This window comes from Sminthopsis crassicaudata, chromosome 5 (assembly GCF_048593235.1).
Source record: "Sminthopsis crassicaudata isolate SCR6 chromosome 5, ASM4859323v1, whole genome shotgun sequence".
Lineage (NCBI taxonomy): Eukaryota > Metazoa > Chordata > Mammalia > Dasyuromorphia > Dasyuridae > Sminthopsis > Sminthopsis crassicaudata.
In genome coordinates, this window is record NC_133621.1 from 204,545,726 (window position 1) to 204,617,814 (window position 72,089).

Below are 72,089 nucleotides of genomic sequence, written 5' to 3' on the forward strand. Positions count from 1 at the left end.
CAATCTGAAGCAGTCTAATACTCAGGCTACTCCTGAACCACACTGCATTATTGTCCTTGAATACTTCCCTCTCTACTCATCTTCTGTATGCACTTTTTATAACATTCTTTCACTTCTCTCATAACCGAAGTAATCTTTCCACATTATTTGTACTTACTATGTAACAATTACTTTGCTAATCCTGTTAGGCTAAATTCCAATCTGTTATCAAGTTATCTCATATAGGCTGAACTGAATTGGACCTATAAAGTACACAATGAAAACTTGTGATCCCAACTAGGAGGAAAGCTGAGATAGGCAATTCTCAATATGGAAATTCCACACTAAGAGAATCCTCATGAAGTTCAACATCAATACGGTGAGCTCTAAGGAGGTAGGCCTTAATTGCCTCTCTAGAGTGGCAAACTAGCCCTGGTCAGAAACAAAATAGCATAACGCTCTCAAGAAAATTACTATTAGGATCAGGCCTATGGATATCTTTTATATTTCCAGATTTGATAAAATGTAGAGACTCAGGTTTAAAGGTCACTGATTTGGCAGTTCAACAGCAAAAAGTGAAGATGTCCAGATATTCTAGAAAGAGAGTCAAGTCTAAATAAGGGATGTAAAATCCATTTCTTGCCATGTAAACATAATTTATTGTCTTATTTTTATGGAAGCAAAAAGATTTTATATTAAATGTCCCCCTGTTCAAAAAGCCAGTTTTAAAAATTAACTATTAGTGGCCATAGCTCCAATCATATCAGGGATAAGAAAAATCCCCTTTTGGGAAGCCCTTCTGTATTCTGATAACTCAGAGAACAGGAGAGGGGCCAGGAATCAATTAAACATGCAGACAACTTTTTGCTTAATAACAAAATGCTAACCAGTATGATTTGCTAACAACTGCTGGTCTATAGACCTTAAGTTGTAAAAACATCCTACTTACATTTTAGTACAAAAAAAATCTCCTTTTGAAAAGTGAGGCATAAACAACTGAAAGAATTTAAGTTTATTCGAGAAGGCTTAAACAAAGGAAAAAAATCCAATTATGAAAAAACAAGTATTAATGCCATTATGTACAAACTAGCCAATTATATACAAAGTATCAGAAATCATCCAGTAGAGGGGAAAACATAATATAGCTAAATTGCTTATCTTGTTTCTTTCCATGATTACAAAACCATTTCCAATGTTTAAATCAATTTTTTAAACCCAGTTTTAGTTATTGTGGAATTTAGGTTTTAAAGAAATGTTTTTGTAATAATCACTACCTATGGCAGAGGCTACCAGAGTGAAAACATATAGAAGAGATATAAGTTCACCTCACAATGACTTTTTAAGGTTTAAAAACTCCAAATTTCCTCAAGTAACAAAAGTTGAATTGCTCCTAAAAATAAGTACTATATTGAGTAACAATCACAGAAGTTAAAGGACCTTGAATCTGAAGATCCAGAGAGAGAGACCTGCTTTTAAATTACCTTTTTCATATTTTGGATTGTCCAAAGTTACACAAGTGATAAGAAGATTTTTTTCACCTTTGGCCTCTGACCACCAAATCCATTGTTTTCCCCTCACTGCCTCCTAACACTCTCCTAACAGTACTTTCATCATTTAAATATCACAATAAAACCTTAACAAGACCTATTAAGAATCCTTAATTATCAAATTTCTTTTCTTAAACAAACAAAAAAACCCACACTATTAGGGATTGATTTTTAAAAAAAGACTACTTTTACAGGAGTTTCTGTACAAATTCAATCCAACATCCTACTGACAGATATCTTATTGTCTTAAAAGATAGGCTCAAATATACTTACTAAAGAACCACATAATGAACATCTAATGTTTTCAAAATAAAGAGAGAAAAATTAAAGGTTACCTGGCTAATCTAGACCTTTTGCTACTGCTACTGTAGCATCTTGATGCTGTTTTTAAATATTTCTAAAAATACTGTTATAATGGTTTTATAATCCATTGAAACGCATACATTTAGCTCTCCTCTTCAAATTTTCTCCCATCTATGGATATGCACCTAAAGTTAACAAGTAACTTTACTAATTCCTTTCAAAAACTCATAATCACTGGATTTCTCACTTGAACAAAAAGCACAATGGTGCACCTGACTTACAGTTATATAGATTCTAGTTGTACTGATGAGTCTAATATAAAAACAGAAGTACTATATAAAAATATAATCCTAATTTAAATATTCTCTCAAAATAACTTTGAACAATTATTGCATTTCTAAGAGGAAATAATATTGGGAAGCAATAAATAACTGTACCAGGAGGATAAGAGCTAGCTGTCATGAATAAAAAGGCTGTCAAAGACAAGTTATCTGCCTCCAAGAGAATGAGTAAAGAAGAAAGAGTTTAAGCATCAACTCTGAAGAAATAGTTCATGAGAACCAAGGTCAAATTGTCCTTCTGGGATTAACCACTGAGTAAGCCTTACCTATAGTTATTCCTAACTTAAATGTGAGGAATTTTTTGAAGGGAACTGAAGATTTCAGACAACATGAGAAAAAAATCGTGACCTGTGATTCCAATGTTTTGGAGAAGTCAGAAGTTGTATTTGTTGGTGAAAGATTATAGCAGACAACTTCCCTTTCATTACTTTTGGAGGTCAAAGAAGTAACTTACTAATAGTCAATACATATGTTGGTGTTAATATGTTAATCTGTCCAGCAACAGCAGAATTGGGTTTTGAGATTGAGGAAATAAATAATTTATGAAAAATCCTCAGTATTCCTGAGATGGGAGCTTGAATTAATTTATTAAAAGACTTTTCACCTTTTAGTAATTTATAAGGCAATTGTCAAACAAACCATGTAACTAGCTCTATATATGAACAAAGAATAAAGGTAGTGAATTCTCGGAGTGAATGGGAGTAGCAAACTGCTGAGAAAACAAAGAATAGCAAACTACTATAAACTCTGTCAAAAAGCCTGGCATATGGCTACTTGTTCTGGAGATTTTTTTTTTCCCAACCTCTGATCAAACAACAGCCTTTACAAAAATTCATCTGGATTCATTAAGTATTTAGTTCTTATACAAAGGATCAAGTACAAATAAATCTGGTGCAGGGGAAGAGGATTTTATGAGTCTAATTCCAGTTTTTATTCCAAGTTGACTCAGAAAAAAAAAAAAGCTTACTGAAACAATACTTATAATTTGAATTTTTAAAAGATTTTCACAGACATCAAAAAATAACAGTGTGTTTGCTTATTAAAACAGAATAAACTGAGTTTACAATTTCTCCCCATATAATTACTTTGGTCAAAAAAATAATGGAACTATGAATGGTACAGAATATTATGATTTTCAAATTCATATTCAAATTCACTAGTATTAAGTCAAGGACTAGAAAAACTTAAGTATCCCGACTCCTAATCCCGATAAGCTACTACACCAAATGGCCTTCGGTATTAGCACAGGAGAAAATCACACCTTCCTAGTATGAAATAGTCATTTCTGATACAGTATATAATCTTACTTATTAGTTTTACTATGCAATGCCAATAGTGTATGGTTTATGACTTTATAAAATGTTACAAGAAAAACTAAAAAGGACAGACTGCAAAGTATTTATCAAAACTGTATTTTATTTTTTCAATACAAGATAAATACCATGCTTGTTACTACTGCAGTTTAAGGCCAACAAAGGCCATATAGCAAACTGCTGAACAGTCACCTAAATGCAAAAGAAAGAAAAGTAAAGATGGAAAGTGGACATTAACACAAAATTCCAACTACAAACACTTTTTTAAAAAATGGAATGAGATTTTGAAGAAGCTAATCTGAAAGTCTAGTTCACCTGGACAGGACATTAAAACGATGTCCATTTTATCAAATACCACCTTACCTTTGCACAGACATCTTATGAAGTCACCATATATTCAATAGCTAAAGATGTATGACTTTCTTTGGCCTGCTGGTATTATTATTTACAAACTCTTATTCAGGAATTCAAATAGACACTGGTTACATGGGGTACAATTTTTTGTCAAGGGACTTCTAACAGAAATCACACTAAAATTTGATATGGTTGTACAGTACCACTATCAGTTTTCTATACAACCTGGGCCAAGGTGACAATATAATGATAAACAAGTAACTTTTAAGGCTAGTCATCAATGGTAGATGTATTCCTTAAAATGATTATTTACTACAGAGAATCCTCTCTTCCTTTATTTACCACCTGAGTACTATAGTTTTTCCTTGAAACACATCATCAAGCAAAATGATTTACCATTATTATTTTCAAAATATTTTCAAATCATGTAACATGGAACGCCAGAGTGTTATGCAGCAACAATGTGACAATAAAAACCAGTGTTCAAAAACATCCTTTATACTAACTGCAGGCATCTATCTATTTATAAAACACTTAACAATAAGACATCAATTCAAAGTGGAACTATATGATATATCCATGTGGAAAACTTGGTCTTATTTAATACAATAAAAATGGACTTTTTGGGGAACTTTTGTGACTTCATTCAAATCGGTTCTACCAGAAGTCAGATTTCTAAAGATTTCCTTTCACATGCCCAGTGGAGTAGGAAATAATTCTAGTATTCTCAGTCTATACCAAGTATACATTTCCCACATAGAAAAAAGAAGCAGTTTCAAGTGTTGCACATTGAAATAGCAAACATCAACCACCCAAAGGTCTAAATAAGAAACAATGGTTAAGACAAACACTAAATCAATCCAAGTAGGATAAGTATAACACAATTACCTGAATATTTTCAATATTCATAAAAATCCACGTTGCTTCTTCCCAATGCTAGGAAAGACAAGTATAAGAATTTCCTCCTAGAAGCCCAGACAAAATTGTTTCTTCATTTTTTCTACCACTTTAAGATATTCTGAACTTTTCACAATGAATATTTCACTTGGTCTATGTCAGATGTTTTACATCAGAAACATAAATGTTATACTTAAGGCCACATCTCAATTTACTCAATTTGTTTTTATAATGTTCATTTTATAAGAAACTAGTCTAAGGCTTCCAAGAGTCAATTTGTATAAAAAAAATTTTAAAGGCATTATTTTGAAAAGGTGACAAAGAAATACATTATTGTAAGAATAGGAAATCAGAAATTCTTTCTGAAAAATCACTACATATACTTTTACCATAAATGGCAAATATATACAACATATATGTCTGTAGTTATCCACATACAACTGGGAAAAACATTTACAGAGGATGTAGGGATGCAACTAGTCATTAAAACCAATTTTTAAAATACAGTCTTCTTAAACCTGTGAGAACATCAACAATGTAGTGTCAAAAAATGAAATCACAACACAAATGTCCTCTTTAAATAACTTAAGCTGGAGCTTAAACAGAAAAAAAAAACAAAAAAAAAAACCAAAACCAAAAAACACCTCTTATCTTACAAAGTACAGAAAATGTAATGATCATTTGTATGACAGCCAAAATGTTGAAAGTACTCTCAACAGAAAGGCCTATCAGCAGCATCTTTTCTTGTAAAATGATGTGTTTTTAGATTATTGGCACATTAAATACAGTGGGGATAGAGAAGAGAAGCTTTCCCCTTTGAACATCCCACTTTCATGATATAAGATTGTGCAGCTTTCTATTAAAGCCTCCACATTTATTCAGAAATAACTGACCTTTAATGACAAGTAAAGAAACATTCTCCACAGGAGACTAATTAAAAATAATAATCTTAGTTATTTCACATATCTTTTTTTGAATGGTTCTCAGAATTTCAATTAATTAAGAACCACCTTCGTTAAAAGGACACAGAATGGAATACAAATATAAATGAATGTTACCCTTTGACACATATTTTACTTGACCAAATTCCACAAGCCAACAAGCATTTGCAATTTGATGACATTGGGGAAAAAAAAAAAAAAAACCTGAAAATTTCACCACATTTATGCAATAAGATACCATCCAGATGCTACAACAGTAATGAAAATGGCCAAAAGCATTCTATTTAAGATTAACAAGTACTATTATTTTCAAATTAAACTAAAGCTTGAAACCACATTCTTTACAATTATGAATCAAGAAACAATGAAAGGCTCTGGAATATTTTTCTTTTTGGTGTCTAAAAAAGGGCTGACCTCTTTGGATTTTTTAAAAAAATAATGCAAAAACAAGAAAACAGTTTTCAGTAACATCACGAGTTGATAAAATAATTTGACTAGGTCATAAATAGGTTTGAGAGGGAAATGGAGGGAACATTAAGGAGGGTAAATTCATCCTATACATTCATGAAAAATTAGGTAGTAAAGGAGTCAACTGACACAATTCAACTGTAAACTAAATTGGACTTCTTTCCAGCAACAATTACTTAATGAATCAGCAATTCTGAAACAAGTTTTGGTACACTCTGCCCACAGCACAGAGGTCATATTAAGTGAAAGTGGGGATGAAAACTGGTAGTATATTAGCAAAGCTTTCTTGCTGAACAGGTTATAATAAAGTCTAAAATATGGATAATTTTCCACATAAATGCTTGTAAAATGTCTTGATCTTTCTGATTTCATTTAACATTAAGACAAAATTCTATTCTTATGGACACTTTAACTTACCTGTGAGTTGTCCTCTTAATATTAACTACTTCCCTTGCAATAGGTATGTATATATTGAATATCAATTCCCATTGTGTATTTTGAATGATATTTTAACAAAGAAACATCAAAACTATTTGAAACTCCTATGCACAAACTAGGAAAATAAAAATCACAAAACCTTAATACAACTTCCAAGTTACATTTTTTAAAAAGGAAGCATCACTTTAAACAAAATTAAAGCAACATATAAAAATTACTTCTGATAGCAAAATTTTGACAAACATCAATGATCCCATGCATGAACATTCCAGTCACCAAAAAACTCTTTTTAAAAATATTTGGACAATTTCCCAAAATAAAAGGCGATTTGGGAGGAAATGATTCGATGTTAAAGAATCAAAGCCAGTGGTTTGCAGCTGCACATTACACAAGTTCTTGGTAAAAACTATCTAAAATCTGTGTCATTGGAGAGGGTCCCTCTTTTAAATTGAGCCCCTGAGGCTTTAAAATTTATGCTAAAAACAAAAGCCAATACTCAGGCATGTTGAGGAAAAGACATTTCTGGATGAATTGTTAGTGACTTATACTATATTCTAGGGAATGATTTTCGTAAACAAAAATCTAATTAAAGTGACATTCTGTTAATGCTGAATGAACAAAGGTCATTTTTTGGTCATTTTCCCAAAACTGATAGGTCATGCAAAGCCAGTTGCTTTAAAAACATACCTTAGTCATATAAACATTTTTTTTAAGTAGGCTTGCATTTAAAAATCTCAGATGATGAATTTTGTAGCATGAACCAACAGGCTGCATGAATGCAAAGATGTATTTTTTTTTTAAATAAAGGGAGGATATACATATTAACAGAAAAAGGTGAAAATAAAATCTAGTATCTTAAGAAAAGATGTTCGTGAAAAATCCATATTATTTGAAAAATCAAAACCAAGGCTCTCTTTACTCTCACTTATCTGCTGCACAGCTATACATACTCTCTATGGCTTCAAAATACACCAAAAGCACCTTTTCAGATATAATCTGCAAACAATGGCAGCACCTCAATTGCCAAGATATTTCTTCAATGCTAATGGTTTACAATTAAATGTTCCTTTATACATTCGTGTTATAATTAAGTTGCATACCATGGCAGATAATACAGATTTTACTAAGATGTTGAACCCAAAGATTTTTGACACCTAACATAGACTGGATTACTTGGATCACAATGTTAGTCAAACTGCAGTTTTACAATTTTACATACCATTTAGTAAATTCACAAGCCAACTAGGTAAAAATAGCTAGAAAAGCAGGATATAGAAATATTAAATACTCCATGTAATTACCTATTCTAATATCAAAATCAAGTGCAAGAGACACTTAATTAGTATGTTTAATCCACTGAACGCAAGATTAGGTTGATGCATATCCAAAAACTATTGCGATGCTTTTTTTTTTTTTTTTAAAGGACAGTATAAATGTTGTCATAATAACATTATCTTCAAATATTGCTGAACACAAGACTTTCCCTGAGGTGTAAACATCAAATAACTTGAACAGCTTTACACATCAGCCCCATTAAACAGTTTATTACAACACTACATCTATTGTAATCAAAGTGGTGCTGTTTACAGACATTATCATATGAACATTTTAACAAGAACAAACTACTATAAAAAACAAGCATTTACTTGACTTTTTTTTTTCCAATTGCTTGCACATTATAATGGCCAAATGTATATAACCAGTAATAAAGTTGCAAAAGCTATAACTTTTAAATCACACAGGTTTCCTTCAAATAAAACAGTTAAGCAACATAAAAAGTAAAAGTAGAGCTACTGGTTACCATTTATGCAGATTTGCTTTATTCAGATCTATTCCTGTTCATTTTATCCATGAATCCTTACAGGTTCAGTTCAATCACAAGAAGCAAACTGCTGGACAAGCGTCATTTTCCCCCATGAAGAATGTTTCTTGTCTTGCATGGTGTTCCTCTTCCTTCAGCTGTAAATGTATGTCAAAATTGTGATGATGTATTTTGCTATTCCCCATAATACACAGAAAAAATGTTGGCTTAACTATACAGACACAAGTCGTGCATCTACTTCACCATCATGTAATCTAACACAAAATAAGCAATATGGAAACAGTAGCTGTTTGTCTATTGGCAGAGAAGCTCAAATAAACAAATCATCTCACCTCTTACATTTTTGACCCATATTACATTCTTTCTCCTTCCCCATCTAAATGAAATTTTAGTGGCTTAAAAAAACATATGCACCAATTACAAAGCAGCTACTGTCTCTCTGTGATGATGGAAACATTTAGATCTTTTCCTAAAGAAGGCATACTACAAAAATAAATGAATGAGTGCTTGGATGATTTGACTGTATATTTCATCCACCCATATAACCAATTCTAAATTAATTCATTTAACAATTAAAAAGCTGAAACGAAAATAAAATGATTCTTTACATCTTAGTTATATTTATTTAATAACATACAGGAAGAATATCTGTAATCATAAATCATATGCTGCTCCATGTTACAAAAAGTGTAAGTAGGTAGAGATCAAAATGGGCAATATAACTAAATAGGGTGACATCTAAATACAAATTTTTAGACATAATACAAATGGAAAACATTTACTTGAATTTCCACCCCATTCCACCCAAATTTCTAAACCAGCATTACTGGCTAAAAATAAGACATGATTTAATTTTAAAAAAATCTACAATGTTTACTTCAAATTATTGACTCTAAAAGCTCACAAATAATGGCATAATGATAAAATTTAAAAGTTAATAATAATCCATTACATAATTTGCATATTTCAAGTAATCACAATTTAAACATCCAACAACTTCATAAGTACTAAAAGCAATTTTTTTCCAGTAACAATTATAATTTGTAATTTTAACACCAGATATTTAAAAGATAATTCCATAAAAGACCATTCAAAAGTTCTTGTAAGGACTCCTTCAATAGTGAAGAAAGTTTAAGTAATTGTAAGACATACTTGATGATAAAAAAGGTAGTCTTTGTTTTGAAATACTCTGCTGTGTGGAATTTCCTCAAGTCAAAACTTAAACTTACTATTAACATACAAAATGGATTAAGAATCCCTGATCTTTATTGAGAAGTTTCATAAATAGGTTGTTTTTTTAATCTTCCCAACTAATTTGGAAGATCTTACAGGTAAGGATTAGTATCTCATCTTTCGCCTCCCAGTGCAGTGCGTTCCATACAGCTAGCACTGAATAAACATTTGATGATGATGATGATGATGATGAGTCTGACTATAGAAATATAGACGTGTTTGTGTGTAGAGGGGTTGAAACTTGAAAACTACTCTATTACTTTCTTCTCTAAGCTAATTCCCAAATCCTCAGAATTATTTTTGAAGATTTTATATTCAAACTGAAAAAAACATACTAAAGAATTTCTGTTTTATTTTATTGTATTTCTAATTATTGAACTTTTGAGAGAGCTATTAATTCTGAATTAAATCCAAAATTGTAGTTTGATTTTCTCTGCCCCCCCCCCATTCTTCACATTGCATATTCTTGGATAGAGAAAACATTAAAGGAATGCAATGCAAAGTAAAAAGATAAAGCAAATGTTTAGATATAATAACATGTTAAATAACAAAAATAAATTTTGGGAGTTGCAGGAACTATAACATCGAAGAGAAAATATTTAGTACCCCTCCACACACAAAACACTATCACATACATTTATACTGTTCAGTTTTTAAACATATTATTTCTTAACTTTTCTGGGAAGGCCTTTAAAATGTATAGCACAAATTTCTATTTATAAAACAGGATTGTTTCATCATCTTGTTTAAAAAAAAAAAAAAAAGTTTTTTTAAAACCCAACTTGAACCCTTAAAAAAATCATACAGAACATAAAAATTATGGGAACATTCCAATATAATTTTTAATACTTGTTTCTAAACACTTCACATATTTATTAGTCACTTAGAAATACAAATTTCACAATATCTCAGAAGAAAGCCAACTTATAAATAAATTACAAATGTTTTCCATTAACTCATTCAACAGTTTTTCATAAGTAGACATCTACATGAACAAAGAATTATAAAAGAGCACAGATTCCAAATATTTTCTATGTCCGTGCTTTTAGGAATCTTATTGTCTTCTAGGTAATGACTATGCTATGCATGATAACTCTGTCACTAATGGTCTACAAAAGCTAGGATGACAGCAGTTATAATATTAAAAACCATTGGAAAAATTTGGAATTCATCAATCAATAAGAGAAGTTTGTAAATGGAAATGAACAAGTATTTTAAAGTCCATGCACAAAGAAACAAGATTCATTAACATTTTTGGTAATGAAAATCACAACAATTTAACAATGTCATTTTAAAAATCATGAATGTTTCGGTTTAAAAAAGTCTCAACAAATCCATCAGATTTAAACAAGTAAGGCAATTTCATAAGGCTAACAAGATTTTGGTAAGGCAAAAAAAAAAGAAAAGCATTTTAGTGGTGGACTTTCAATAGAATCAAAACTTTCTTTTATGACTAAACCTTTTCCCTAGGAGAAAAGGCACCAGAGATAAGGGCACCAAACAATGGGTACTTATATTGTTATTTACATCCTAAATAAAAAAGGAATGTAGGTCTAAATTCTTACATTAATACATTAACATATACTACACAAAAAATTCTCTGTTTATTGTAGATGTATACAAAAAAGTATAGATTCCACTATTAAAACAGAACAATTTAAAGATTTTTTCCCTTTTGGCCCTTGAATAATACTTACCTCCTTTATTTTTAAGTTACAGCTTGGTATTCTATATTGCCTCACAATGGCAGCAGACTAATTTTTTGGCATTCTAACCATATTCTAAGTCAATTTGAATACCCAAATAAGGCTCATTACATGTAATCTCTCCCTCTTCCCCAACTGACTAAGAACTACTGTGTAAATTTAAAATGTGCTACCCTTCAGGCAAGCTTTCAGGTTATGAAAACAAACTTTTATACTGAATATTAGGTTTTCTGAATAGTATCAACTAATTATTCATTCAATGTTGATTTGAAACATTCATTCAAACAAAACTACATAGTCTAGTTTACAAACTAAACAGTGAAAGTAAGTTTCACATTGAAATGAAGGTGAGATGCAGCAACCCAGTCACTGAGAAATAGTATAAAAACAGGAAACTCAATGAATTTTAAAATAAAATTATACTTATTCTCAAACCACCATAAGCAAAATATTTACAATACTTTCATGCAACCATTTTACAAATAATGTACAAAGATATCTATAAGTCCCTAAATTTAAGAATATTACAAAAAGATATACTTTTAATCATTATTGGTCAGAACTTTTACTTTAATGAACCAAAAGCATGTACCATAAAAAGTAAAACACTGAGAGGATAAAAACATAGGCTTAGATTATGCAGTTTGTAATGTTTGGCAGAGTGCTTTATATATTGTAATTGCTTTAAAAATATTGAATACAATTTAAAATTTAAAGTACCAAATATGAAATTTTAACAAAGCATACAAAAATATTTGCTTCAACCCCCCCCCCCCCATTAACCACCAGGGTGTTGGTGTTGTTGTTTTTTCCCTAAATTCTTTTCAAACTTATTCTATAGCTATTTTCTGGACTTTTAGTTTTCTACTATGATGTTATATTCTTAGCAATTTTGTACAAGTATGGGTCCATAAAGAATATTATAGCAGGAAAAACTTTTAAAATCATCTGGTCTAAATACTAAGAAACAAACAAACAATAACAACCAAAAAATCTAAGATCATAAATTTATAACTAGAAGGCACCTTAGAGATCCATATATGGAAACAGATTCCCCATGGGGTTAAAAGTGCCTTGCTCAAAGTCATAGCACTAGTAAATCTTCATGACTCAAAGTCTAAATGCTCTATCCCCTATAATGTACTTATAAATGTAGCATTTAATATGTGAACATTTACTGAAATGGAGATAAAACTTAGACTGATTCAGATCAATGGAAGGAAAAGGAAAGATCAGTCAGAATTTGACATCAATAATTACTACTCGAGCACATGAAGCTCAAATTAGCATTTAATGCCAGAATAATTCAGATTTGTCATCAGCATTTTTACTGTTAGAAAGCAAAAGCACGGATCATATAAAATAAACTACAATCCATAATCTTGTTTAAAACATGATTGTTTCTCACATCTAGTACAAATAAAATACAGAAAATTCATCCCAGCTTAGAGTGACCCCATATTCCCAATTAATAATGTGAATTAATTGAATTATTAGAGTATAATAGGGCTGAAAATTGCTCAAACCACACATTCAGGTTTTAATTCTTTTCTTTTTGAAACAAGACTTTCAGGTCAAATTTCGTTTTAATTATCTTTTAAGAGGAAAATATATCAATAGTTCAATTTTTTTCAACTTGATAAAGCTAATCACTTCTGAGGTTTCCAAGGAAATGAATAGGGACAAAAGAAAAAATTAAACCACCCACTATACTTTCTCTTATGAAGATAAAGGAAATTCACATCCAGAAAAGAAAGGGAAGCTTAGACTATTAATAACAACTCATTTTAAAATAAACTATATTAAGGAAACACTATACTACTTATATTTTGCTTAGAATGGTTTGAGAATATTGATGAAGAAATTACAAAAAAAATGAAGCACAATGCAGTTACATACCGAAATTTACAATATTAGAGGTTTTCCCCTCAAAATATTAAGCTTTATAAAAAATATTTACACAATTTTAAGAAATGAGTGAATGTACTTAACATGTTACCAACAGTTTGAACACACAAAAAATTAAGATGGGACACACAAATAACAACTTGTTGACATTCATCAAATTAACAATTAAGAACGTGCCTGTTTTTGTATCAATTGTGTCACTTTCATAAAAATTCCATTGTTTTTTTATTTGCATACATAATTTTTCACTGACATTCATTTGGCTTTCAGACTTCTATGGATCCATTAAACATACCTAAAGTCTTACAAGAAAGCTCAAGATGATTCATGAATTTAAAAGCTTCAAAAGCGGGTCAGCAGTACACCGCTTTTTAGTGGGTCAACATTCACTTCTATCATTAAGATTTGTTTTTTTTTTTTAATTTTGCTTTCTAAGATTCTTTAGTTGAAATATTTTATTCTGCTCCACAACCTTTTAATTGAATTTTACATCCGTAATCAATAATGTTGGTACAGCAAAAAAGCACAATATTTCAGAAATTCATAAGCAATTTTTTTCCTTAGATGAAGGCACATATTACAACTCAGTTTGGATTAATATACAAAAATAAAATGAAGGAATTTTGGTATGATACATCATAAGAAAAAGATCTCAATAACATCTTGCCAGTCCATAGTTAATTGCTGAATATAATTTAACTCATTATCAAATACCTAGGTGATGAACGTTGGAATGTAATATCAAAGTATTTGAAATTTACAATGGCTTTTACATGTCAGTAATTTTTGCCCAAACAAATGTATATTTTCAAAATGTCTTTAAACATATATTTAAGAACAAAGAGAAGTAACCAGGCACAAGGCCTCTAAAATGAGGATCAACAAATTTAAGAATTAAGTCCTAACAGTGTTCAAGTTTTATTATTGCTAAACTTTCATTAACTAGAAGCTTGTTGATGTTCACTGACAAAGTCTAAATAAGCAATTAAAACACAGAACCTCTAGCTGAGCATAAATGAAATATGTGGTTATTAATATGATTCTTGAAATGAGATCGACAAAACTCAAATCATTAAGGATAACAAGCCATATGATCATCACAATTTACTTCAATAATTTCTTGGCAAAGTAAATAGTGGGATTTTTCCTGGTCAATTTGGCAAGTTCTCAAACTTGGGGCAAAAATAGTCATATTTCTTAAGATACAGACTCTTTAAAAATGCTATAACATTCAATTCCTAACCATATCAAAAGTTTTATAATTTCTCTCTCTATATGAGATTTATATATATATATATTTTTTTAACTCTTGGTAAATTGTTTTTCTCCCCTTAAAGGGGTTGTTTTGACTATTAGATATACACATACATAATGAATTCATGAAAAACGGAATCTTCAGTAATTATTAAACTAAAAGGTAAAGGAAAAACCTTAAAATTAGGCAAAATTTATAACCATTAATGTGTTGATGAAAATATGTAACCACTACTCAATTTAAATTGGTTACTTTCTACAGAGCAGTATAATTCATGAATTATTTATTTTAAAATTCGAAAACTATCTGAGGTGCTTAAAAAAAAAAAATCTATTCTTGCTGTCTATACAGGATAAAATTTGAAACTTGAACATTTCAAATGATACCCCCATCAAGAAAATGGTGATTAAATTTTCTAGTTACACCAAGTTACTATTAAAGGGTAGCCCTAGATATGAAAGGGCTTAGTTTAATTAAATATGGATCAACCGTCAACATAAGGGCAAATATGCTATTGATAACAAAAAAGTAACCTTTATGTCACATGCATAAGCCATGTAATACCTTTCCCCACTTCTCATGTTATGAATGCTATTTACAAATATAAAATCAAATTGTACATGAAAATGAATTATACAGAGACATTTCTTCTATTAATATTAACACATACAGAAGAAATTGTTTTAAAGTACAGAAAAAAGATAAAGACAAGCAATGGTTATGGCTTATGAATGACACATTGAAGCAAATTGATTTCTGGCCAAGGCTTTATCTCAAACTATTAAATAAGGACCTTCAATTTTTAAAAGTTTTGTTATCTACTGACATCCTAAACAAATCAGTAGTCTTTTTTTAAATTTTGCATTATGAAATATCTTGTTATGATTCAAACAAGTTTTGCGATCGTAAAATTGTATACTTCATATCAAAAAGCATCTTAATCTTAATGTAACCATTTGCTGATCCTCAAACTAATAATAATACAAAAGTATATGTTTACCCATGATAGACAGTAACAATTATGGGGACAAAATCTTTTAAAAGAAAATCTAGTGTATACATATAATCATGTAGGAAATTTCAAACAATTTTTTATAATTTATTGCAAATGAAAACTATGAAAATGATTCGGGGACAACAAATTTCAGACTTTAGTAATGGAGAATGAGCCCTCTTGATTAGATTAAAGTAGTTAAGATATCTTCCTCTTTTCCCTAAAAAAGAATCAATCACATATCATACAAATTAACATGTTCATGCAGTACAGAATATTTAAAAGGAGGGAGGAGAGGAAATATGGATTTTTACCTGAATTGCTTACCTGGCATTATTGTCTTGTGTGTTTCCTGAAGAACAAATCCTGCACATGTAGCGGGACCATTTAATATGTAGGTATTTACTGTATAAACAATAGCCTTGGAGTTATATTTAATGTTAATACTACTACAGACACTGACATACAGAAGGAACCAGCAATACCCACCTTCTCTTAACGGTGGCGATATTCTCGCTCTCTATCACGTTCTCTATCACGGTCTCGGTCACGATCCCGATGTCTTTCTCGTTCTCTGCTTCTCTCTCTATAATAATCATCATGACGATCTCTACTACGGGATTTGTGACGTCTGCTCTTTTCTCTGGATCTACTGTGGTCCCTCTCTCTTGATCGTTCACGTCTTCTAAAAGAAATTACTGGATTAATACTCTTCTTAACCAAGTCTCTAAAAAAACTAAACATATATCTCAGAGTAAACAATCTTCCAGAAAGAAGATCTAAACTGTGTTTGAAAGGTTTTTTTGTCTATCTTGTCCTGTCCTTTTCCTTGTATCACCAAGAACAAAGTAAGATTATATTTTTAGTAATGTCATATCATGAAGTAAGCTATACAAACAGTAAGGCAACATGCTACACAATCTTTAACACAAATTACCAATAAATCAATTCAGCAAATATTAAGAATTATATTTGGCTCAAGTACAGTACCGATTCTATTAAAGAGACAAAGGATTTGGATTATCAAGAGTTTAATAGAAACCTGGAACATTCACTCTTCCAATAAATATTCCTTATAATTAAAGTCTAAGAGGGTTCTCCCTTTCATTCTAAAGCATCTCTGATCAAACTGTTCTGGCGCAAATAACAAACCAAAGATTCTAAAATCAACTATTAATATAAGACAAAATTTGTACATTAATGACATGGAGGAAAAAGATTTTATAAATTGCATATCTGTTGGTTCAAAAATGAATCAGAAATACATGAAAAGATATCAAAAGCACTTCATGAGAAAACATGCATGCACATGCACAAAGAAACAATGCTCTTTTAGCACTACCTACAAAGATAGTAATTTTTGAAACTAATCTAGGTAAGAGATTTTCAAATGGTCTAAGGAGTATGTAGATAACTTCATAATCTTTAGATGAGTGTTAAGTTCAAAAAAGTTGGATTTTGCTGTTGTTTCAATGTTTCTGACTCTTTGTAACCACTTTTGAAGTTTTCTTGGCAAAGATACTGGAGTGATTAGTCATTTCTTTGTCTAGCTGACATTACAGATAAGGATACTGAAGCAAATAGGGTTAATAGACTTGCCCAGTGTCATGAAGCAAGTTAAGTGTCTGATGTCAGATTTGAATTTGGGAAGATGAGTCTCTCTGATTTCAAGCCCAATGCTCTATTCCCTGTATCACCTAGTTGTTCTTTATAAGAGTTGGATAAAGAGGCACAAAATCTTAAAGCAGGAAGGAATGTGAGAGATTACCTACATCAGATAATAAATATTACTAAATCCTAATCATAATTTCCAGAGATGATTTTGGGCTGAGAGATTACTTAACTTCTTAAAGTTCTAGTTTCATCTCCTTATGAAGGGCTAAACTAGATGACCATTAAACATTTCTCTCTCAAGTTCCATGGTTCTAAGTCACATATATAGGATAAATTATGTTCCAAAAACAAAAGGAAAACATCTTTGGAAATATTTTGTTGTTTCTAATCTCATCCTCTTTCTTTTTTGTGATTATTTTTTTCCCATTTAGTCAATTTTCCATTTACTGCAGATACCTTATGCTACCAAAGATAAAATGGTGGACATGGAGTCAGAATGATTTTTTAAAAATCCAAGTTTAGTGCTGATGAGCACAAACAAAGCATCTAAGCTATACAAGCCTCAATTTCCTCTCTATAATATGGCTAATACTTGTTAGGTCCACTTCTCAAGGTTGTTGCTAGTCAATGAAACCCTAGAGTATTCTGAGAAACTTTAAAGATATGGGTCAGTTGCTATGATTTTGTAAAGGCTCAATATTGGGGGCTTATATGAAGTCTTTCTTCCTCTTCTCTGCCCATTACAGTGAATAATGTTAGTGTTTTATCCCACTTGATCAAAGGGTAGTAATAAATACAGAAATGGCAGAAAAATAAAAAGTAAAAGTTAATTTCAAATCAGCTATTTTAAGGTCTGATAAAACAAAAAGGATAATAGCTAACATTTATATAGCACTTACAAAATACCAGGCACTGTGTTAAGTACTTTATAATTATTATCTCATTTATTATTATAATTATTACATTATATATCTATCTATATCTATATATCAATAATATCATCAATCCTGAAGAGCAGGTGCTATTATTATGAGGCAGACAGGATTACACAGCTATTAAGTATTTAAGACTGAATTTAAACTCTGGTCTTTCTGATTCTAGGCCTAAAGCTTTTATCTATAGGCAACCAACTCTCAAAGTGCACAAAACATTATATTTGCAAAACATTTTACATTTATTACCTTATTTAAACCTTATTAATTTCCTTTGGTGTAGATCTCTTTACTAAATATAATAACCTTACATTAGAAATAAGAAATTTGAAGCTTTAGATGACAGAACAAAAATCAGACAATAAATTAACAATGGGGGGATTTAAACCCAGTTGTTTTAGACTCCAAATAATCTTGGGCCACTAGATCACATTGCTTCCGTGCACTTTACAACTGACTCCATTACTGACAATACTACTACAACTAACACAATGCTTATGCTACAGTAAAAACAGGAGTCAGTGGCTTCTGCTTTGCAGTTTACATGGTATCCAAAATGTGTTCTCTTTAAAACTTCTGAAAGATGGCAGTTTTACTATTCAGTACATTAATCAAGATTAATATTAAAATACTTTTTATCCTAGAGGTTAAAACTTCTAGAACTTTTCTACTATATTATCAAAAGTAAGGTAAATCATACTTTCTAAACATTTTATAATTGAGGACTACAATTTCCACTAAATTTTGACAACTAAACTTCTATAGAATCTGTAAATAAAAGAAATATTAAGATTATTTTTGGCAAAATTTACTTATTATAGAAATGTTACAATTGAAGACCAAGAACAGATTGACTTTCTGAGGGAATGAGAAAAACAAATTAGCAGTGCATATTCTCATGTTCCTTTTTAGTCTTTCTAATTCCCAACTAAAGGTCCATTGTGTGTGGTTAAGCTTTTGACTTACAATTAGGACTGCTATATGCCAGAGATATATATAACATTAGCATTTCTATAGTAGGATTGTTTCTTTTCCAGAAAGGGCAGCAATATATAGTTCTATTTTCCTTCCCTCAAAGAAATCAAATCAACAAGCAAACTTTTAACCATTAAGAATCCTATCAAGAAAGAAACTCTTTCTTGAACACGAAAAGCTAAAGAGAACACACTCATGTGAACTGGTAATAGTTCTTTCTTCATCTGTTGCCATAGGCACACATAAAAAACTTTAATGTGCTTTAATTCACAAAACTCACTTTCCTCCAAAATGAGAATTTCTACACTGGACATCAAATGTAACAGTTAAAAAAAAATTTGTTAAAACACTTACTACATACCAGGACCATTGCTAAGTCTTGGGGAAAGTAGGGATTGAGGGGAAGGGAGAGAAGAAAAAGGGAGGAGAAGAAAAGAGAGAGGTGGGGAAGGGGAGAAAGGGGAGGGAAAGGAAAAGGATAGGAAAGAGGAGAGAAAAGGAAAGGAAAGAGAAAAAGAAAAGAAGGAAAGAGGAGAGGAGAGGAAAAGGAGGGAAGGAAGGAAGAAAAGGAGGAAATCTCTGTCCCTGATTTCAAAGAGCTCCTTGTCTAATAAAGAAAACAACATGCATATAACCACATTTATAGGCATATCTCAGATCACCTGGCATTAAAAAGCAGGCTCTTAATTGGCATTAGTGGATTTTAAGATTCAAGACCCATAGAGGAAGAAGCCTTGACTGAAAGAAGGTAAATAACCATTTTGCTCAAACTCATACAGAGGGTAAAGAGCTAAATGAGAAAACCCAAGGACCCTGAAGCTAAAACTTAGATTCTTTCCACAGTAATATTAAAGGTTCAGCCAAATTCTCTCTTAGGACACACGATTCCAGAAAGAAATGCTGCACCTTTTATCTCAAGCAAAATCAAAATTTAAAATCTTAAAAATGACTGCAGTAACTTTTCTACATGTAAACTAGTGATTTTAAATGGAACTAAAAAAGGAAAGTTTTACCTTGATCCAGAACCATATGATTTGGACTCAATTCCATGAAGGCAATCCTGCAAGGAACTAATAAGCACTTTGCAACGATCATCAGCAGATACTTTGGATTGTTTAATTAAGGAAATAGCAGTTACCAATGTCTCAATAGCACTCCCATAATCACCTAAAAAAAAAGAAAGTATTAGAAAATAAAATTCTGGTAAAATTTATTTTTCCATTATTTGCTTAAAAATACCATATAACCCATATAGCAGAGCCCTATCTATAAATGACAATTTTCCAAAAGCAACTAATTTATAAAATGACCAAGAGTTTTTAATTATACGTTTTGGTTTTTTAAAACCACAAAGAGATCAAAAACCATCCTGGGTGAATAATTTGCTCACTACAGCTAATTTTTCTGGTGATTTTCAAGAACTGCTATGTGATAAGAATGAAGATAATTTCAACCAGGAAATACTAACCAGCACTGGCATCAGACACAGCTCTTGAAATGGCACTGCTTGAAATAGCCCTGTTTCTATTCATGATTTCTTCAAACTCTGCTTCACTTAATGGCGTTCTTGCAGCATCCATTTCTCTGCAATAATTAAAATAAGCCTTAAATTGCACCTTTCAATTGAGGAAATACTTTCCACTTTAAACATTCTAAACAAATAAACAACCACCCCACCTCCCAAAAAAAAACTTTAGCTACTATTTTTCAGCCTTAAAGATAGTAGTTTGTTTCTATTCCAGCAAGGGCAGCAATATAATGTTCTATTCCCCCCCCCTTAAATAAATCAAATTCAAATGAATTATACTAGAATTTACCTCAAGTTGAAAAACTATTTTGAATATAAAGAAAACCTTAGCTGTTTTAAATTTTTATTTGAGACATGATGAGCACAGCCATATTCAAATACTTAAATATCTTTATAACCAACAAAACTTACAAAAACAGAAACAAGCCAATACATAATGAAAAATCCAGAACTTTATAGAGTTTTGAAACTGGAAGGGATCTCCAAAGTCAGTTAGTTAGTCTAGCTCATCATTAAAAAAGAATAGGAAACCTTCAGAGAGGCTTAAAAAAAAAAAATCACCCTGGGAATTTGACAAAAAGGTGCCAGGTTATTTGGTACCCCCTCCTTTCATAGTACCCATCTATGGTATTCTGAAAGTAGCAAAAACTCAAACATGACTGAGAGAAGTAAGGAGAAAATAGGTAGAAAGAAGTATAAACAAGTCAGTGTAATTCTGCCACTAAATATGATGAAAAAAGTAAATGAAACAAGTGTTTGTTCCATACTGTGCTGCTAAACAAATGGAACTGATAACATTTTTCAATCATGCTAAAAAAACAAAAAACAAAAAAACCACTTTAACCAGGTGAATAAATGTGAGGAGGAAACTAGCAAGGACGCTAGCAGATCCCTAGTCTTTTGACTGAGAGTTTCAACAACTAGCTCAGACATACAAAGACTACATTAAATTCAAAGATGGACCTTTAACCGTAGTCCTTTTGCTTTCTGAGGCTCACTTAATGCTTTAAAAATACAAAATAATATGTATAAGCTTTCCAATAAATGATTGCACAATGCTTTTACATAACAATCTCTCCAGCAAAATAATTTATACATTTCTAAGTTGTCTAATGTTATAAAAATACAAGAGAATTGATAAGCAAATCGGCTGACATAAAAACAAAAGCAATTAAATGCATGAACAAGTAGAGAAGTAAAAGATTTAGACATGCCAAGCTAACAAACTCTTAAAATTGTGAATGGAATAAAGGGATGCTTTCAGATGGGATCACAGACTCAAGAACATAGAAAGGAGCCTCATTTAAGACCATCTAGTCTAACACCTTCAATGTAACATCCAAAGATATGAAGACCAGAGCTGGCTGACACTGCAGTAAGAATAAGATCAGCAAACCCTGCATCCCTGACTAAGGTGCTCTTTTCTTCCCATGCCTCACTACCTACTCATAGCCAGGGGTGGCAGAAATACCAAAACAAACAAATGAAAATAGCTGAGGTTGTAGTTAAAGATATATTTACAGAAGAGGCTTATGAAGCAGGTTTTATTTAAAATTAGATGAAAAGGCACAAATAGGCCACTAATATTTTCCCCCACAGACCAAAACATGCTGCTCTTTTATACACTTTCAACCCAACTTACCTTCCAGGGGGCCCATAATCACCTCTATCATATGGAGGAGGTCGGCCATATGGGTCTGTGGGTGGTGGACCCCGGCTGTCTGATGTTGGCATGCCGCTGTTGGTTGGTGGGGGAAAGAAAGCTGGGTTCACGTGTGGAGCTGGTGGGGGGGCACCTGGAGGTGGTCCAGGAAGGTGTGGAGGAGGAGCAAGTGTGAGGGGTGGCCCCAAAGGGCCAGGTGGGCGAGGTGGAAAAGGGCCTGGAGGCGGAGGTGGTCCCTGCTGTGGAGGTGGAGGACCAGGAGGGGGGCCATAGCCTGGCACTGGAGGTGGAGGACCAGGAGGAAGTGGACCCAATGGAGGTTGCCCAAAAGGCTGTCCTGGAAAAAGAACTGGTGGTGGAGGGCGATCACCTCGGTTAGGAGGCCCAGCTAATGGAGGAGGAAGAACCTGACCAGGAGGTGGAGGGCCTGGTGGGCCGGGAGGGCCTGGAGGACCTAAGGGTGGACGTGGTGGAGTTTGTCCAGCTACAGGATAAAGGAGAGAGAGAGAAAATTCAATAACAATATACTTCTCCCTATCATGCCAAGATTATCCCTCTTAATATATAACCCATAACTTAAATTCTATATTAACTATGAAGGCAAAGCATAATTGCATAAATTTAATTTTTTAAATCATATAATTTTTAAAGATGTTATTCAAATAAACGAAAACTTTAGTAAAAAGGATTACAATATTCAAAGAGTGCTTTTTTAAAATGTCTACCTTTCAGTGTATATACACTTCTTAACAGTGAAATCACCCACCTTATTCTATTCTGATGCCAAGCTAGAAAGTGAAACGAGGAAAAATGGTCTTGAAAGGATTTTTTTTAAAGAGGTAAGAAAATAAGACGGATGTAAATATTCTATATATAAAGTCAAGCAAGTTTGGAGAAAAATAAAGACCTTTTAGGCCAAAAATGGGTATTTCCTCTATGCTGTGCCCCATATGCCATGGAATCCTAGTTTCCAGGAACAAAGGCCGAGTTCCTTTAACAAGATGCTTGATCAAATTTCCTGGATTCCAAAAATAGCATAACAAGGAGAGTAAGTCACATTAATAATGCATAACTTGAAAAAGAGAGAAAAGGAAAAGAGGTATTGGGAAGTCAAGTTTATCCATGGTAATGTGAGAAAATTTTTACCTGGAAAAGGTGGGGGTGGCCCTCCTGGTCCAGCTGGTCCAGGAAATCTGTCCCCACCTGGAACAGCCCCTGGAAAACGGCCCCGTCCTCTACCACCTTGTGGAAATGCTGCACGTGAACTGCCTCCTGGAGGACCAGCTTTACCTTCCCCAGACATTTGTCCTGACTGTGTAGCTGCAAATATCCAAATACTCATAAATAGCATTTATTAAACCAGTCCACTGAAATGTAACCACTGTTGTCAGGAGTAAATTCTCCCCCTCCCCATCTTCATTCATAATATACTTAAACTTGTAGATGCCTTGGGCCTGTGCAAATTGCGTGGAAGTGTTGGTTTAGTAGGTGTTCATATCCATGTGATTTCTTAAAGTCTCAGAATCCAGGTTTTAAGGTACATCCAATGAGGAAATGCAAAACCTACTTTCAAAATACCAAGTATTCTGCAGCAGCCAAGAATTTCAGTTGTACAAACCACTCAATTTTATAAAAAGTTCTACAATATAAGAGCTTCTCAAAAAAAGTGATAAAACATTTAAATTTTTTTTATGTTGGCTACATATTTAGTTTTCATGTCTCCTCAATTAGATCAGGTTCACTGAGGGTAGAATATGCCAAATTCATTTTACCATGTATAACAATAATAGTGGCAGATCAATAAATAGTTACTAAAAAAGATTAACTTTAAACCATTTTAAATGTTAAACTGACTATACTTCAATTGTTTCTGCTTCAAAGTCAATTCTTTCTACATATAAAGTACACAAAAACACTCCTTTTCTATTACTTAAAAACCAACAAGCATGACAGGATTCTGTAACTGCATAATGTCTATTTAAGGTGCAGTAATGACACCCCCTGTGAGAAGGACTAACAACACTTCACATGGTAATTATCAGTACTAAGAATGATTTAAGGAATCACTGGCTAAAGCCATCCTGAAGAATATATAAACTCTGCTTTCAGATATCTCACTGACAACTCAAGTGTTAAGATTTCACATCACCTTAAGGGCCTACAAAATATGCTATATTATTTTAAGGATTTAAAGGGATGGAGTTGGTGAGGAGGTAAGAGTTGTGCTTACTTTTCCTAGATTGCATTTCAAATTGACTCAGGAACTGCTTATTACAAGGAGTCACAACAGGATTCTGACCATGTAGTTCTCTTTTAGGCAACAAATCCATTAACTTTTTTGAGGATGCTTCAGATCCAACACCAACAAGGGCAAACCTAAACAAAAGGAAAAAAAAAAAAAAAAAAAAAAAAAAAGAACAGGAGGGAGAGAGGGAAAAGAAGGGAATTAGAAAGCTTTGAGTGCAATAAGAAAAATTCTTCTAAATGTTTTTAATTACCTAATGATCATTTGAAAATATTTCTTACATTGTTAGACAAGTTCACAAAAGTTACCACTAAAAGGGATCTTAAAGATGATGTAGTCCAACAAGCTCCTTTTCCGAGGTGAGAAAACTGGGGCCCAAAAAAACGAAGCAGGTTACCCAAAGTCATACAGTCAGCAAGCAGCAGTTCAGGACTAGAACCAGGTCCTCTGACTCTGGACCTCCTTCTCAGCACACTCACTCTCAAGTCAGACAATCTGGGTTTCAAACCCACCTCTGATAATTACTACCTGCATTTTTACCTTACCTGTATTATTACTACCTTGGGCCAGTACCTTCCCTTCCCTTGATGTAAAATGAAGGAAATGGCCCAGATGGATCCCTTCTGGCTCTAGATCTATGATCCTTTCAGCAATGCCTCTCTTCACTTGCAAATTCAGGTATTAAATATCTAAAATATATTTCTAAAAATAGGCTTGTGGCTATTATAGTATACTTGAGATTCAAGTTACAAACAATGAATCAGAAAAACACAATAATATCAAGGTCAACAGCTATTAAATCATTGCTCTTTTTTTTGTAGGGCTCAATCTACTATACAGTAAAGAATCCTTGATCAACAAACTTTTCATTAACATTATTAAAAAGTTATATGAGTGAATAACTACTGTTCAAAGGGGTTGTAGGTATTCATAAGTCTTTTTGTGAAAAATAGAAATGCATGGACATTAATTTTTAATTGCCAATTTCTCTAAATATTATTTGAATAGCTTCTTAGCTACAGCTGTCTAGTACAAAAAGGAATTTTAAAATGGGTAAATTTAAGCATTTAATATTAGGTCATCTCCTTTACTCCAAAGATCTTTTATTATTCAGGTTTACATCCCACAATTAAAGCATTTGAATAGACTTTGTGGAAATAGCTCACACATTAGCAAAGTAATAGCCATTTTAAGTTTACAAAGCAACCTTTCTTATAACACCCCAGCCAAATAGTATTTTCATTTTAATAAAAAATTAACCAATCATAAGTGGCAGAGCCTGGAATTCAAATTCAAGTTTTTTTTATTTCCAAGTCAAATGTTCTTTCTCCTGGAACACTCTGGTTTCTCAAGTAGAATAGCCATATTTCACTGTAAATGACTTCAACATCTATTGTAAGAATATAAGACTTAAGACTGCTTTCTTAATACTACTGGTAAGAAAGAAAAGAAATTCTAGCACTTTGTGATATGGATCAGAAGACCTCACTGGGTGACCTCCTCTACTAACAGTATTATGAAGTTGCCTAGGACACACTGATAACACAACCAGTATATCAAAAGAAGGAACTAGGTCATTTCAATTTCAAAGTCAGGTCTCTCTCTACCATACCAAGCAATATTTTCACTTTGCAAAAAGCTGCTTATAAAGTAAAAGTTTATGCATTAATCTTTTTTTTTTTTTTTTTTTTTAGGATAAAACATGTCACATAGACATGAGACCTTAAAAGAGAAAATTTTTATTACATTTTAGAATATTTTGTACTTTAAATGAATTGTTTTCTCACATTTTAAAAAATATTACTTTTACGTGAAAATCAAAAAGCATAGTAATCTATCCCATGAAAAGTATAGCAAATAGACATTTAAGTTCCTGGAAGTAATCGCTCTCTTTTAGGAATTCCTTCTATAAAATCCCCAACAAGTGATTATCTTTTGCTTGGAGATTTCCAATCTTACTTTTGGCCAAATTCACTGTTAGTAAATTACTCCACATATCATGAAACAGCCTAACTCTGTCCCTAAGCAACTTCCATCCACTGCTCTTATTTCTATCAAGTCAAGTACAGCAAGCCCCAGATATGGGATGGGAAGCCAGCTCTAGAACTGGCTTTCAATGTGAATATTTTCATCTTTGAAATTGGCAAACATTTCAAGTCAGGACCAGATTTGTTGCTCTGATCACCTAGACTTAAATGATTGAAAAAGGGTAATATTGCAGATTAAACTTTTAAAGTATGCCAGAATACTCTTCCTTTCCTCTAAGAGCCAGTTGTTGAACATTTATCAGCACATCTGTGGATATGGATGCAGAAGTAGCCCATTTAGCTAGAGCATATGGTAGATAAAAAGTTAAGAGTATGTGGGGTAAAGCTGGGAACAGGTAGGGTTATTTCATGGAGTAATATTTTAAATTGATACTCCTACACTCAAAATGAGGAAAGTAGAATATTATCAATCTAAGTCCTCAATTATTTTGAGTCTCCTATATAGAATGATAAATTACTGAAGTTACTCATGAGACAGAATGAAAAGACAGTATTTTTCAGTAAGAAAAAGAAATGTAAGATTGTTTCAACTTTTAAAAATTCTTCTTTATAATTAAATAAATCCCATTTTAAAAATTGGGAAATTTCACGTTGACTTAATCTCTACTCAAAGATAGTAAACATTTGTTAAATAAAATTCCTATAATACCTCCAAAAAACTTGGCTCTGAAGTCAAAAGCTATCTGTTAGAATGCCACAAATAAAAGAAAAAAATATTCAAGAGCATCTTGTTTGGGAAAGATTTGACTACATAGTTTTTAGGGGAACAAGTAACAGAATATTAACTTCTTGAGAGAAGAGAGTTACATTTTTTGGCTTTACATCTCAACTCCCTAGAGAATAATACGTGGTACAAACTCTTTATAAATGCTTTCCAAATGACTAATTAACCCTATTATGTTCTAAAGGGCATTTCTGCACCAAAAATGCAACCAACACATAAAATTAAATACATAAATAAAATGGTACCTGAAAAGGAAGACAATATCAACTATCACTGAATGATACATATAGGCTCTAATTAAAGGACATATGACAGATGTAACATTTATAATTCTTTTCACACATGACTAATATTCTGAGTACACCAATATAAAAGTGAAAAATGCAATTTTGTTTACACAAAAATGTTTTTACCAGTTCTATGACAATTTCATAGAAAGATCAATCATGTAACTTAAATGTCACATGACAGACCAAAAGGGCTCAGAAAACATATTAACCAGCAAATAACTGACCTAAAATTAATCTGCAAAGCCCTGGAGAAAAAAAAAAAGATGGGCAATTACAGGCAATTATCATCTCATAGAGCAGACAGGGAGGAAAGCAAACTTGCCAAGATATTCAAATAAGTAAAGTTATTACAAGAACCTTTAAGGATTAAAATGAAACTAAAATTAAAAAGAAAAGACTTGCGAAAAAATTTCAACAAATTTTCTCCTTAAAGGACAATACTACACACTCCACTTGTTAATATTACAGTCACTGACATTGCTTAAAGTAAGTAGGAATGAAAATCCCAAAAGTCTCCTATACAATTATAGGAGAGCTTTGATAGATTGTGAAGGTGTTGAAAGGCCAAAATACAAAGTACTTGAAAAGAAATACACCAAAGGCAGGGAAAAAATCTTGGACCTTACTAATACAGGAGAAATGTCAAGAGAATATTAACTACAAACCTATATGTCTACTTTTCTACTATGATGAGTGCATCAGGAGAGAACAAAAAAGGTTTTTTTGTGGTATTTTAAGATTCTTTACCATTTTTCAATTAACAAAGATATAGAAATAAAAAAGATAGGCTCCTTGAAATCAGGTCCTGTTTCATTTTTTAAATTGCATTTCTAATACGTAGTTGGTGTTTAAGTGCTTTTTGATTATTCACAATACTTCACTTCTCTATCAATCTGAATCAGTATTAACATCACTAGCTCAATGAAATATCAATAATAATATAGTAGGGAAAAGTTAGGCAAAAAAAAAAAAAAAATTCTTACCCTTTGGACTGGCCATTAGCACGGTTTTCAAAAAACTTAATCTCCAAAATATCATTTACTCCCAAAGAATGGACTGCTTCAGTTAAATCTTCATCAGTTGTCCACTGCAAGGCATTAAATTTAAAATTCAGCAACAAAAATATACTCAAAGCTTCGTTGCTTGTTGTAAAAGGTATTCTAAACTTTATGTAAAAATAAAATTTAAACATTTACAGATATATATATATTTTAACCACATGAAATCATTTCTCTTCATATATCCCACAAAAACATGATAATTAGTGACTAGAGGACAAGAATTAGAAATAACAATTTTGTGGAACATAAGCTCTAAATTACATGTTAAACAGACCAAGGAAAAAAAATGATACTGCTTCAAGAATGCTATTTTATATGTGTGTGTGTGTGTGTGTGTGTGTGTGTGTGTGTGTGTGTGTGTGTGTATTACATATATATGTTGTGTGGTACAAATTATAAAGGATATGATTTTAGGAGCAGTATAATAATTAAATATCCCTTTCCCTCAGTGTTTAAAATAAAGGTCATACAAGTTTCCCCTTGCCCCGAAAGCATAGCAATTTTATGTGGAGTCCTGAGACACACCAACTGTTTTCTAAAGACCATTACAGTTATGCAGAGATTCTGCACCAATAAGCAATTAAATAATAGATTCTTTGTCCATAGCAATCTATGAAACAAAAAAGATAAAATGTCCCTCATTCCTGTGCAGTGACAGTAGCAGAGAGAGCAGCAAATGCTAAGATTCAATTTTAAGATAGCCTACAACATTAACTAAAAGACTCAATATGAAATCCAAATATTAAAAATTTCTACAAAACTGGAAGAACTGAAGAACAACATTCTTGACATTCTTGCGAAAATACAGTTAAAAGACAGAATGAAAAGACTTCACAGGTTCTTTTTAGAAAGGCAAAGGATGTGGCTGTATTATGTGGTCAAAGCTAAGAAGTATCATTTCATGAGGCACTAGATCATATGTTGCAATGCTAAGCAAAAAGGTCATTCTGAAGTTAAATGTAGCTTATGAACCATCAGAAGAGGAGTAAAGAAATTCTATGAAAAAAGATGAAAAAGGTACATATGGAAAAGATTTAGATATAAAGGTGTTACCATAAGCAAATTAGGGGAGCATGGCAAATCTATGGATAAAGAAAAAATTTAGGACAAATAATAACATGTTTAGGACCAAACAATGAAGCCAAAATTAGAAGAAAAGTAGATACCTTGGGGGAAGAGGATAAAATTATAAGTATTTGATAAAGGCCTTCTTTCTCAAATATATAAGTTTATAATACAAGTCATTCTTCAAATGATACGTGGTCAAAGAATATTGAACAAGCAGTTTTCAGACAAAGAAATCAAAGATATCTATAGTCATGCAAAAAATTATCTAAGTCACTATTGAGAAATATAAATTAAAACTACTCAGATACCATCTCATACCTATCAGATTGGCTAATATGATGGAAAAGGAAACTGGTGAGAGAGAATATAATAAATTAGAACAATAATGATGTGCTGGTGAAGTGGTGAACTTATTCAACTATTCTGGAGAACAATATGAAGCTATGCCCAAAGGTCTATAAAACTCTATATCCTTTGACTCAGCTATACCACTACTAGATCTCTATCTCAAAGAGGGGGGGAAAATCCACAAAAAGGGAAAAGGTTCTCTATGTACAAAAATGTTTATAGCAGCTTTTTTTTTTTTTTTTTTTTTAAGTGGCTAAGACTTGGAAACTGAGAGGATGACAACCAACTGGGAAATGCCTAAACAAGTTGTAATAGTTGTAATATATTATTGTGATGGAATATTATTACGCTATAAAACATTGTGAGCTAGATGCTCTTATAAAAACCTGGAAAGACTTACATGAACTGATGCAGAGTAAATTGAGCAGAACCAGGAGAACATTGTGTGACAGCAATGCTGTAGGATGAACAACTATGAATGATTTAGCTATTTTTAGCAACACAATAATCAAAGACAAAAAACTGCTATCCATCTTCAGAAAGAACTGATGGTGTCTGAATACAGACCAAAGCACACTTTTCTCTTTATGTTCTAGTTTTATTCCACAAAATGACTAATATGGAAATGTTTTATATGATTGCATATCAACAACCTATATCAGACTGCTTACCATCTAAGGGGATTGGCAGGGGGCAGCAGGAACCTTCCAGGATAGAATTTGGAACCCAAAACTTAATAGAAAATGTTAAAAATTGTTTTTACCTCTAAGTGGGGGAAAATATTACTTTTAAAAAGTATACTTTAGTACAAATATGAATACTGGGAAAGAAGGTAAAAAATGATTAAATTAGGACTGAGGAACAAGAAATTAAAGCACTATTAGGTAATGCCAAAAGCTTATGTCTTATAGGCACAGGTGGCCTTTTCAAGAGTCAGGAAGTAATAGTCATGGTGAGCACAAAAAACATGCGATTATAACTCAATGGACGGGTAACAAATGATTAACAATCTGGGAGTCATTCCAAATTGGCTGGCTGTATTTTGCTGTTGCCATTTAATTTTTGGTTGTATCCTAGTCTTTGTGACCCCATTTGGAGTTTTCTTGGCAAATACACTGGAGGGGTTTATCATTTCCTTCTCCAACACATTTTACAGATGAGGAAACTAAGGTTAAACAGGTTAAGTGACTTGGCCAAGGTCACATAGCTAGTGTCCAAGGCCAGATCTGAACTCAGGAAGATGAGTTTTCCTGATTTCCAGGTGTGGGACTGTGTCCATTATGCCACCAAGCTGATCTAGCTATCTGTATAACTAAAGATTAAAATTTAGAAAAAAATGAGAAGACATCCAAATGAATATTTTTAAATAAACTTCTGAAGCTGAAAAATGGAAATTGGAAAAAGGAACAGACAATGATTCAAACTTTCGCTATTTCTTATAGGAGATTAATCAATGTGTAAACAAACCCCAACAATAGAGCAAAAGCCTAGAAAATAATTCAACCTGCTAACAGCTGTTCTCTTTATTTCCTCCCTCTTTTTGGAAAAGCAAGAATTGGGTGTAAAACACTAAACCTATTGTCACATGCAGAAGTATCCACTGTTTTTTACTGAACCAGTTTCCCCAACCCCCAGTCATTAATTTTTGTTACAAAGAAAAGATTGAAAGGCTGGGAGTATATTCAAAAATGCATGCAATATAAAACCAATAAAAATTGCATGTTTTCTGCTCCTGTGCTGTTCGTGCACTTTTTTTCCCCTACCCCATCTCTGTCTATCTGTCTGTCTCTCTCATACACACACTCACTCCCCCCCTCAACTTCCTTGACACAGGGAATGACCGCCAGTTTAGAATCTCATTTGTAACACTTGTAATATTACAACACTTCATAAAACACTAAGTGTTAAAAGGAAAAAAAGATTTTACAAAACATTTGAGATCCAAAAAAGGCAAATCAACCATTTCAAAAGCAATTAATAAAACTAAAAAAACCAAACTGATAAAAATGGAAAAAAATCTGTCACAATTCCTATAAGACATTTCTTACTCCATCAATAACAATGGAAATAACATACTGAGATTCCATTATAATCCTTAGAAAAATAGAGATGGAACTCAAGAAAACAAAACAAAACAACAACAAAAAGGGAAAAGAATGCACAGAGGAGGTACAAAACAAAGTGGCACAATCAAGAGTAAACAGCTGGGAGAGAAAAACAAAATAAAACATTGCTATTACTACTACAAAAAAGGTAATCCTTTGATTACTTTCTTATGTCTTAAATGTTTTTTGATAATCCAAACATAACAAAGCATGAGAAAGTAGACGAGAACAGGCAGACTTTTGCAACCCCAAATGAGAAATAAACTATTTCTAAAAAATAATTTTAAATTTCTAACAATCACTCAAATAAGTAAAAAGGAGTGGAAAGTTTAAGATTCCTCTGCTGAAATTTTTAAAAAGCATTTGATTTATAAGATTTTTTTTGAAAGATCCAAGAGTTATGATTATCTCATAAATATGAATCACAGGATCAAACAGATACTTGCTAGTCTCATGGAGTCTATCCATTACAAAATCCATTTGGAAGAGGATTCCTTTTATTTTGTTTTATTTTATTTTTTAGGAAAAATCAGTGTTTTTATTGAAAAAATATACTGCCAATGGTAGACTTATTAAAATAATCTTTAGACATCATCTTCTTCAACATCAGTGTGTCATGAACTCAATCCCTGAGAATCACTGCAAATTTCTCAGTCTGGATATCCTGTACTTCCCTTTCTTCCCCAGTTATATGGAGAGAACATTAAATGCACTGGAATCATGTGGATACCATACAGGACACCAGGACAATCATGTTCAAAGTCAGAACTATTTTTGAGGGTTGCTGTATTCTGAGTCCGTCTATGATTTCCCCCCAGAAGTTGAAATTTAGAAATGCATTGAGCACAATTGTTGCAGAAGCATTATTAACACACTTTTCTTGAGAAGACAATATAGAGGATTCCATTTAGATAGTGAGATTCCTCTAGGTGATGTTAGAGGATGTTGTATAGACTCAATATATCAAACCCCAGGTCATTTCACAGACTCCTAAATGAGATCCACACCCCCAACTATCCACATAAGTATAAAAGCAGATAAATTATCTTTTATCCAGATAAACTTAAATTTGGTCCATGAACATCTACTCTAGGTAGGCAACATAGAAGAACAATTAACTGGGCCCAGAATTAAACAGAAAAAAGAGCACAGGCTATATTTAATTACAAAACTGAATAATATTTTGAATTACCCTAAATTGCTTCTTAAAATATTAATCTCATAACTTTAAAAAACAATATTTTTATAGCAATGTTGAAAATAATGGAATAAATGCTTCAATCTTAAAATTGCAAGTCACCCAGAGAACACCTGAGAGATTCATAGTGGGTGTAGATAGGCAAGAGCAAATTACCAATGACAAAATAAGATGCATGGTTATTAAAGCTTTACAACTAGAAAAAGAATTGGATTAATCATATAATAAAAGATAAAAATAGACTGAGTGGGGCAACGGTACATAATATAAAGCATTTAGGGGAAAGTCTCCAGAGCACTGGATGGAATCCTACAGGACATGGACAGGAGCCATCCAAAATTAGAAATAAACTATTTCTAATAAATGAAGTCTAACAGACTATCTTTAAGTTCATTCTATACCCAGTTGCAGTGAAGAAAAAAAAAATGCAGTGTATTATTTAAACACATCACCCTTAAGTTTCTTTATCAGAATCCCAGAGAACAAACAAACTTGGCATCAAAACCTCTGTCACTAGCATACAATGACAACATTCCTAATTAATGTGAAACTAGAAATGGCAGCCCCTCCACCTGACTTCAAAAAATGTTTTCAATGTGGAAATATGTTGAGAAGAATTGCATGCGTTTAATCTATAATAGACTATTTGGTGTCTAGGGAAAAGGAGAGAGGGAGAGAGAAGGGAGAAAAATCTGTAATACAAGTTTTTTGCAAGGATGAATGTTGAAAACCCATCTTAGCGTGTATTTTGAAAAATAAAAAGCTATTATTTTAAAACGTAAATGTGTGTGTGTCCCTTTAAAGTTCAAAATATTAGTTTAAGAAATGAAGTGGATTTTTCAGAATAGGAATGAAGTATCTGAGGTAAATTAAGTAGATATGAAGGGAGTAAAAGGGTAATCACTTAATATTTTAACTTTAAAAAAAAGTAACACATACTCAAAAGTCCTGCACTTTGTTGAAGTCTCCGCTAGCTCAGGTTTAATTATCACAAATTAGTAGAGTGAATTTATAAAGTTTTATCATATATAGTAATAATACTTCTCCACTCCTTCCCCCCACCAATCTATTCAGGCATAAAAGTAGTGGGAAGTTTATCTCACAACTGCATTTTTAAACAACTAAGAAATTGCAAGAAAATTTCAATGACATGAATTCAGAATCAATAAATAGCCAGTGGAACAGGCACTTACCCATGTAAGATTTCCAATGTACAATGCGATTCTCTTTCCAGTATATGTATAGACAACATTGGGTGCTGATCCTTTACCTACATCATCGCCAACAGATGGTGGGAGAGCATCCATGTAATCTCGATCCTCTGGGGCATCTCCATTATTTGCAGATGGAGAGATGACATCATCATACAAATCTATCTGATCATGCCCACCATATTCAGCTTCCTGAGATACAGAAACAATGCTCTAGATTACAAAATACTCAAAATACTACTAAAGACTGAAATACAAGGATATTGAACTTTTTTTTTTTTTTTTTTAAATCTCACAGAAGATAGTCAAGGATCCAAACTTCTCAATACAATTGTTACCTCAACTTTATGGGATAGATGCATTCATGAAAGATGCCTGTAAAGCAAAGTTCTGTATATTGAATCTTATTTTCCCAATGACTTCTATTATAAAATTGGAGATAAGTTCCTCTGGAAAAATTTAACATGAAGACAATAAAATACAAAAATAAAATTTTGATACAATCATGGTATAGAGTCGCAACACATGAATACAAAACAGATAAGCTATTTTAACATTTGAAACAATACACACTGAAAGGGAAAACCCAACAATTACAACCTCATATATCAATAAGACCCAGAAATCACCAAGTTTTTTCAAACCCTCCCTAATGTTCCAAGTAATTTCCTTTAGCTGCTCAAATTCAGTATCTTAACTCTTTATGAAAAGTTGCTGGGTTTTTGTTTTTTTAAACAAATGAACATATCAATCTGGGCCAAAGGAAAGAGATGTGGGAAAAATAGGAAAGGAAATTATTTAAAATGTAGTAGTAAATGAAAAAGTTGGGGAAAATAAACAACAGATGAAATATAAGTAAAAATCTGTTACAACTGCCACAGATTAAACAATATTGAAGAAAATTTTATAAAGGTACTGCTATAAATATCATTCCCAATCAACAGGAAATTGATTTCTCTTTCTCTCTTAAGTGGCAAAAGAATTGTGAACATAGACTATAGTAGTGGTTTAAGACATAGATAGAGTAACCTATTTAGTGAATACTTATAGTTTACCTATCATACATAGAAAAAAGGGAAAAGATCCAGAGCTTGAAGAAACCATAGTCTAGTTTTGTTCCTACATATTTTTCAAGTGAAGGTAGGAAAAAATATTTTTCGTAATAAAAATCATGGAGGAAGAAAGAACATTTCACGAAGGGGAAAAATAAATTTTAAAAATTCACCAATAATTCTATTTGAGAGGGATTTGCTCTGAAGTACTAACCATTAATTTTTACTATAAGTAATCTAACCTCACTAAAATGGAAATAAAGTATCACAAACACCCATTTTTCCTAAGTTGCTAGAGTCTATGTGTTTTTATTGCAGTCAGATGCATCTGAGAAGGCAAGAAATTAGAGTAGATTTAAGACAAATGCTAAACAAGAGAGCTATGAAAATCTGAAGACAAAGCTAGCTTTCTTACTATTTTTCTATGATGAAAATTACTGAGAAAAGCAAATAAGAGATATAGTTACTGGTTCTATTATATGCAGCTACATGAAAAACTCCCAGAGACTCTTTTGGTATAATAGTAGCCAGATCAACAAAACACCGCTAATGTGGATCCCCAAAACAAGGCAATGTCATTCGGAAATATCACTGTGATATCATTATAAGAGGATTTCATCTGTAATAGAAAATATATATATATATATATGCACAACAAAATTTGAAGTTAACATTTATGTAAATGTACTCCATCAGTTAATCCAATATATAAATGGGATTTTGTATTATAGCTTCTATCTTTATGGGGCATACTTATAAATCTAATAAGGGTCCTAGATTCACAATTTAACTTTGTACAGTAGCATAACAAAAAAAAAAAAAAAAAATGACCACCCCCTTAAAATATAGATTTCTGCTATGCTGACACTTGCAAATAAACAGAATAACATGCTCATATTTTATCTTGAATAATAACAAAATTTGTGGGAATTTTGTTTTGAAGTTTCAGCATGAGCTGAAGCTTCCCGTTTTGTAGTTGCAGCACAAGGGTTCCACACATGGAACAGGAAAGGGGGTCACAAGTTCGAACCTTCATTTTCAGATCATAAGGGGTTGAGGGCACAGTAAACTCTCTTGCAATCCGGCTCTTAACAGCAAGTAGAATTATTATTATTCAAAAGAAGTTGTGTCCCCATCCTCCTCTGCAGAAAGTATAACCACAACATAGGGTCTAAGGGAGAGTAAAAAAGAATGCAATGGTTAATAGCAGGTGTAAAAATAAAGATATGTTAACACTTTCACTTACAAAAAATTATTAACATGCCAAGCCACTTCTTTTTTATAAGTAATCATTGTCTATGAATACAGTAACAATGAGTAAACAGCAATTTGTAAACAAAACCACATTCTACACTAACCTGGTATTTTACAAGCCACTTACTATTTTTGTCCATTCTTGAATTTCTATGTTGACACCAACCCATCCTTCCACATTGATATGGTTCTACCAATACTAGGATCAGCCATTTGTCTGGTAGTTGTACTGTTTCCAATTGGTTGAAGCATGATGCTAATGAGACCATGGTCCTGGGTTTGATCTCCATGTAGCTAGAGCTTCATTTTGTTCCAAAGTCATAGATTGCACTCCTAGCCAAGGCCAGCCGTTTCACAAATGTATGCCATTTGGATTCGGTAAGAAAATGTGGATGAATTTGAACAAATTTGTCACCATTACTGGAAAAGAACTCAAAGTATATGCCCCTCTATAGTGTCAATTGTGTCCATCTTAAGGCCAGCCCATACCACCTACCCAAACGTCTATAGTGCCAACTTTCTATTACCATCTTAATGAATGTTGTTTCAGAAAAGCTTACATTCACACTCAAAAAATCCATAAACTTTTTCATGGGCACAGTGAATCCTAAAACTTAAATTAAAAAATAACACAAAAATCTTTCAAATAAAAAGTGACAAGCACTACTGCTCAAAAGGTCTCATTTTCTACTAAAATTATCATTCTTGAAGAATATTTTGTGGCATTAAAAAATGAGCAATATATCATGATTTCTGTTCTCTAATAAAGGTTTCAAACAATAAAATGTTGGCCCATCTTAAATGCCTTTTTGTATAAATGGAAACTGACCCAGAAGAAAACTATAAATTTAAGCTATTATTTTGTTGCTAATAAGAATCGAGTTCATTTTTCTAACGTTTCCCTAATTTGTAAAGTATAAAATATATTAAAGCAGTGCAAATCACTGACAAGAAACTTGTACAAGATCTAAAAAGATTTTGATCTAACAATAAGTTAGGGAAAGCACTTTAGAAAATAAAATGTAAAATACCATGGACAGGTTTCTCTGAGCTATTGTTTTATGGACAGTTCATTCATAACAGTCAGCAAAAAGTAATATAATTTAAAATAGACATATACTCATCGAGAGTCAACATAGGGTTCTCAAGTCACTCCTGGCAGTCTTTAAGTACTCTTACTATTTTTTGTGGTCCTGTCACTCTGGTTAATGCTCACTCCTCTATGTTTTTCTGATCTTTCAAAGACAAAATAAGAACAACTGTCCCAAGGACATACAAACTGATACAACTGGCCTTCAGCTTAAAAAAAAAAAAAAAAAAAAAAAATTAAGTTAATAAAGAAAAATCAGAATTCTTAAGTAAAAGAATTTAATATAGTCACTTGATTAGAATTTTTAAATAACAATTTATAATGACATTTTACAGTTAAGAGCAAGTTCTAATTCTCATTTGATTATCACAACAATCTTCTGAATTTGCCAGGATGAGAAAATCACCTTCTGAGAGATTCAGTAACGTGCCCTAGATCACAATACTTCTAAATAAACAATGAAGCCAGATTTTGAACCAGGGCCATCTTTATGGTAGTGTTCTTCCACTATACTATAGTATGCTGTCTTTTATCCCATAAAGCATAACTGATGATAGCATGAATAACTTAAAATTAGCCACCAAAAAAAATTCTTCAAATTAGTGATAATAGAGATGTACATTGAAAGAAAATATGTAGATGAACAAGAAAGAATTTGGAACCATTTTTATACTCAATCTCTCCTAGGTAGTTTTCAATACACAGACCTTAGCCTAACTAATACTGCTATTCTTATAAACTGGGCAGAAATCCTCATTTTGTCTTCTAGGAACAATAAGTTCAGCAAAAACAAACCTATCTCATTCAATAAAAATATTAATAAGCAATTTAGTTGGAGAACAATAAAAATTTAACCATATAATGGAAAACTCTAACTTTCATCACCTAAATAGATAATGATGTTGGGAAAATGAAAGATACAAAGTAGTACCAGATTAAGAAATAAAAGTGAGAAAATTTTTTCTAATCCCTAGCTAAATAATTTTCTTTTTGAAGCTGTAAGATGGGTCCCTAAAAATCACAGAACTCATAGTCCCATGTAAACGAAAAAGAAGCTAGTTTCACATTAGAATCTATTGAAGTCAGTAAGATCCTACCTTTAGAATATTTAGTATGTGTAAACTCTTCTATGCTTTAATTTCCCCATCTGTAAAATAAGGGGGTTGGGACTCTCCTCTCCAACTCCAAGTCTTTTTTCCTGTGACTACATACTTCACAATAATATCAAGATGTCTACTTTTTGACACATCAACCAGGGTTGATTTTCACGTAATTGAGGCAAGAGAAAAAAGAGAGCTCAATTATACAATTTTAAATCAATAACTATAAATCTTAGCATGAACTGAAACTGCTTTAGCAGCTATTCTAGTGCTGTTCTCTTCCCAAATCCAAACATGTGCATGTAGAGCGGTATGAGGAAGAGGATGAAGTAGCATTGAAAAAAGAAAAGCCCAAATGATGCCTTCAAAAAAGTAACGGTTCCCAATTTGATGGTATCTATGGACCTCCAATTAAAGTCATCAAGAATTACTCCACACAAAACAGCAGAGGCCGTTGTGCTTTTTTCTCTCCCTCACCTTTTCTCATCACTTTAAATTCATCTGATAGATGAGGGAATTCTCTTCATCCCACCCCAAAAACACATCATAATAAGAAGAAAATGTAGAATTGGACTTAATTTTTCTTTTTTAAAACAAATATAAAAGTTCACAAAATTATCTCTTTGTACATTCAAACACTATATACTTTAAAAGTACAGGTTCATGAAACAAATTACTGCAGAAAGCAGGAGTAAAAAAGCAGAGGTCAGTGATATCCAGAATATAAAATCAAAGCTATCATTTTACCTAACTACAAACAAAACTGTATCATTTGATTTCATCAATTTCAAAGTCTAAAGAGGACATTAATAAAGTCATTTGAACATAGGCTACCTGGTTGATTTTAAAGAAAAATTCTTAATTTTTTTTTTTAAATTTGACTGTCAAAGTAGTTGATGAAATCCACAATATTTCTCTCACCCAGGCTGCAGGAAGACAATGAACATAATTACAGTACCAACTGGCATTACAAACAAAGGAAACATCCCTCCAAGATCAAGTCTGCAATAGCCTTGAAGTATTTCTGAGAAGTGAAGAAAATTGAAAAAAGACTTGACCACTAAGTGATGCCCAAAGTATACCTCCTCTGTAGGGAGGGATCGAAAAGCCAAGGACAGAAACTCCTGTAAGGAAAAGTGAATAAATATTATATTCATCCTGGCATTCAGTCCTAAAGTACACTGAGGACTGAGGAAATATATAGCATTGCCCTCTTGGAAGAAAATCCTCACTAGCAGTTTCCCTTCCTGTAAAATGCTTTAAAAAAGAATTTAAAAAAAGGTTTTGTCAACTGGACCAAATATATTGTTTTTGTATGGTTCTTAAAAGATGTTGTATTCTTCCTAGTAATTAATTGATACTTTAAGCACAATGAGTTTGTAATATGAACATTGCAAATATTAAAAATATATTACATGAATATCCATGTAAAAAGGCCCAGAAGATCCTTAAAAAACTTTGATGTTCTATTTGTATGTGAGACTCCAAAGTTTTGTGCTTATTTGTACTTTTAAGGAGACTTAAATGATATAACCTTCATAAGTACAAATAAGCTTTCAATACAAAGTACAAACACTAATGGGGCCTATAACTAAAAAAAAAAGTTTAAAAACGCCTAATCTAGACATAAAAAAAAATTGGCAACCTATTTTATGGTACTAAAATATATTCTTATTAATAGCAACATTTAATAGATTGAATTGGAATAAACTTTGAGGACAATTGCCATATTAGCATTCCATGTATTTAAAAAATTATTGCACATATGTGTGCATATAAAAGAAGTAGAAGGTGCAAAAAAGCGCTGGCATCCTATTTATTTTTTATGATACTAGAAAGTTTTAGTCTTAATAATTTAAGACATTTAACGACATATAAATTTTGAGATGATAGGCTTGAAATACAAACCGTAAGTATCTAAAACATTTTTCACTTTAAGATGCTTTAATCGTTCACAGCTTAATATTTAAAACATTTTTGGCACTTAACAAAGGAATAGGAAAATGTGGCAATTTTGTCTACTACCACATATACAAAAAAAAGTAAATCTTTAAGGAGAAACAGATCTGGATTCTGTCAATTAACACATTTAAATAAAAACCAACAAACACAGATTGTGAAAATTTTATAAAGTTCCTTTCTCCCAGGGACTAGAAAAAATAAACCTATTATGTATGAAACACCCACTACCACCAACAAATACCACCTCCCTCCTCAACATGTGTTATCAAGCAAAATATTATCCATCTTCTGGCTTCTTCCAAATTTGAAACTAAATCCCCACCTTCTAAAAGAAATCCTTTAAAGGGAAGGGGAAAAAAAACAACAAAAAACCCAAATTGCAACCTTCTACCCCCTTCCTCAATATGTGCTATTTGAACAAAAATACACTTCATCTATCTCTGGCTTCCAAAATTCAACCGAAATCCCATCTTCCAAAAGGAGCTTCTCTAAATTCCATAAAACAAAACAAACAAACAAACAAACAAACCCCACCACACATCCCCCAAATATGGACTATTAGCAAATACATTGATCTACCTTCTGGTTTCTTCCAAGTTCCAATTAAAATCCCACCTTCCACAACCAAAATCTTTCTTTAAAAACAAAACCCGAGCCCCAAACAAGCGTCCTCCCCCATGTGCGTCATCAAACAAAACACCACGTCCACCCCCAGGCTCCTCGCAAGTTTCCACTGAACCCCCCCTCCGGTGAGCTTTCCCCAGCACCCTCCGAGCTAGCTACATTCTCTCCAGTGGCCTCAGTCTAGCTCTCGTTTGCAGATCTCTTGTTTGGACGCTGAGCTCCCGGGGCAGGGGCTAGTGGTTTTTTGCTCCTTTGGAGGCATTTCCTTTGATGAGCATTAGTGAAGCCAGGCACTAGAGGCAAAAGGCCGCCCCTTCCCACCTCACCCCCGAAGCCGCCAGCCCAAGCAAAGACAAACCCCGTGCCAAGCCCTGGGCAGCCTTCCCCAGCCGGCGCTTCCTTCCCGAGGGCATCTCCCGGCTCCCGTTCCAACAGCAAGGGCAGACGTTTTGCAAAAGAATCCCCACCCCTCAGAATCAGAATCTCGGTTCTTCCGAAAGGGGCTGAGGAGATTGGGACCCTCCCCGAGGGCAGGAACCTTCCCCTGCCCCTCTCGGCCTTTCTTTGTATTCCCGCTAGGACTAAGCCCACAAAGCCAGTGGTCTGAGCAGGCGCTTAATAAGTGCGTTAAAATTTTTTTTAAACTAAATGCTTCCCGTTCCGGAGCTCCCAGCAGCCCTCTCCCCCCCCTCCACCCCGGGGGGCCGCCCACCCACCGCTCAAGCCCTGCTAAAACCGGGGTACGAAGCGGGGGTGGGGGAGTGGGGGGGATTGGCGACCACAAAGCCTCCCAGGGCCGAGCGGCGTCAAGGGACGCGGTGCATTTAGACAGAAAGAGATGAGGGAGATCATTTTAATTTCGAATTACAATGTGTGAATGAATATAGATACTGGTTTTGTACGTTTGGAAGAGAGATGCAGAGGCCCTTTTTTTCACTCGGTGTCCGATTGGCGCGCCCGGTCCTTCAGGTGTGAGGAAGACCTTCCCGCCCGGAGGCCGCCGCCTCCCCCTCCCCGACCAGGCCCCAGCACGACGGCAGCGACTGCCAGGCCAGGCCTCGGGGCCTGGGGAGGCGGCGCTGGCGAAGGGACCCGTGGCCCAAGCAGCAGGCGGGGTCCGGGGAGAGCGAGGCGCGAGGAGGGCACAAAGGGCCGCGAAACGGAGGCTTCCATGAGGCGAGGGGAGGGGTCGCCGGAGCGGGAGCGGAGCGGGTCCCTTCACAAGGCCGAGCCGAACCGAGCCGGGCAAGAGGGCGGGCCTCGGCCGTCCTGCCCCTGCCCCCGCCCCCGCCCCCCGGCGCACACGAGGCCCGGCCCTGCCACCGCCGCCGCTGCTCGGGGCCTAAGACTAGGCGGGAAGCCCCGGGACCCGGGCGTCGCCCATAATGGGGAGGCGGGGAAAGAGGAGTCGGAGCCGAGCAAGCCTAGAAGGCGGCGCGGGGAGAAGGGAAGGGGGGGGGGCGGGAAGAACGGGAGAGGAAGGCCGGGAACGGGGCGGCCCGAGAAGCTGGCCAAGGTGCAGCCCCCGCAGCGGGCGGGCCCAGCCCCGGCCTCGGCCGCAGCCCCGCCGGCCTGCACGCAGCCTGCTTCGGCCGCGTGGGCCTCCGGGGGGAGGGGATGGGCCGCACGTACCTGGTTGAACTCCTCTCCCACATCCGCGTAAATGTCTATGTGATCCACACCGTCCGCCATTTTCCCTCGGCTGCCGCTGCCGCCGCCGCCGCGGCCACCTAAAGCAGCTCGGTCCGCAGCAGCAGCAGCAGCAGCGGATCTAGCGGAGGGGGGAGGGGGGATCCATTGCGTCACTTCCGAGTCAGGAGGCGGGAGGGGTGGGCGCTGTGGGCGGGAGCTGCAGCTGTGGAGGCGAGCTGTGCGCGGGCCTGGAGCTGCGGCTGTTCTGACCCAGAGGTGTGGAAAAGCAAAAGAAACCTTTTTCTTTTTTTTCATTTCCCCCCTACCCCAATAAAGCGCGGGCTTCTGGCTCTGATGCAGCCGGCACAGCTTGGGTTCGGTGTCTCCGTGAAAAGGATGACGGTCCCGACACGTGGCACAGCCTTCGCTTCCTAATTGTTTGCAATTAGAAGCTGAATGTTTACATGTATAATTTGGGAATCGCGCAGCATCCGAAGCTCCTTTTACTGAACACCCACGGCTCTCCTTTTCCCTCCAAGTCCCACACCTGCTACGGTGAATGGAGCTCCAGAAAGAGAAAGTGGCTCGAGCATTTGCATGCATGCCGCATTTGGTTGTGCGTGCTGCATTTGCCTTTGCATCCTGCACGGCTTGCCGTTTCCACGGTTTGCTTTGATCTCTCCCCAACTCTTTTCTACTATCCCTCATCTTTCCTCTTACAACTCAACTAATAGTGGTTATAAATTTCCTCCCGAGGAAAAAATAGCAAAACAAACAAAAAGCCATGTACACGTTAACGTAAAAGCGTTTTTAAAAATGTCTGCCAATCCTTGAGTACTGCCCGCGCCTAATTCTATAAACCCCGGTCTCCAGGGACTTTGTTTCTGCTGTCTATAATTACGCTCCTCACAGGACCGCTTTCCCCGCGCTATTCCTCCAGGAAGGCAATAATGGCAGAGCTCGCAGTAAACACTGGAACAGAAGAAAGCCACTTAGAAATTCATCCGGAGTGAAAAAATATCTGTGAAGGACCTAGTATTTGCTACGGTGGTAGTCCGGGGTTGAGATAAGCAAGGGAAAGAAAGGGTAAAAGATGGGTGAGATTTCAGGAAAAAAATCGATAGGGCTCGGAAAGGTGGAAAAAAAGAAAGGAATAAAACAAGATTGATATCTACAGTAATGCCATTCTATGCAGCTGCTCCTTTAATAGGGAAGAAATCAATCTAGTCTTCTACAAATTTTGTTATTGGGGAAAAAACAACTGTACATGATGTAAAGATGACTAGTGAGATCCTACCAGAATTCTAGATGATCAGAGCTTATCCTAGTCTAGATCATCACGGTCATGACTTTTATTTTAGTATGAGATTTTAATTTTCCAAACTAAAGCGTGTGGCTCTTTTGATACTGTTGCATTAGGGCTTTACTTGCCCTTCATTCTGGCAAATTGCGGCCCATGCACATTCTCTCCCTTTGGTAGAGTTTGTCCAGTGTTTTCCTGTAGCTGCCCTAGCGAGGGCCCATTCAAGGCTTGGCCGGTTTGTTTAATTTTCTGCACGTGTTACGTAGTGTTTGGGCAATTAGACCTTGAACTTCATCGAGGACCAACCAGCTCCATCACCGGATGCGGTCTCTTTTATCAGACCCCTCTTTCCGAGGCAGCATGATCCCAAGCATTGTCGTCCAGTCTTGTCTCTGACACATACTATCTAGGGGATCCTGTTTTACAAGTCATTTAACCTCTTATTGTGCCCGGCAACTTTATCTGTGACTCCAACAACGTTTTAAGGCTTTATAAAATTGTAGGAAGGAAGAGAAGGGGACATGGAGACATGTCCTGAAAGAAGAAAAGACAAAACTTAGCAGCAAATGTACAGTAAACATGAAGGAGGATTGGAGGATGACACGGAGGATGAGACTGTGGGTGACTGGACCAAGGATGGGGAGCTCTTGAAAGTTGGGAAGAGGATAGTTTTTAGGGGAAATACCATGAGTTCAGTTTTGGATACATTGAATCGGAGCTATCTTTAGGACATCAAAGTTGGAGTGTCAGAAGCAATTGATAATATGACTAAAGGTTAGAGCTAAATATGTAGATCTGCAAATCGTCTGTATAAAGGTAATGGTTGAGCCCATGGGAGCTGATGAGATCACCCTGATAAATAGTACAGAGGTCCCCAGAGAGAGGCCTGCTGAAGGGACACTGGTGAGTACTAGGTGTGCCTGGAATGAAGAACCAGCCAATGAGCCTGAGAATTAACAGCCCCCATCTCCCACCAGCCAGGCTACTTTGGATTTGGTTATATTATCATTCCCCAGGACACTCATCTTTGGGAACTCTCATTATCTCACGAGAGATTCAATCTTGACAGTCCCATCTCTTCAGTACCCTTTGCCCCGCTGACTGGACCCATAAGGAGGGTATAGCAGACCCCTTTAAGGAGGGAGCCCCATCTTCTCTCCATTTCCCATCAGCTAACCTGCTGCATCATTCCCTTGAGCCAGGTACCTTTTCTCACCTACCTGCTTTTCAAATTCATTTTGTATGTTGCCTTATTCCATGAGATTTTAAACTTCTTTCGGGCTGGAACTCTCTTTTAATTTGTATTTGTATTTTCCTCACTTAACACAGTTTTTGGCACACAGTAGGCACTTTATAATATTTATTGACTGATAGGGAGGAGAACCAAAAGACTTCTGAAAGAGAAGGGTGATTAATAATGTCATAAGCTGCAGAAAGGTCACTGAGAAAAGGCCATTCTATTTGGCAATTAAGAAGTCATTGAGACCAGCAGGATGATTTCAGAAAGGCCTAGAGAGACTTACATGAACTGATGCTAAGTGAAATGAGCAGGACCAGGAGATCATTATATGAACAACAACAATTACTACATGATGATCAATTCTGATGGACGAGACTCTCTTCAACAATGAGATAAAACAATCAACTCCAATAGAGCAGTAATAAACTGAACCAGCTGCACCCAGTGAAAGAACTCTGGGAGATGACTATGAACCACTACATAGAATGCCCAATCTCTGTATTTTTTCCACATTTTGGATTTCCTTCACAGGCTAAATGTACATTATTTCAAAGTCCGATTCTTTTTGTACAGCAAAATAACTGCATGGACATGTATACATATATTGTATTTAATTTATACTTTAATATATTTGGCATGATTTGGTCGACCTGCCATCTGGGGGAAGGGGGGAAGGAGGGGAAAAATTGGAACAAGGGATTTGGCAATTGTCTATGTTGTAAAATTGCCCATGCATTTACCTGGTAAATAAAAACTATTAGAAGAAGAAGAAGAAGAAGAAGGAGGAGGAGGAGGAGGAGGAGGAGGAAGAGGAGGAGGAGGAGGAGGAGGAGGAAGAGGAGGAGGAGGAGGAGGAGGAGGAGGAGGAGGAGGAGGAGGAGGAGGAGGAGGAGGAGAAGGAGAAGAAGAAGAAGAAGAAGAAGAAGAAGAAGAAGAAGAAGAAGAAGAAGAAGAAGAAGAAGAAGAAGAAGAAGAAGAAGAAGAAGAAGAAGAAGAAGAAGAAGAAGAAGAAGAAGAAGAAGAAGAAGAAGAAAGAAGAAGAAGAAGTCATTGATCACATGGGAAAGAGAAGTTTCATTTGAATGATGAAGTTGGAAGCTTCCCCAGTGATTATTGTTTATCCTTCATTCTCAAAGAGAACTATGACATCAGGGAAATGATGTCATGACATGCAAGTGAATTGGAGGGAGGGCTGGGCAAGGTCTTTCCCCTCCAGAGCCATCTGGGATCAGGAGTCAGATATAGATCTGGACGACTGGAGATAACCCTGGATGAAATGGGTTAAAGCTAAAATCTTCAACTGCTCTCAGTTTGACTGAGGCTGCACCCATTCAATGATTAAGGCCAGGTAGCAATTGAGACAAAGAATCTCCTCTTTCATCTACTCCAAAAAAAAAAAAAAAAAAAAAACCTAAATAAATAATCTGACACCATAGAGGTTTTAGAAGAGAAAAAAAAAAAAAAAAAAAAAAGAAATAGAGGTATCAGTTGAGCTTTCTTAATCTCATTAGCCAAAAGAGAGAGATGAGAACTAGCAGAAGCAGCAGTAGGATAAAGCAAGATAAACTTTGAGTTTTAGATTCTTCCCTTCCTCCTCTCCTCCTTCTTGAAAAGGCAAACTATTTTGTTGTTCATTGTTTGTTGGGCTTGGACTTTGTTTTTAAATGGGCAGATTTGTAGGCAGCAAGGAAACATTTAATAGATAGGGAGAGGGGATGGGATCAGGGATGCACATAGAGGGATTTGTGTTGGCTAGGAGTGGACTATTTCTTCATGGAAAACAGCTGTAAGGAGGATATGATGGAGGCATATCTGAGAGATGTGAGATGAGGTGGAGGAAAGAAGAGGGAACTTTCATCAAAAGAAAAATAAGTTGAGGTCCTTAGATGAGAAGGTTAGAGAAAGAGGAGCCAGGGCTATTGGAGATTTAAGGAGGAATGAGGGTTAGGGCCTATAAAAAGATTGCCTTGCTGCAGTGAGGGTCCAGTCAAGATTTTATTACTTACATTTGTGGTAGACTGAGTCGCCATAATTTTCTATCTCCAGCCCCATTCAGCACCACATGAATAAGGTTTGGTAAAGCTTTATAGATGATAGGACAAGGGGCCAAGGATTTAAATGCATAAAAAAAAAAAAAAAATCCTTTTCCCTTTGAAAGACCTCAGTTTTGATTCTACCCATTTCTCTAAAGGGAAAAAAAAATTAGGTTGGAGAAAATATTATTTCCTGATATTTTTAGCTGAACTAAAATATTTTAAATATACTTCCATATCTATTTAACATAGGAAAAAATATGATACATTTGATTTTATTTTATCCTAACATGAATGGTTAACAGACTTGTCTTATGATAATGAGTTTTCTAGATTATCAAATAAAACAATACAATGTTTTTATTACTTACATGTCTTATTTTGTGAAATGTTTTTTCTGCTAGAAAATATATCAATATATCAATCTCAATTACTGACTGAAAAAGAATTACAAGGAGCAATAACATGGTGAGAGGAACTTTGGAGAATCTTGGCACTGAAAAAATATCAAATCATTTTTATATTATAAAACATGAAATTATAAATAATTTAATAATAGGAGTGTTTAAAGTTTTTTTTGAGTTATAAGGCTGTAGTAAATTCATATTTTTAATAAATTATGCACTAAAATTATTGCTTGGATCATTTTATTTAAAGTGTCAGGAGGTGGAGGGAAAGGTATAAAAAAGGAGAAAATTACTAGTGTTTAAATATGGAAGCCATTACCTTGAGGCACAATTAACTCTAAATACAGGAGAAAATCCTCTGCCTTGAGATTTGTAGAGCCTGGCACAGATTCTAATAAACATATTAGGAACCTAAATACTTCTTCCTAAAATGAAAACTTCACTCTTTTAGAATAATAGAACACTTCAGACCTACTTCCCAATCTCTACTGCAGCTAGATATTTGGACTCAAGATTTTTGCATAGCCTTGAGAAACCTATAATTTTCATGAGTTACACCCTTCGGTTAAAAATGAACTTAGTTTTGAAAGCCATGTTATAATTGCCCTAGGCCTATTTCCTTTAGTTTTATAGTACTTGTTCCTGTGTTTTGCCATTTTTATTCTCATTCTCTTCAAACTCTAATGAGTTTGCATTTGAAATTTGGGAAAAAAAATCTTCTACTAGTCATTTGTCTTAATTAGTATTTTTATGATCTATCTCTGTGATATATCTAAGTTTTTGCTTTAAAAAATTTTTGTAATGTTTTATAATCCCAAATTTTCTCTCTCTCTCTCTCTCTCTAGCCCTTCACTCATTTATAAGGCAAGCAATATGATATCAATCATACTATGTGAAATCATGCAAAAAATATCAGTATTAGTCCTGATGTGTGTGTGTATGTGGGGTGGGAAATAAGAAAAATGAAGAAAATGAAAATAATTATTTTTTAATTTACGTTCAGAATGACACAATTTCTCTCTGGAAGTAGATGGCATTATCCTTTATGACTCCTTTGGAATTGTCTTGGATCATTGGATTGATCAGCATAGCTAAGTCTCACAGTTGATCAATCTTACAATATTGATATTAGTTTATAAAATATTCTGGTACTGTTCACTTCACTTGTATCAGTTTCTGTAAGTCTTCCCAGCTTATTCTGAAACCATACTGCTCATCCTTTCTTATAACACAATAGTATTCCATCAAAATCATATACCATAACTTTTTTAGCCATTCTCCAATTGATGGGAATGCCCTCAACTTTCAATTCTTAGTCACCACAAAAAAAGCTGCTCCAAGTACATATAAATTCTTTTCCTTTCCCTTTGATTTCTTTGGGATAAAGACCCTCGGAATGATATTGCTGGGTTAAGGGCTATGCTCAATTTTATTTGGACATAGTTTCAAATTGTTCTGCAAAATAGTTGAGCCAGTTCACAATTTCACCAAAAGTGAATTAGTGTCTTAAATTTTCCATACTCCTGGCATTTTTCATTTTTCTCTTTTGTCATATTACCAATCTGATAAGTATGAGTGATACTTCAGAGTTGTTTTAATTTGCATTTCTCTAATCAAGATTGATTTGAGAGCATTTTTTTTTTAGTGACTATAGATAGCTTCTGAAAACTGCTTGTTTATAACTGTTGACCATTTGTTAATTGGGAAATGACTTATTTTTTTTTTTTTTATAAATTTAGTTCTGTTATTTATGTAAAATGTTTCCCCCAGGTTTCTGGCTTTCTTTTTCATTTAGGGTGCGTTGGTTTTGTTTGAGCAAAAAATTTTTTAATTTCACATAATCAAAGTTATCTATTTTACTTCCCATAATCACTTCCATCCCTTGTTTGGTCGTACATTTTTCCTTTATCCATAGATCTAACAGGAAAAAATTTCCATGGTCCCCTAATTAACTTATGATACCACCCTTTCTGTTTAAATAATTTATCCATTTTGAACTTAATTTGGTACACAGTGTGAGATGTTAGTCTATGCCTAGTTTCTGCCAAAATACTTTCCATTTTTTTCCCAGGAGTTTTTGTCAAATAATCAGTTATCACCTTCAAAGCCTGGATCATTGAATTTATCAAACACTAGATTATTAGGTCATTTACTACTATGTATCTAATCTATTACATTGTTCCATTGCTCTGTTTCTTAACCAGAACCAGATTGTTTTGATGATTACCATTTTGTAACATAGTGTGAGACTTGAGTAAGACTGACTGCCTTCTTTTATATTTTTTCATTGATCCCCTTGATATTCTTTACCTTTTGTTCCTCCAGTTAATTAAAATTTTTTTTCTAGTTTTATAAAATAGTTCTTTGTTTGTTTGATTGGCTTGGCACTGAATAAATAAATTAAGTTAGCTAGAATTGTCATTTTTATTATATCGGCTTGGTCAGCCCATGAGCTATTAATAGTTCTCCAGTTGTTTAGATATGTCTTTATTTGTGTAAAGAGCATTTCATAATTCTGTTCATGTAGTTCCTATGTGTGGCTTGACAGGTATTTTACATTATTTGTAATTATTTTAAATGCAATTGATCTTTTTATCTCTTGCTGCTGGGTTTTATTGATAATATATAAACATGCTAATGGTTATGTAATTTTATTTTATATTTTGCAATTTTCCTGAAGTTGCTAATTATTTCAAGTACTTTTTAATTGATTCTCTAAGTCCTCAATGTATGCCATCTCATCATTTGCAAAGAGAAATAGTTTTGTTTTCTCACTGCCTATTGTTATTTCTTTGATTTCTTTCTTGCTTTTTTTTTTTTGGTCTACCATAGAACATTATTGAATAATATTGATGATAATGGACATTCTTGTTTGATCCATGATCTGTTGGGAAGGCTTCTAATTTATCCCCATTAAAAATAATGCTTACTCTTGGTTTTAGAAATTTACTACTTATCTTTTTTATTTTTAAGTTCCATTTATCCCTATACTTTCTAGTGTTTTTTTTTTTTTTTAATAGGAATGAGTGTTGCATTTTTTCAAAAAATTTTTTTGCATCTATTAATATAATCATTATATTTGCTGCTTTTGTTATCGATATGGTCAATTGTATTTATAATTTGTCCAATATTAATCAGCCCTTGTAAAGGGCTGAAACTCTGAGTAGATGCACTGGAATCAGACCACAGAGTATTTAAGGCTAATTACCGATTGGACAATACTCTATTAGCCTATGCTTGGAAAGTGGCCCTTTTCACTATTGTGTTGGCTCTATCTTTTGGTGTAAAATTATAGATACAATAATTAATTGTAGGAGGAATTAAGGGGTGGAGTAAAACAAGCCAGGGTCACTTTGGCTGTGGACAAGGAAGAGAGAGGAGGTTGTGGAGAGCTTGTGAAGTTTTCATCCATCTGCTTTACTTCTCCCTCTAAAGACCAGGGACTTTTGCTGATCCTGACTCTGGATGATCCTGAGGTCAATAGGGAGCTAACTTGGACTTCACAAGCCCTATATCCCTAATATGAATCCCATGTGGTTATAGCATATAACATGGTTTTGTCACAAAAGTGCCATATTGATATAATCATCTTGCTAGTATTTTAATATTTTTATATCAATATTCATTAGGGAAATTGGCCTACAATTTTCGCGCTCTGTTTTTGCTGTCCATAGTATAGGTACCAAAACCATATTTTTATCATAGAAAGAATTTAGTAGGACTTCTTTACCAATTTTTCACAAATAGTTCATATGATATTGTTATACTCTAAATGTTTGGTAGAATTTGTTTGTAAATCCATCTGGGATTTTTTTTTTCCTTAGGGAACTCATTTATGGCTTGTTCAACTTTTTTTTAGGATAGAGTTATTTAAGTGATCTATTTCTTCTTTTGTCTAGGCAGTTTTTACTTTTGTAGATATATATGCATTTCATTTAGATTGTCAGTTTTATTGACATGCAACTGGGCAAAATAAATCCTAATAATTGCTTTACTTTCATCTTCATTCGAAGTACATTCACCCTTTTCATTTTGATACTATTTTTTTTTGGTTTCTTCTTTAAAAAATCAAATTAACCAATGATTTATCTGTTTTATTGCTTCTCCTCCCCCTATAAAACAAATTCTTAGTTTTATTTATTAATTCAATGTTTCTTTTTTACTTTCAATTTATTTAATCTTTTCTTTGATTTTTAAGAATTTTCATTTTGCTGTTTATTTGGTTTTTTAAAAAATTGTTCTTTTTTAGTTTGTTTTTTAGTTGTACTCCCAATTCACCGATCTGTTCTTTCCTCCTTTTTTATTTTATTTTTAGAAATATAAATTTTCCCCTACTTAATATTTTTGCTGCATTGCTCATATTTTGGCATATTCTCTCACTGCTGTCATTTTCTTTAATGAAATTATTGATTGTTTCTATGGTGTGTTCTTTGATACACTCATCCTTAGGTCAGATTATTTAGTTTCTGATGTTAAGTGAAGTAGAACCAAGAGAACACTGCACACAGCAACAATAAAATTATGTGATGATCAACTGTGATGAACTCTTTTCAACAATGAGGTGATTCAGGGCAATTCCAATAGACATGAATGGGGAGAGCCATCTGCATCCAGAGAGAGCACTATAGGGACAACATGTAGATGACAACATAGCATTTTCACATTTGTTGTTATTGTTGCTGTTATTGTTTTCTTGCTTGGCTTTTTTCTTTCTCACTCCCCCCCCCCTTTTTGTCTGATTTTGTGTATGTGTGCAGCATGATAAATGTGGAAATATGTTTAGAAGAATTACATATATTTAACCTACATTGGATTACTTGCTACCCAGGGGAGGGAAGAGGGGGAAGACAGGGAGAAAATTTTGAAACACAAGGTTTTGCAAGGTTGAATGTTAAAAGGTATATTTATATATATTTTGAAAAATAAAAAGCTGTTATTATTATTTGAAAAATAGATCATTTAGTTCCAAGTTAATTTTTAATCTGTGCTACCAAGGCTTTGATTGAATGTAATTTATATTGCTTTATAGTGCAAAAGGGTGCATTTAATTAGTATATCTGCTCTTCTGCATTAGGTTGTGAAGTTTTTATGCCTGATCCATGGTCAGTTTTTGTGAAGGTGTCAAGAACAGGTGAGAAAAAGATATACTATTTTCTTTTTCCATTTAGTTTTCTCTAGAGATTATCAAATGAAACTTTTCTAAAATTGAATTCATCTCCTTAATTTCTTCTCCCTTTTTTGGTTTTTTAGATTTATTTAATTTTGAGAAGGGAAAGTTGAGTTCCCCCTCTAGTTTTACTATCAATTTCCTTCTTTTTGTTTATTAATTTGGATGATCTGCCATTTGATGAACATATATTTAGTTTTATTTACTTTGTTGTCTGTGGTACCTTTTAGTAAAATGTACTCTCTGTGATTATCTCTTTTAATAAGGTCTATTTTTGCTTTTGCTTTGATCATGATTTGAGATCATGATTGTTGTCCCTGTCTTTTTTGTTTGTTTTACTTCAACTGAGGCATAAGAGACTCTAATCCAGGTCCTTATTTTTACCTCTGTGTGTGATTTCCTTTTTCAAGAGTGTCTCTTGTAAACAATATATTGTTGAATTTTGGTTTTTAATTCAACCTGATATCTGGTTCTTTTTTATGGATGGATTCATTTTATTCACATTCACAGTTAAGGTCATTATCTGTGATGTCACTTAATACTATTTTCTTCTGTTAATTTCCCTCTGCCACCTTTCCCTGTCCCTCCTCAAAAGTCTTTTTTTGCTTCTGATCATTGCTTTCCTTAATCTGCCACCTTCTCTTATCATACATCTCTTATTCTTATTCCTTTCCCTTCCTGCTTCCTTTTTGGGTATGTCTATAACTGAGTATAGTGTGTGTATTGTTTCCTCTTTGAATTCATTCCAATTAATGTGAGATTTAAGCATTGCCTGTTGTGCCCCCCATTCTACCCTACACTGTACAAGCTCTTCTTTATGTACCTCTTTTATGTAAGATAATTTTTCCCATTCTTTCTCTTCCTTCTCCTTGTGCATCCCTCTCTCACTTTCTACTTTTTAAAAAATCATCCCAACATTATCAATTTACACTCATGTCCTCTGTGTAAATAACTTTTAACTAACTGATAATGATAAAGTTCTTAGGAGCTACATGTATTACCTCCCCATATAAAAATATAGACAGATTAACCTTATTAAATACCTTATGATTTCTCTTTCATGTTTTTTTTTTTTTGTGTGTGTGTGTATGTTTCTTTTATTTCTTGTTTTTTCATTTCTATTTAGCTCTGACCTTTTGAAAGTCCTCTTCTATTTCATTAAATATCCACTTTCCCCTTGAAAGATTATACTCAGTTTTGCTGTATAGGTCATTGGTAGTTGTAATTCCAGCTCCATTGCCTTGCAGAAAATTTATTCCAAGCCCTTTGGCTTTTAATATAATAGTAGCTTAATATAAGCTGCTAAATCTTGTATAGTCATGATGGTGATTCCATTATATTTAAATGGTTTCTTTCTGCAGCTTGTACTATATCCTCATTGACCTGGAAGCTCTAGAATTTGGCTATAATGTTCCTGGGAGTTTTCATTTTGGAATCTCTTTCAGTAGGTAATCTTGAAGAAGACCTTTCAATTTCTATGTTGCCCTCTGGTTCTAAGATATTGTGGCAATTTTCCTTTATAATTTCTTGAAACATGATATCTAGATTATTGGGGGGGAGGTGTCATGGCTTTCTAATAATTCTTAAATGATTTCTCCCTGATCTATTTTTCCAGACCAACTATTTTTCTGATACTTCACATTTTCTTCTATTTTTTTCATTCTTTTGATTTTGATGTCTAATGGAGTTATTAGCTTTCACTCGCCCAATTCTTATTTAAAAGGAATGATCTTCTTCAGTAAACTTTTGTGCCTCTTTTACCATTTGTTCAATTCTGTTTTGTTTTTTTTAATATCACTTCCTCCAGTATTTTTTGTGCTTTTTTTTTTTTTTTTTTTTTTCCTTTATACTAAGCTAAAATGGCTTTCTTTGCTTCTTTCTCCCAGGCATTCTTGTTAGGCTTGTGTTCAATTTGCATGTGTTTTTTTTTTTTTTTTTTTTTTTCCTTTAAAGTTTTACTTATACCTGTTTTTACATTGTTTTGTGAGTTTTGATCTTCTCCATTACCACAGAACTTTTATGGTCAGGGTTTTTTTTGTTGTTGTTTACTCATTTTTTTCAGCCATTTTTTTGACTTTGAACTTTATGCTAAAAATTGTGCTTTGCTCATCTAGGCAGCAAGGTACTATCCCAAGCTTTAGATTTTTTTGCACTGCTGTTTTCACAGCTAGTTCTGGGGATCTGTAAGTTTTAAGTGGTTTCAAGGTGGTGTGATCTGAGAGAGGTATGGTCACTGCTCTCCTGATCTGTACTCTGGTCTGTGCTCAGGAAGGGCTCCCGTCCCCCTGAAGCCACAAACACTCCTCTCAGCCCTATATCTGCGAGCTAGACCTGTGGGTGGGCAAGAGTTGCGAAATATGAAATTTCCTGGGCCCGTGCTCAGCGCCAGCACAGGGTCTCCTGCAATCTTTTTCTGATCAGTTCTTCAACCACCTTCAGCTCTCTGGGTTCAGAGCTTCCAAAGTTGCTGCTGCCATTGTCATCACATTCACAACTTATTGCTTATTATGGCTGCAGTGTGTTTTCCAGGCCAGTCCCCTACCCCAGTATCACAGAGCAATCCTTCCAACTTTCTATGTTAGTCTTGGCTGGAAAAAAAAAGTCTCATCCAGCTTTTGTTGACTATTTGTTGTTGTTGTTGAGTCATTTAATAATTATGTCTGACTCTTCATGATTCCATTTGGAGTTTTCTTGGCAAAGATACCGTAATGGTTTGTCAAACACTAGATTGCTATAGTTATTGATTATTTTGTTCTGTGAGCCTAACCTATTCCAATGCTCAACTGCTCTATTTCTTAGCCAGTACAAATGGTTTTGATAACCGCTGCTTTATAATATAGTTTTAGATTTGGTGCAGTTGGGCCACCTTTATTTGCATTTTTTTTAATTAATTCCCTTGAAATTCTTGACCTTTTGTTCTTCTAGATGAATTTTGTTGTTATTTTTTCTAGGTTTCTAGTTCATTTTTCAAGTGAGGAAACTAGGCAAACAGATTTATGTGACTTTCCCAGAGTCATACCATTAGTAAGCGTCTAAGGCCAGATCTAACTATTGTCTCCTCAATTCCACTGATTTAGCACCTTGTAAGAATCCTAACATCTCCAGCTTTCTTTTGATTTAGAACATAGGTGTTCATGACCTCCCTGATTTCTCAAGGAGGTGGGAACCCCCAAAAAGAAGGTGATAACGCCTTCCCTGATTGCTCAAAAAAGGAGTGAAAACACCATAAAAGAAGGTGATCACATCCTTCCTCATGTCTCAGGAAGGGAGATGAAAACACCGGAGGAAATGGGATAATCAAATCAGATTAGCGGGTTTCTGAAGGGGCTCACTCTTAAAACAGGTATACATAAATCCATCAATATGGGAGATATTACACATAATTACATAAGCACATAGTAACATAACACAGGCTAGTAGTGATGTAACAAATAACATGAATCAGCATGAGGAATTATATATTCCATAAGTCCTAGAACTAGTCCAAAACCAATCTATTGTCCATTACTTCATGTGCCAGGAATCCAATAATTTTAGCAAGTTTTGAAGTCCTGCAATAGTCTCATCATATGTTAGGGAATCCAATGATTCCTTCTGGTTTTCAAGTCCTGCAACAGTCTCATTATCAGCCATGCTCTTTCAACGTCAGATGGTTTTTAGGTCTTCTCCTTTGTTTTGAGGTTTTTCTCTTTTTCTGGCTCTCTCCAGGTGCTCATTGGCACCCATCTGATTCCTTCTCCATCTGTAGAAATACAAACAAACCCTTTCTCCCAAGCAGTTAACTTATCTAGTCCCTTCTATTTACCATTTTCTAGATTTCTCCTCATCATCTGGCAATTACATTGGAGCTGCTTACACTGGAAACTGCCCTTCTGTTGAGTTAAAAATCCTATATTCTCCCCAATTGTAATCCCTTTCTGCCATCTGATTGCTTTTTGGCTGATTGATCAAATCAGAGTCCTGACCTTTTAAAGACTCTCTGGGTGTAAACTCAGCTGCCATCATGTCCCACCTGTCTTTTGTATGGTATCTTGGGGCTGGGCCCTGCCTCTCATTTCCCTGGATCAATCTACATTCTGAGGCCCAGTGGAAGCCCTTGTGGCATTTTGGACATAGGGTTTTAGGTCTTCTCTCACTATGTCTTCTCACTCTATCTTTAGACTGGGTTCTCAGATGGCCTATTTTTCCATACTGAAAACATCAACGAGTTTCTCTAGAAGTCCTTTGCCAACAGGGACCCTGTCTTCCCAAGTTCATCATAGTCTGGGTATAATAAGCACTTGTGCTCACTGTGGCACAGCTTCTTATGTTCTCCTCTAAAGGAGAATCTTTGTGTAGATTCTCTCTGCAAACTTCATTGGCATTTTCCTTAGCCAATTGTCTTATCATAATTCTTGTAGCTGCATTTTCTCCAATGGTTCTTGTGACAGCTGTTTGCAAACGTCCCACAAAAACCTCAAAGGGTTCATTGGGACCTTGCTCTACTTTTGTGAAGGCTTCTCCTCAATCTTTTTCTGGAAAGGTGCCCCAAGTTTTTATAGCAGCAGGAGCAATTTGTTCATACGCTCCTATGGGGTAATTAATCTGTGCTGAATTCTCTGCATACTGACCTTCATCTGCTAGTTGGTCAAAGGTGATTTGTACATTAACTCCAGTTTGCTTATTGTGTCAGGCTTGAATACTACATAATTCAAGATACTCTGAAAGCCATAGCAAGTTTTGTCCAGGTTCTAAATATGTCCTTGCTATGGATTTCCAGTCACTAGGGGTTAAGATTTCATAAGCCAAACTCTCTAGTAACATCTTAACATAAGACGATGTAGTCCCATAAAGAGTGCAACCTTTTTTTCAAATCCTTAATTTTTTCCAAATCAAAAGGAGTGTATCTTCTCCATTTTTGACCTAAAGAGTCAAGCTCTTCAATCACAGGGTATGCATTTATTAAATCAGATATATTCTGCCCTTTTTTTGCTTTAACTAATGCCTTTTGTAATCTTGTTATAGGCTGCTTCATAAGTGTTGCTGAATGTGTTACTGCCTCTCCCCCTCCTCCTTCTCTTTCTACCCATGAAGGGGTAATTGAGGGAAGTAGGTCAGGGGATGGGAAATGTTCCTGTTGTGAAGTGCCACACTCAGAATTGTACTTAACTCCATTTTTATCTGATTCTTCATCCTTTTCACCTTCCTCTCCTGCTCTTTGGTCTTTTTTCTTATTCTATAACTTAAATAATTTCCTAAAGCCAGTTATATTAAATTATATGTATAAAGTGTATCTTTGGAAATTGAGTCAGGTCCATGGTCTACTAATTTCCACTCCTCTAGATCCAATTCTTTTTCCTTAGGGAACCAAGGAGATGTGTACTGTATAGTTTATAAAACTTCAGTGATCTGCTCCCAAATATCAGTCAAATCTTGGCTTATCCTAAAGCTGACAATGCTCTCTACACATTTTCCTTGAATTGGAAAAGAAGACTGTTTTCTAAACATCTGTCCCATTTTATCTGAAGTATTAGTTTAGCCCTTTAACAAGATTTCCTTGTCTGTTTTTTATTCACCCTAATTTCTGGGTTGAGGAGACTTTTCCACTGAAATCAGGATCAGATACTTTTCTACTGAAATCAGGATCATGTCTGTCCCATGTTTGGATGCCAAAATGTAATATTCTTCTCTAGAATGTAATGATCTCTGGAGCAGGTTTCTTGGGGGGCTTTGGGAGCAGCCAGAGTAATCACCCCAAATGCAGCCAGGTGTTAAAGTCCAAATCCTTTATTGTCTCCTTCAAATGCTTGTCTCTTTTCCTGGGGCTTGGTTAGCTTTCTTAGAGGCCTATCTGTAGTCTTGGTTCCGAGAGCTTAAGCTGCCTTCTCTGGCTTCTGAATTTCCTCAACTGAATCCTGGCTGAGGCTCTGAGAGCTTCTAGTGGGCTTATCCTTCCTAGCCCTGACAGCTCCTCTTTATATATTCCACACTGAGTATAAATCAATCATCATATCACTAGGAAACCATTATTTATTGTAGGATTAAATCAATGCTAAACTAGATTTAACCACTGTCTCCTCAATTCCACTTACTTAGCACCTTGTAAGAATCCTAACAAGGTTGCTAATTCTACTCTGCTATCTTGACTTTTTTTTTCTCCAAGTTTTTACATTCTTAAAGATTTGGGTTTCAGAAATTATCAAAAGTGAGATTCATTGAAGATTTACATAGTTCATATATTAGTAACACTGATAATAGATTGTATTTCTATAACCACACTCAGAACAAATATATTTATTCATCAGTATGTAAGTGATGAGCAATCTCATTTATACAAATCACAACATGCTTTCTTATCCTGTCCAGTTCTTGTTCATATTTTCCCAAAGATCTTCCACAGAGAAGTCATTCAACATGCTAGGTACTTTCCAAAATGTCTTTTTTTGGGGGGTCACCCATATAACATTTCTTATTCTTGTTACATGCTCATCCATTTCCTGAATGTTATCCCTCATATCAATTTATTTTGCATGTTATCCTTAGAAATATTATATAGCTTATTGGAGATTTATTACTTAATATCTCTCCAATAATCTTTCAGTCATCAGTTTGTCAATCAACAAGTATTTATCAAATGTTTTCCCTGTGTCTTGAAGCATTGTGCGAAAGTCTGGGAAAACAAAGAAAAGCCAACTCAAAGGGAGACCATATTCTAATGAGGGAGACAACTGTCAGACAACTATGTAAAATAGATGCACACACACAACACATATATCTATATATACATGAATATGTAAACCAATATATATGTAAAATTATTCTATACATATTTCTATTTATCAGTTCTTTTTCTGGATGGAGATACCATCTTTCTTCATATGTCCTTTATAGTTAATTTGGGTATTTACAATAGTCAAAAGGACTTATTTGCTCAAAGTTGTTCCTAAAACAATTACTATCACTGTATATAATATTTTCTCAGTTCTACTCATTTTGTTCTTCATTACTCTGTGAAAGTACTTCCATGTTTTTCTAAGATCATTGAGTCTATTATTTATTATAGCACAGTGGTATTCCATCATAATCATATACCACAACTTGTTCATCCATTCCTCAATTGCTGGGAATTTCTGCAATTTCTAGTTCTTTTCCACTACAAAGAGAGCTGTTATATACATCTCAGAACACATAGGTTCTTTTCCTAATCGTCTTTGGAAATAAATGTAGTACCAGTATTGCTGCATCAAAGATTATAGGCAGTTTAATAATTCTTTGGGCATAATTCCAGATTGCTCTCCAAAATGGTTGGATTGGTTCACAATTCCACCTGTAATGAATTAGTGTCCCAATTTTTTCATATTCCCCTCCAACATTTATTACTTTATTTTTCTGTCATGTTAGCTAATCTGATAAGTATAAAATGACATTTCAAGGTTATTTTAATTTATATTTCTCTAATCAATAATGGCTTATAAGCCATTATAAAATATATATATTATATAAAAATATAGTCATTTTTCATATGACTATAAATTGTTTTGATTTTTTTATAGGAAAACTGCCTGTTTGTATCCCTTAACAACTTATTAATTGGGTGAGGATCAGGGGAAGAAAAAAAAGAAATTTACATGATTGATACCTTTAATATATATTTAAAGGGAATAGCAAGTTTTAGTTCATGTGCAATTATCTTTTTTATTAAACTATATTATAGAGATGTTTGTTTTATTCCTAAAATTAAAAATAAATTAATAATTTTTTGAAAACCCAAGATATATACAGAGTAAATTGGATGTAATTTTAGAGGTAAGGGAGTACTTATTTGAGATGGAATTGTAGTTGATTTGAAGGAAGTCAGTGAAGTTAGGAAGAAGAGAGATCAGGAGGGAGAGAATTCTTTTTTTTTTTTTTCCTAGTATCTAGTGGGATTGTTTTGGATCACTGAACCACTGAGAAGAACCAATCTTTCATAGTTGATCATCGCACATTCTTGCTGTTAATGTGTACAATATATTCTTGATTCTGCTTGTTTTGTTTAGCATCAGTTTAAATCTTTCCAGGTCTTTCTAAAATCAGGTTGTTCATTTTTTATAGAACAATAATATTCTATTATCTTCATATATCACAATTTGTTCAATCATTCCCCAATTGATAGGCATCTACATATTTTCCAATTCTTTGCTACCACAAAAAAAGCTACTACAAACATTTTTGCACATTTTTGCTCCTATTTCAAGAGGGAGAGAATTTAATTGCATTTTTATTTATTTTTAAAATATTTCCCAATTACATTTTAATACAATTCAGGTGCATGAAGCTTAGTGTTTGACATTCTTGTTCTAGTCAAGGATATGTAATTTGAAGATCAGTCAGTTTCCTGAGTTAGTATATTAGTACCTACAATAAAATCTGGGCCAGATACTCCAGAAGGATAATGATTTGGGCCTAGAACTGAAAGAAAGCAAGATGTATTGTATCTGGGAAATTGTACAGCACTTTAAAAAACCCTGAGCTGCAACCTGGCACAAAATTTCAACCTTTAAACTTGAACATTCTCTCAGTGATGCTTTGTGGTTTTGAACTTGGAGCTCTACAATCTCTTAAGAACAGATTTCTACTGTTATTTTAAATATTGATGCAGCCACTTAGTAAATGTCTTGAAGTTGCTACAAAACCATAGTGAATAAAAAAAAAGAAAGCACACATGATGGAGATCTCAGTTTTGAAAATTGGAAAAAGAACTCTATTATTACTTCTACTAATAACTATCATTTATATAGTACTTACTCTGTGCCAGACACTGCACTAAGCATTTCAATTATTATCTTATTTGATCCTCACAGCCACCTTGGGAAGTAAGTGCTATTATTATCTCCATTTTACAAATGAGGAAACTGAGAAAAACAGAGATTAAGGGACTTGCTCAGAGTATCACACAGCTAGTATCTGAAAATAGATTTGAACTCAGAGAGATGAGTCTTTCTGACTGAAGGCCCAGAACTCTTATCTATCATGTCACTACCCTAGAGAGAAGCATTCTAAAAACTAATCCAACCTAGTAATTGTTAGTATCTACTGATGCTCCATGAAAACCAGTAACTAAGGGGAGAAAAATGGCTTGAATGTATGTAAGCTAGAGGTAATGAGACAAAATAGAGCTTAATGGCAGATAAGGATTCCTGACACTTAGTCAAAGTCTCATTACTTTTCACCCAACTGTTATTATCTCCCACATCACTTCATGTAGTTTAAATGTCAGAATATCTGAATCATTCTTTCTTAGAGTTCATGATCCTTTCAGAACTGAGGAACCCAATTATAGAGCTCTTAAGTGTTAATAGCTTTCAGTCCCATGATTCGTTTATCAGGAAATTCTCCCTGAAAACATGAAGTAGAAAGATTTAATCTCTAGAATTCTTGGGACCCAATCTTCATTTTATTTATGGAACATAGGTTTCTGTCTGAATATATAGTTATTTTACATAATATTTGTATAATATTTTATATGGTATTTTGTAATTTATTTAAAGTTATCAAAGATATTTAATAAAACAATATTTTAATTACTCAGTGATAATTCAAATCCTACCTTTTCTCAGTAAGCTAGTGAATAGAATGCCTCAAGTACTTATTAACTGTGTTATCCTAGGCAAGTCACTTAAGCTTTGTCTGCCTTGGCTTTCTCATCTGTAAAACAGAGGATAATACAAGTATCTTCCTCCCAGATTTGTTATGAGGATCACATGAAATACTATTTGTAAAGCATTTAGCACAGTGCCTGGCATAGAATAAGTGCTATGTAAAAATTACTATTATTATTATCATTATTCTCCTTTGTTTTGCACAAACTCATTTAGGATTTAGCTCTTTCTTTCTGACTTGGCCATACTTCAAACAAGGTTTTTTAAAAATGAAATCCTTTCTCTTTCTTTCTGATTGTAAGGCACACTCTACTTAACTGTGAATTATGGATAATTGATGAGATAATAGAATACCTCTCATGTATCAAATTCACCAGGAAACTGAAAAACTGTCAGAAAAGCTTTGCTGAAAATTATGTAGCACTATAGTTTAATGATTTATTTTTCTGGAAGTATTCTTTCTTCATTAACTTCCCTCCCAAATTTGTATGTATTGCTTTATTCTTATGTAGATATTTTTACCTATCACCTTCATCATTTATGAAGAACTGTGCTTCCAATTCAACATAAATAAGACAGTTTAGTGGGACAATGAATATAAAGATAAATAGATAGATAGATATAGATACATATAGAGGTAGAGTTAGAGAGATAGATAGATATAAATATATATCTGTGTAGAGATGATAATTGATCCCGTGGGAACAAATATGATTCCCAAGTAAGGAGCGGAGTATAGATGGAAAGAAAAATAAGTCCATGATAGAGACTGGGGGATACCCATGCTTAAAGAGTAGGAGATAGATAATGATTCAATAAAAGAGCCATACAAGAATTCATCCTAATAAGAAAAGAATGATCTTAGGTTCAGGGAAGATTGATTTTCCAAGAGGATGGGGATTAGTTAACAACATCAGAAGGTTTAAAGAGGTCAGATAAGGATAAGAACTGAGAAAAAGGCCACTGGAGTCACCAGTTTAGAAGAATACTAGTAATGTTGAAGAGAGCAGATTCAGTAAAATGATGGAAAGTCAGATTTTTAAGAGAATGAAAAGTGAATGGGAGGTGGAGAAATAGAAGCATTAAATATTGAATTTTTAGGGGTTTGGATGTGGAAATAAAAGAGATATGATGATAACTTGAAGAGATGGCAGTCATGTGAAAGGTTTTTTTTTTTTTTTTTTTTAATGGTGTAGATGAGGGAATACAAGGAAGTAGAGGAACCTGATGATAGAGATTAAAGAAGAGAGAATAATTAAAATAATTTCCAAGAAGAACGAGTTGGGGTGGGTTCAAGGACAAAAATAGAGGAATTGACCCTGTTAAGGAGAAAGACCACGTCTTTTCTGAGAGAGAGAAGCAAAAGCGGTGAAAATAGGAAGGTATAGAAAGATTGTAATATATTGAGTTGAAGAGGCTTATAATGGATACCCTTGTTTTTCTCAGTAAAGTAGGAGAAAAGACTTTTACAGTATTTACTGCAAAGCTTTGCAATATTTCAGAAGTAATCTACCATTCCTTTCTGTAGTTATTATAATTTCATTTTCCTGTGTCAGTAATACATAAAAACATAGATGATATCTTCCCTCTCACTTTATGACTTTTCTAACATATTTTCTTGATATTTTTAAAGCCACCTTTTTCTTTTTTTTACATTTTTAGAAATTGATTTTATAATTATAACTTTTTTTTGACAGTACATATGCATGGGTAATTTTTTACAACATTATCCCTTGCACTCACTTCTATTCTGAATTTTACTCTCCTTCCCTCCACTCCCTCCCCTAGATGACAGGCAGTCCCATACATGTTAAATGTGTTATAATATATCCTAGATACAATATATGTGTGCAAAACCGAATTTCTTATTGCACAGGAAGAATTGGATTCGGAAGGTAAAAATAACCTGGGAAGAAAAACAAAAATGCAAACAATTTACACTCATTTCCCAGTGTTCCTTCTCTGGGTGTAACTGATTCTGTCCATCAATTGGAACTGAATTAGATCTTCTCTTTATTGAAGATATCCACTTCCCTTCAACATAAAGAAGATCCAACTCACTTCCAGCTGATCAATGATGGACAGAAACAACTACACCCAGAGAAGGAACACTGGGAATTGTATGTAAAATATTAGCACTACTGTCTATCTACCCAGGTTACTTTACCTTTGGAATCCAATACTTAATGTGCAACAAGAAAATTGGATTTACACACATATATTATATCTAGGTTATACTGTAACACATGTAAAATGTATGAGATTGCCTGTCATCTAGGGGAGGGAGTAGAGGGAGGGAGGGGAAAATCTGGAAAAATGAATACAAGGGATAATGTTATAAAAATTATTCATGCATATATACTGTCAAACATGTATAATTATAAAATTAATAAAATTAAAAAAAAAAAGAAGATAACCTCTTCCATCAGAATACATCCTCATACAATATGGTTGTTGAAGTGTATAATGATCTAGTTCTGCTCATTTCACTCAGCATCAGTTGATGTAAGTCTCTCCAAGCCTCTCTGTATTCATCCTGCTGGTCATTTCTTACAGAACAATAATATTCCATAACCTTCATATACCATAATTTATCCAGCTATTCTCCAATTGATGGACATCCATTCATTTTCCAGTTTTTAGCCACTATAAAAAGGGCTGCCACAAACATTCTGGCACATACAGGTCCCTTTCCCTTCTTTAGTATTTCTTTGGGATATAAGCCCAGTAGTAGCACTGCTGGGTCAAAGGGTATGCACAGTTTGATAACTTTTTGAACATAGTTCCAAACTGCTCTCCAGAATGGCTGGATTCTTTCACAACTCCACCAACAATGCATCAGTGTCCCAGTTTTCCCACATCCCCTCCAACATTCATCATTATTTGTTCCTGTCATCTTAGCCAATCTGACAGATGTGTGATGGTAAATCAGAGTTGTCTTAATTTGCATTTCTCTGATCAATAGTGATATGGAACTCTTTCATATGAGTGGAAATAGTTTCAATTTCATCATCTGATAATTGTCTATTCATATCCTTTGACCATATATCAATAGGAGAATGGTAAAGGCACCTTTTTCAATGGAAGTAATTGTTGGTAGAATCTTAGAGCCTATTTAGGCCTATTTATGTGTCTTCCATTACCCTTTTGGTAATCTGAAATTTTATTTTTTTCAGAAATAATAGTATTTAGTGTTTCAAAGACATAGAGAAAAAGCAGAACACTATCAATATTTTTTTAAAAAAAAGGTGCTGTTGGGGATTTTTGTTTTTGTTTTTGCTTTTTTTTTTCATGAAGGCACATCTTAGGTAAGTTTATACAACTTAAGGTTGAATTGTGTCTGTGAAAAAGTTAATAAATTGAAAAAGAAATTATGAATCTAAGACTATTGACTGAGTGCACAATGATTTGAACCTACATATTTTACAATTCACTATTGGAGTTAGCCAAAAGAACTAGAAATCAAGAATAACTAAGAACTGAAGAGTGAAATCTGGCTTCCAGAAAATATGGAGAACAAGTAGAATTTTGCAAGGATTCAGCAAGATTATGTCATTTTTAATTTCTGCCATAGTAAAATAATTTTTATCTCTAGCTGGTCTCCTTTCTGGAAAAAAAATGCAAAAGGGACTCAAGGAATGTTTCTCCACTCCGAATCCTAGCTGGTGCAATATAGGAAGAATAGCAATGGAGAAAATCAGTAGTTCAGGAACATCAATGTTAATTCAAGAAGATAGTCAATAATAAAATTCTTGGCCTCAGCTGTCTACAAATACACAAGGTAAGGTGAATAAGCTGGTTGAACTATATAGTGCCTAAAGCAAGAATCCAAATCTAATTTCAAAGGAATCATTAAGCCTTGGTAGCAGGGGATTCATGACAGCAATTTGGCTTGGCAGAGTGTACTTTATTTAAAAGGAACATGGTTAAAGTGTTTTTCCTGACTTTCTGCTTTTGTCAAGGACATTACCCTCTTTCTGATCATGTGGGTTTGAAATATCAATTTATTGAGATATTCAATTTTCAATTTCAAATTCAAATATTCAATTTATCCTTTTCCCTTATCCCTTAATTCAATCAGTTGCATGTCTTGACAGCATATCTCACATTTGTATTCTTTTATAATTTAAAAAAACCCTCTAGTTGTATTCAGGAATTCAACAGAGGTTTTATTTTCAGTTTTGTTTAGCTCTTATTTTCAAAATTTCTATTTGATGCCTTTTTGTTACTTTTCTAGTTTAAAATTTTTAAATTGCATTTTTTCCCAATAAACATAAATCTACTTTCTCACTTTTTCACAACTATATCCCCACTCCCCAGCTAAAAATGAAAGAATAAAACACCCTTATTATAAAATGTTATTGTTCATTAGTGTCAAACTCTTCATGATCCTATGGGCCATACTAATACTGTCCATGTTTTCTTTGCAAAGATACTGAGTGGTTTGTTATTTCCTTCTCCAATGGATGAAGGCACTTAATTGACTTGCTCAGGGTCACATAGCTAGTAAATGTCGGAGGCTGATTTGAATTCAGGTCTTCCTGACTCCAAGTCCACTGCATCATCCACTAAGCCTCCTAGAGGATTAACGATAAACCATCCTACTCACTTCCTTGTAGACAGATTAAGGCCCAGCAATCAGAATGAGACATATGTTTTTGGACATGTCCAATGCAGAAATATATTTTGCTTGACTGTACAGCTTTATAAGCAAAACAAATTTGGGCACTAGCCATATTAAAAAAAAAAAAGTCATTCAGCATGATGAATTCTTTACCTTTCTACAAGGAAGTAGATAGCATGTTTTACCATTAGTCCTCTGGAATTATGGTTGATTATACGCTGATCAGAGTCCCTAATTCTTCCAAAGTTGTTTGTCTTTAGCATATTGTTGCCATTGTATAAATCATTCTCCTGGTTCAGTTTACTTCAGTTTGCATTAGTTCATATCATTCTTTTAAGTTTTCACTGAAACTATCATCTTTACCACTTTTCAGAGTACAACAGAATTCAATCACATCTATAGCATTATTTGTTTATTCATTTTTAAATTTATGGATACCTTTCAGATTCCAATCTTTTGCCATCTCTAAAAGATACGTAAATATTTTGTACATGTTTACTTTTTGTAGGAATAATCCCTCCCTTAACCTACTCTCCTTCTAATTTCTCCTTCCCTCTTCTCTCCTTTTCTAGAATTCTCATTTTGAGTGAAATATATTTCTGTACCCAATTTTATGTGCATATATTCTTCATTCCTTTTACCAGTTCAGATAAATGAGGTTCTCACTACCCCTTTCTCCTTGTCTATTTATGCACCCTGATTATGTGATAGTTATCCTTAATCTTCCTTTTTCTTCCTCCTTCCCTCACATTGTATTCTTTCCCTGTCTTTCCATTCTTCTAAGATCATCAAGATATGAGAGTTATTCCTCTTGTCTAGACTCCCTCTAGAACTCCTGATGATGATAGAGTTAAGAGGGACATGTTATCACCTCCCCATATTTGAATAGGAGTCATTTATCCTTGTTTAATTTCTTATAACTGTTCATTGGTACTAACCATTTTACATTTCTTTTAATTTCTGCATTTGAATTTCAAAGTTTCTATGCAGTTATATGCAGTGATAATCAGAAATGCTTGGATTTATTTAATTGATTAAATATTTAATTAAAGATACAGTTGTACTCTGTAGCATTATATTTGGTTTTGCTGGGTAAGTTACTCTTAGCTGTAAATCTATATGCCTGCTGAAATATCATATTCCAAGCTCTTCAATCCTTATTGAGAATATATCACATGGATGATTATGTATGATTCTGACTGTGCCTCTCAGTATTATAATTATTTCTTTCTGGTTGATTGCAGTATTTTTTCCCTCTTATCTGGAAGCCCTAGATTTTAGTTGTAATGTTCCTGGGAGCTTTTACTTGGGATTTTTTTCCACTTTGCCTCGGGTTCTAAGAGATCTGGGCAGTTTTATTTTTATAATTTCTTTAAATATACCAACAAAATCCAACAGGAAAACTTAAAAACAGATATTTGATTTAAAATAACTACAAATAGTATAAAATACTTAGGAATTTACCTGCCAAGATATACACAGGAACTACATGAACATAATCACAAAACATTCTTCAGATAAATAAAGATATCTAAATAATTGGAGAAACATTAATTTCTTATGGGTGTACAAATAAAAATGACAATAATATCTTAATTATTTTACTTATTCAGTGCTATACCAATCAAATTACCAAAGAAGTATTTTATAGAACTAGAAAGAATTACAAAATCCATCTGGTGGAATGAAAGTTTCAGAATATTAAGGGAATCAATAAAAAAAAAGGAAAGAAATGGGATTTGCAAGACTAGGATGTCATACTTTACTACAAAGCTATAATCCTCAAAACAATTTGGCACTAGTTAAGAAATAGATAAGTTGATCAGTGGAATAGATTAGGTACACAATATATAAAAGAAAATGAGCACAATGACACCAAACTTGACCAACTCAAACATCCCAGATCTTCAAGCAAGAATAATTACTTGACAAAATTGCCAGGACAACTAGAAAGTCATCTGACAAAAACTAGACATAAACTAACATCTTATACCATATGCCAACATAAGCTAAAAATTGGCATATGGTTTAAACATAAGATATCATAAGCAAAATAATGGAGCGTGGAAAAAATTGTCAATCTATGGATGGGGAAGAGCTCATGAATAAACAATAGAGAGAGGAGCTCACAAGAAGTAAAATGAATAGTTTTGATTACATAAAATTAAAAAGATTTTGTATGCAGCTTAAATTTGAAGAATAGCAGGAAACTAGAGGGGAGAAATTTTTGTAGAAAGTTTCTCTGATAAATAAAGTAAATAGGTTTCTAAAAATATAAGGAACAAAGTCAAATTAACAAGAATAAGATCCATTTTCTAATTGATAAATGGTTAAAAGATGTGAATAAGCAGTAGTTAGAGGAAAAAATCAAAGCTATCACTAGCCATATAAAAATGACTCTAAAGCAATAATAATTAGAGAAATGCAATTAAAACTCTGAGATATTATGTAATATCTATCAGGTTGGCTAAGATGACAAAAAAAAAAAAAGGAAAATGACATATGGCGGAAACAATGTGAGAAAATAGGTATAGTACACTAATATAATGTCATTGGAACTGTGAATTAGTCTAACCATTTTGGAAAGTAATTTGGAACTATGTCCCCAAAGTTATTAATGTGTGCATTTTCTTTGACCCAGTGATACTGCTACTAGGTCTACATACTCAAAGAGATCAAAGAAGGAGGAAAAGAGTTTATGTATGCAAAAATATTTATAACTGTTTTTGGTGATATAAAAGATTTGGAAACTGAGGAAATGCCCATTGATTGGAAAATGGATAAACAAATTATGCTATATTAATTTGATGGAATACTATTGTGCTTTAAGAAATAGTGAAGGAGGTAGTTTCAGAAGATCCTGGGAAAACTTGCATGAATTAGTAAAAAGTGAAGTAAACAGAACCAGGAAAATAATTTATATAGCAATAGCAATGATATAAAAATAGTCAATTCTGAAAGATTTGGTAACTCTTAAGTAAAACAATGACTAACCACAATTCAAAAGGAGTCAGGATGAAACATGTTATCCATCTCTAGGAAGAGAAGTAATACACTCAGAGTGCAAATTCACATTTTCTTTTATTTCCTTTTTTTGCTTTTCTTTTTCTTGGGACATGGCTAATACAGAAATTGTTTTGCATGTCTATACATATTTGTAGACTTTATTTTTCTTGCTTTCTCAAAGGGTGAGGAAAGGAAGAAATAATTGGAACAAAAAATAAAATAAAACTGAATTTTCTTTAGAAGAAGGCTTTCACAGTTTCCTTTAATTCTATTACCTTCCTTCTGTTGATCACCTACAACTTATCCTGTTTATATCTTATTTGAACATAATTATTTGCATGTTGCCTCTCCATCAGATTGTGAGCCTCTTCAAAACGAGGGCTGGCTTTTGTCTTTCTATTCTTAGAGATTAGCACAGTATTTGACACATAGTAGGTATTCAGTAAACGCTTGTTGATATGGGGACAAATATTTCTTTAAATATGATATCTGGGCTCTTTTTTGGTCATGGTATTCAGATAGTTCTATGATTCTTCCCCCCCCACCCCAATCTGTTTTCCAGGCCAGTTGTGATTGTCATTGTTGTTGTTCACTATGACATGACTGGTTTTTTTTTTCCTATTTTTTCCAGTCTTTTTAATTTATTTTATTATTTCTTATTGTCTCATGGAATTATTGACTTTTATTTTGCCCATGCTAATTTTCAGCAGTTTTGTTACTTTGAGAATGTTTTATAGCTCCTTTGCTGTTAATTCACTTTTCAATTCTTTCTTCCATAGTTATCATTCCTTTCCAATTTTTCCTTCTATTGTTTTTATTTTCTTGTTTGCTTCAACTCTTCCAGGAATTCTAGTTAAATTGTGCCAAAGCTGTGTTTTGAGACTTTACTTTTAGATGTTTTAGAGTCAGTTTTCTCTTCTGGATTTGTCTTGAACATCTCTGTCACCATAAAAGCTTCTTATGAGATTTCTTTTTTGTTTGCTCATTCTTTTGGACTATTTTCCGACTTGGCACTTGTTGCTAGAGTTGGGCTCTGTACACTTCTCAAGGAAAGGCCATCACCCTGGGTTATCCATTGTAACTGGACTCTGCCCTCTATTTCTTGTAATAGGGATAGGTTGCCTGAATTCCATGTAGACTAATAGGGATTAGTTGGGCAGGTGAGGGTTGGGGTCATTATTCCCAGTCGCTTAAAGTCTCCCTTCTCCTTCTATCATAAGATCCCACAAAACAACCTCTTTATAAATTTTCAACATTAGAGGAGGAATGACTCTTCATTTTAATTGTACTTAGAATAAAATTGATTTGGCTCTTTGACAATATATCGTGTGGTTTCTCATGAGATACTCAGTCATTTCACCTTGAAATCCTTAGTCAGAGAGAGAAAATTCCCTAGCAATGGGTGCAGTCCAGTCTGCCCTAGGAAAAGTCACTATGTATCATTTTTAGAGCTGTCCTTCATCCTT

General features: G+C 33.9%; 1 protein-coding gene across 8 annotated transcripts; it reads right to left on the reverse strand.

Moving 5' to 3' along the window:
• Positions 1 to 8,109: 8,109 nt before the first annotated feature.
• Positions 8,110 to 43,381, reverse strand: CPSF6 (cleavage and polyadenylation specific factor 6). 8 transcript variants are annotated; one of them, XR_012482523.1, is made up of 12 exons: positions 43,224 to 43,381; positions 34,492 to 34,701; positions 28,502 to 28,605; positions 24,442 to 24,587; positions 23,358 to 23,531; positions 23,119 to 23,229; positions 22,191 to 22,695; positions 20,489 to 20,604; positions 20,034 to 20,187; positions 15,989 to 16,184; positions 15,827 to 15,904; positions 13,641 to 15,719 (listed from the first exon to the last, which is right to left on the reverse strand). XR_012482523.1 is itself a non-coding variant. In XM_074269668.1 (11 exons), exons 1-10 carry the CDS (start codon positions 43,281 to 43,283, stop codon positions 15,995 to 15,997), a joined length of 1,770 nt encoding a protein of 589 aa, XP_074125769.1. In that variant the 5' UTR covers positions 43,284 to 43,380; the 3' UTR covers positions 8,110 to 8,540; positions 15,989 to 15,994. The 8 variants fall into 8 exon arrangements, 7 of the variants coding, with proteins under 7 accessions (XP_074125769.1, XP_074125773.1, XP_074125776.1 ...); XM_074269668.1 differs by lacking the exons at positions 13,641 to 15,719; positions 15,827 to 15,904 and adding an exon at positions 8,110 to 8,540 and having other exon boundaries at positions 43,224 to 43,380; XM_074269672.1 differs by lacking the exons at positions 13,641 to 15,719; positions 15,827 to 15,904 and adding an exon at positions 8,110 to 8,540 and having other exon boundaries at positions 15,989 to 16,181; positions 43,224 to 43,379.
• Positions 43,382 to 72,089: the final 28,708 nt, after the last annotated feature.

Coding starts and splice junctions, on each gene's coding strand:
- CPSF6 (XM_074269668.1), bottom strand. CDS start 43,283: ATGGCGGACGGTGTGGATCACATAGACATTTACGCGGATGTGGGAGAG. Junction 23,230..23,357: donor GCCACCCCCACCTTTTCCAG/GTAAAAATTTTC, acceptor TTTGGAATCCAG/GAAATTTGATCAAGCATCTT. Junction 20,188..20,488: donor TGTGTCTGATGCCAGTGCTG/GTTAGTATTTCC, acceptor CTTTTTTTTTAG/GTGATTATGGGAGTGCTATT.